Below are 72,089 nucleotides of genomic sequence, written 5' to 3' on the forward strand. Positions count from 1 at the left end.
TTTAAATGTGATAGGTTTCTTTTAAAAACATTCATTAAAAATTTTCAATCATCCACATCTATTCGTGCATGTATTTGTGTGCACAAGCCAAAAGCATATGCTAGACAAAATATAAACCCATAATATCTGCACATATTAACTCACTGTCAAATTAGAAACTAAAAATGTAGATATGGTTATATGTAGCATTTCTCTACATCTTCCTTTTTGGGCATATGGTGTCAGGAATTAAATGTGAAATATATCTTTGACTGAATGTTCTTACCATTTGTAAGTTTGTCTCTTTTTCAATGAACTTTTTAACCTATTATTTATCCTTGACAAAACACCCTATCCATTCCATTACTTCTCTGGACATTTAATTTGCTTTACTTCCTTGATACAGTTGGAGAAAAAAAACAGAACATAGGGAGAAGTTAAAGAAAGAAAATAGTCCAGCAAATATCCATAACTAAAATGCTAAAAGATTTTCAGGGTGAAGGAAAATTGCTCTTCATCATGAATGAAAGAAGAGTAAAATAAATGGCAGCTACCTGAGTAAATATAAAAGCTAGACTTTTAAATTCTTTAAATTCATATACATCTGCAGAAAACTTTATGATATCTGATGAAGTTTTCAGTAATGAGTAATTGAAATGTATCTGGTGAGACTGAAAAACTTATTTTTAATTTTATTAGCTTAAATTTAAATAGCCACATATAGCTTATACATTCAATTATTGGACAGTATAGACCTAAATACTCCAATTAAAAAGACAGAAATTGGCAGAGTAGTTAAAAAAATCAAAATCTGATTTTAGATGTCCCTTAAAAGACACACTTGAAAATAAAGATAAAAAGTAAATGACTGATGGTGGTGGGCGATCACAGGGAAGACAGTGTAGCGCAGAGAAGCCAAGTAGGGACTCTGGCATCTTACTACACTGATGGGCAGTAGCTGCAGCGGGTTGTGGGGGGACTGGATGATATGGGTGAGTGTAGTAACCACAGTGTTTTTCATGTGAAACCTTCATAAGAGTGTGTATCAATGATATCTTAATTTTTAAAAAAAGTAAATGAATGACAAATCTACTCTGCAAAATATGTCTGGAGTGAATTTTTTTCTTAATTGCAAAGCTAATACCGAGTTCCCATAGACCCAATACACAGTTTCCTCCACTATTAGAATCTTACATTAGTATGGTATATTTGCTAAAATTAATGAACCAATATTAAATATTTTAATTGAAACTTTCCATAATTTATTCACATTTCCTTAGTTTTTTAACCTAATGTGTTTTTACTGATCCAAGACACCGCCTGCATTCAGGCATCGTAGCTCTTTGGGCTCCTCTTCACTGTGACAGCTTCTCAGATTTTCCTTGTTTTTGATTATCTTCATAGATTTGAGGAGTACTGGGCAGGTATTTCGTACAATGCCCCTTGACTGGGATTTGTCTGATGCTCTTCACATGATTAATCTGAAAAACTGTTTTGAGAGGAAGACCACAAAGTGGTACATATTATCCACATAATATATCCTTAAGTTTACTTTGACTACTGGCGTAGGTAGCATTTGTTTGATTTATCCACTCTAAAGTCATTCTTCCCACTCCTTTTCCTACCGTACATGTTCAGAGAAAATCATTATATGCAGCCCACACTTAAGGAGTGGGGGATTATGTTCCAATCTTTGGAGGAAGGAGCATCTACTTAAATCACTTAAATATTCCTGCATGAGAGATTTGTTCTACTCAACCATTTATTTATATCAGTGACTTTTATCATATTGATAATGTATATTTCTTTTATACTTTGAGCAATAATCTGATACTGTTTTATTTATTTACTTGCTCAAATTATTCCAAGTTTAATCCATGGGAACTCTTTCAATTGGCTCCTTTGTCCCTTTGACATAATACCAATACCTATCAGTGGTGATTCTGTTGTCATTACTAGTATTGTTTAGCACTTCTTTCTAGCAGAGCAAATGTCCATCTTGCATATTTCCTGTTCCCATCCTAGAATCAGGCATTTCTCCAAGGACCCTGATTTCTTTCATTGAAGAATGGTATTAGAAACCAAGATCAGGGCATTAGATGTGTTTTTGGCTACTGAGTGTCATTGCTTCTACCTGACAGAGCTAGAATTTCAGCTGACAAAAGAAGGAAATATACATATATATGTATATATTTAATAAATGCATTATATATACAAATGCATATATATATATGCAGATATATGTTTATACATAGAGACACACATATCTACACATAATTATTGCTACATGTAATCGTATATATCTATATATGCTAAGCTTAGAAAAACACTGTTTCCAATTTTAATCTATTATCACATGGATCAGTCTAGTGCTTTTGTTGTTTGCATTTTAGCTTCTGTGATTTTAATTGCACATTTTTAAAATTTTTTATTAAGGTATGACTGATATACACTCTTATGAAGGTTTCACATGAAAAAATAATGTGGTTACTACATTTACCCATATCATCAAGTCCCTACCCATACCCCAATGCAGTCACTGTCCATCAGTGTAGTAAGATGCCACAGATCCATTATGTGCCTTCTCTGTGCTACACTGTTCTCCCTATGATCCCCCACACCATGTGTACTAAACATAATACCCCTCAGTCCCCTTCTCCCTACCTCCCCACACACCTTCCCGCATCCCTCCCCTTTGATAACCACTAGTTCATTCTTGGAGTCTGTGAGTCTGCTGTCATTTTGTTCCTTCAGTTTTGCTTCATTGTTATACTCCACAAATGAGGGAAATCATTTGGCATTTGTCTTTCTCTGCCTGGATTATTTCACTGAGCATAATATCCTCTAGCTCCATCCATGTTGTGGCAAATGGTAGGATTTGTTTCTTTCTTATGGCTGAATAGTATTCTATTGTATATATGTACCACATCTTCTTTATCCATTCCCATCTACAGATGGACACTTAGGTTGCTACCATATCTTGGCTATTGTAAAAAGTGCTGCAATAAACATCGGGGTGCATATGTCTTTTTGAATCTGAGAAGTTGTATTCTTTGGGTTTATTCCAAGGAGTGGGATTCTAGGGTCAAATGATATTTCTATTTTTAGTTTTTTGAGGAAAATCCATATTGCTTTCCCAATGGTTGAGCTAGCTTACATTCCCACCAGCAGTGTAGGAGGGTTCCCCTTTCTCCACATCCTCACCAGTATTTGTTCTTCTTAGTCTTTTTTATGCTGGCCATCCTTACTGGTGTGAGGTGATATCTCTTTGTGGTTTTAATTTGCATTTCCCTGATGATTAGTGATGTGGAGCATCTTTTCATGTGTCTGTTGGCCATCTGAATTTCTTCTTTGGAGAACTGTCTCTTCATATCCTCTGCCCATTTGTTAATTGGATTATTTGCATTTTGGGTTTTGAGGTGTGTAAGTTCTTTATATATTTTGGATGTTAACCCCTTGTCTGATATGTCATTTACAAATATATTCTCCCATACTGTAGGATGCCTTTTTGTTTTGTTGATGATGTCCTTTGCCGTACCAAAACTTTTTAGTTTGATGTAGTCCCATGAGTTCATTTTTGCTTTTGCTTCCCTTTCTCAAGGAGATGGGTTCAGGAAGAAGTTGCTCATGCTCATTCAGGAGATGTTTGCCTATGTTGTCTTTAAGCATTTTATGGTTTCATGACTTACATTCAAGTCTTTAATCCATTTCGAGTTTACTTTTGTGTATGGGGTTAAACATTAATTGCACATTTTATATGACTACATTTCATTGTGTCTCTGAGCAAATCAATTTTCCCCTGTTTTTGATATAAATTTTTAACTAATCTAAGTCCATTTTCAAATAACACTATAATGCTTCATATGCAGTATGCACAGCTTATAACAGTTCAGACCCACTGTATCCTTCTCATCCATTATAATATTGCTGCCATTCATTTTACTTACCCAAACGCTATTGTCAACACATAACTATTATTACTTTAAATTTATTACTTTTTGCCCAATTAAAATTAAGCATATTTTTTATTGTAGCCTCATATTATGCCTTCTCCTATGTTCATCTTTTATTTATGTAGATCAGAGTTCCTACCTTATTCCATTTTCTATCTCCCTGGAGAAGTTTTTAAAACATCTCTTGTAATGCAATTTTGTTGATGAATGAGTGACATAGACTTTTTTTTTATTATCTGAGGGTGTCTTTATTTCTTCCTCAATTTTGAAGGAAACAAATTCACTCAATATGGAATACTAGACTGGTGGATTTTCCTTCTAACATTTGAATATTTTATTAACTTTTTTCTTGTTTCCATATTTTCTTATAAGAAGCCATCAGAATTTTTATCCTTGTATCTCTATGGCTAAGATGTTTTTTCTTCCAACTTCTTGCAATATTTTCTCTTCATCTTTGAGTTTCTGGAGTTTTAATATGATATGATATGATATTCTCTGAGTTTCCTTGGTCATAGTTTTGGTGTCTGTCATTAATTTTCAAAAGATCCAGACATTATTTCTCCAAATTTTACTTTTGCTGCCTCTCCTTTTCTTTTTTTTTCCTGATATTCCCATTATACATATAACACATCTTTTAAAATGTTCCATAGCTCTTGAATGTACTGTTCTTTTCTTTTCACGTTTTTTATCTTAATACTTCAGTTTGGAAAGATTCTATTGATCTATCTTCAAAGTCATTGATTCTTTCCTCAGCTGTATTGAATCTACTGATGATCCTATGAAAGGTGTTTTTCATTATTGTTACATAGTTTTATATTTCTGTCATTTTGATTTTGATTCTTTGATGGTTTCCACCTTGCTGCTTTCATTTGCCATTTGTACTTGCATTTCTACTCTTTGATAAAAGTCTTTAAGTACCATTTATAGCTATATTAAATTCTCTGACTCATAATTCCAACATCTGTGTCATCTGAGTCTGGTGCTTTGTCTCTATGGAATGTTTTTTCCTCCAGGTTTTAACATGTCTTTAACTTTTTGTTGGAAGACAAAATAATGTATTAGGTAATAGGAACTGAGTAATAAGCCTTCATTTAGTGTGTGGTTTCATGTTAAATGGCTAGGAGTTGGGCTGTGTGTACTATATCCCGTAGCTTTATATGCCATAGGTTTTAAATTCTTATATTGTAACCTCTTTGGTCTCCTCTGCTGACTTCGAGCCTCCATAAAAACTCCTCCATGGATGAAGGCTGTGTCTTGTAGCTTTTTCAACTGTCACCTACTGTGATTACACTGGAGCTCTGAATACTGCAAGGTGGTGGGGATAAAACCTTTCTACAATTTTATGATTAAATCTAAATCTTTCAGTGAGTCCCTAGGATGTGACCCTACTGTTTCTAAAGGTGTTTGTTTCCTTTTTAGTTGAGACAGTAAGAAGACGTACCTGGAATGGGAGAAATGCCCTCCATTTTGGTGGGATAAGGCACTTGGAGAGAGAAATCTTTGTTTGGGAGGATGCTCTAAACTTATTTCACAATGGTTACTTTTATCCTTTCCCTTACAGAGCCATTAGGGAAATTTTCCTTGGCTCTCCAGTATGACACCCTGGTGGGATTCCTGGAGGTTAAAGCCCATGAAATTATAGGGGCTCGCTTAGACTGCAAAATCCAAGAGTTTCTCAGTCATATTAGTCCCATGACTCATAAAAATTACTTTTCAATTGCTCCCACCAGTTTATGGCTCCAGTCATTTCTGCTCCAGGTGAGCCAATCTTCTCTGTGACTCTGGATTTGCCTGTCTCCAGATTCCAAGGTGGCAATTTGTCTTCAACAACAATTCTATTATTGGTCTAAGAAAAGTAATTGGTTTCCATTTTGTTTAGTGTTTTTTTGGTAGTAATAATGATAGGATTGTTGATTTCCCAACATTTTAAATTGCAATTGAAACCGGAAGTCCTGGATTGCTATTTCATTATCAGATAAAAAATAGACTTCTGGACAAAGAATATTACAATAGTAGAGATATATTCACAATGAAAAGAAAAGAAAAGGAACCATTCATCAGGAAGACATGTTAATTGTAAAAGTATATACACTAGTAGACAAAATTCAAAATACATGAGGCAAAAATTTAACAGAATTAAGAGAAAAAAACACAATTCTGTAATCATCATAGGAGATTTTAATGTCTTCTCTCAGAAATTTGTAGAATAACTAGGCAAAAAAAAGATAGAAATATGTGAGTGATACTGCCAACCACCTTGATCTAATTGATATTTAGGAAGCACTATATCCCACAATGGTAGAATACCCTCTTTTCAATGAATATCAGTTACCAAGGAAGAGCATATGCAGGTCTATAAAAATAGTCTCAATGCATATAAAAGTATCTAAATTGAGTCAAAATGTAATTACATTAAAAATCAATAATAAAATATCTTGAAAAACTCTAAGTTACAGAAAGCTCTTATAAATAATTCAGACAGTGACATGATATTGTACATAAAAAACCCTAAAGAATCCATTCCAAAACTACTAGATCTAATATCTGAATTCAGCAAAGTTGCAGGATACAAAATTAATGCACAGAAATCTGTTGCATTTCTAGACACTAATGATGAACTAGAAGAAAGAGAAATCAGGAAAATAATTCCATTCACAATTGCATCAAAAATAATAAAATACCTAGGAATAAACCTAATGAAGGAAGTGAAAGACCTATACTCTGAAAACTACAAGACACTCATGAGAGAAATTAAATATGATACCAATAAATGGAAACTCATCACATGCTCATGGATAGGAAGAATTAATATTGTCAAAATGGCCATCTAACCTAAAGCAATCTACAGATTCAATGCAATCTCTATCAAAACACCAACAGGATTCTTCAATGAACTAGAGCAAATAGTTCTAAAATTCATATGGAACCATAAATGACCCTGAATAGCCAAAGCAATCCTGAGAAGGAAGAATAAAGCTGGGGGAATTATGCTCCCTGACTTCAAACTCTACTACAAAACCACAGTAATCAAGACAATTTGGTACTGGCACAAGAACAGAACCATAGACCAATGGAACAGACTAAAGAGCCCTGATACAAACCCAAGCATATATGATCAATTAATATATTTTAAAGGTGCCATGGATATAAAATGGGGAAATGACAGCCTCTTCAACAGCTGGTGTTGGCAAAACTGGACAGCTATATGCAAGAGAATGAAACTGGATTATTGTCTAACTCCATACACAAAAGTAAACTCAAAATGGATCAAAGAGCTGAATGTAAGTCATGAAACCATAAAACTCTTAGAAGAAAACATAGTAAAAAATCTCTTGGACATAAACATGAGCAACTTCTTTATGAACATACCTCACCGGGCAATGGACACACAAAAAAAGTGAACAAATGGGACAACATCATGCTAAAAAGCTTATGTACAGCAAAGGACACTATCAGCAGAACAAAAGGCAACCTACAGTATGAGAGAATATATTTGTAAATGACATATTTGACAAGGGGTTAACATGCAAAATATATAAAGAACTCCTACACCTTAACACCCAAAAAACAAATAACCCAATTAAAAAATGGGCGGAGGATATGAACAGACAATTCTCCAAAGGAGAAATTCAGATGGCCAATAGGCACATGAAAAGATGCTCCACATAACTAATCATCAGAGAAATGCAAATTAAAACCACAATGAGATATAACCTCACACCAGTTAGGATGGCTGACATAGAAAAGACTGAGAACAACAAATGCTGGCAAGGATGTGGAGAAAGGGGAACCCTCCTACACTGCTGGTGGGAATGTAAATTAGTTCAAACACTGTGGAGAGCAGTATGGAGGTTCCTCAAAAAACTAAAAATAGAAATACCATTTAACCCAGGAATTCCACTCCTAGGAATTTACCCTAAAAATGCAGGAGCCCAGTTTGAAAAAGATAGATGCACCCCTATGTTTACTGCAGTACTATTTACAATAGCCAAGAAATGGAAGCAACCTAAGTGTCCATCAGTAGATTAATGGATAAAGAAGAGTTGGTACATATACACAATGGAATACTATTCAACCATAAGAAGAAAACAAATCCTACTATTTGCAGTAACATGAATGGACCTAGAGGCTACTATGCTCAGTGAAATAAGCTGGGTGGAGAAAGACATGTACCAGATGATTTCAATCATCTGTGGAGCGTAAGAACAAAGCAAAAATTGAAGGAACAAAACAGCAGCAGGTTCACAGAACCCAAGAATGGACTAACAGTTGCCAAAAGGAAAGGGGACTGGCTTGGGTGGGGCGGGTGGGTAGGAAGGAAAGAAGGGGAATAAGGTGCATCATGATTAGCACACATAATGTAGTGGGGGGTGCATGGGGAAGGCAACATAGCAGAGAGAAGACACGTAGTGATTCTATAGCATATTACTATGCTGATGGACAGTGACTGTAAATGCGTATGTGGTGGGAACTTGATAATGATGGGAATCTAGAAACCACAATGTTGCTCATGTAACTGTATATTAATGATACAAAAATAAAAAATAATTATAACAACTCAGGCTTTGATGAAATCATGAGGAAATTTTTTAATTTTATAAAAAATGCATGTAAAATTATAGGATAATACTAATGCAGTGCAAGGAGGGGAAATTAGAGCTGTAAAATATTTATATTAGGAAAGAAAATATCTGTAACCAAGGACCTAAGTTTCCATTTTAGGAATCTGGAAAAGTAAGATCAAAGTAAACCCAAAAAAGCAGTTATATAGAAAAATTAAAAGAAGAAATTCAATGAAATATAAAATAGAGACTGGAAAAAGTTAGTAAAGCTAGAAGCTTATATTTTGAGAGATCTACAAAATTGAAAAAAAAACTCCTAACTTGAATGAGTAAGTATAAAAGGGAGAATGAGGAAGAATTAATAACCAGTAATTTTAGAGAAATTAAATTATTAAAGAATAATAAAAACTATGAACTCATGCCAATAAATTTGACACTTCTACTAAAATAAATTTCTTGAGATATATCTAATGCAAATCAATATATGAAAAACTTAAAAGTCTAACTATCACTTTATTAAGGAAACTGATGTGTTCCCTGCTGACCAATTAGTAGATAAAAATTGTCCAACATTAGAAAAATTCAAATTAAAACCACACTCACTAAAATAACCAAAAATATAAAGGCTCATAAATACCTGGGGTTGTCAAGGATGTGAAACAACTGCATTCTCAAATATTGCTGACTGAATAAAAAAGTGTGCCAACAATGTGACAAAAAGTTTTCCAGTTTCTTGGAAAGTTAATAGACACTTACTGTACAGCCTAGTTATGCAATCCTATGTGTTTACTTAAAGGAATCAAATATTTATCAGTACAGATAACTGAGTATTCTTTGTAGCACTAATCATATTAGCCAATAACTAGAGACAATCCAAATGCATTAACCAACTAATATAGTTTTATATATCCACCCAATAGAATCTACTCAATAACAAACATGAACAAAACATTGAATAATGCAATCAACTACCAGAAATGAGTCTCAAATTTTATGCTTGACCCTAGAAGTAAGATAAGAAACCATAAAACATTTTACAGTTACATTTATATATACATTGAGATTGTGAACTAAATATAATGACTGACATTTGTTGCCTGGTGACAGAATTGAAGGGTGGAGAGGGATTCAAAAAGAGCATGAAGAATTTCTCTCAAGTGATGGAATTGTTTTGTATATTGATTGTGGAGCTGAATTCATGGGTGTATCTGTATGACAAAACTCACCAACTTTTACACTTTGATTATTCACAGCTTCATGTATGTGATTAAATAAAGTTGAAAAAATACAACTCATTTTTGTGGAAATCTTCATTTTCCTAAAATATTCCATGTCATTCTCTTTAAGAGGAATGTACCTTCTTATCCTATTTTCATCAATATTGGTCATGCTTTGGCCATACTTTGCCACAGAAAAGTGGGCAAAAGGAATGTGCACCCCTTATTAGCATGAATTGTAAGAGCCATTACCTGATTCTTCTGCACCTTTTACCCTATCTACCATGAGTTCTGTTTGGAATAGGGCCTTATACTGAGTTATGACCTCTAACTGGAAGACTGCATACAGTAGAATCACAGAAAGCCCATAAAGGACATATAATACAGCAAAAATAACGCATTGTATTATTATACATCACTGAAAATGGGTTATAGTTTTACTGCAGTATAACCTAGAAAAATGTCAAAAATCATATTCTAGCATTTAAAGTTTTAGTATAGTAGAAATGCATTCTATCTACACTAGATATACAAATTTAAAGATATGAGATGCCTAACCTGAATAAACATTTTTCCAAAGAAGACATACAGATAGGCAACAGGTACATGAAAAGATGTTCAAAATCACTAATCATCAGGGAAAAGAAAATCAAAATCACAATGAAATGTCACATCACACCAGGCAGAAGGATCACTATCCCAAAGACTAGAAATAACAAGTATTGAGGATGTGGAGAAAAGGGAACCCACCTACACTGCTGGTAGGAATGTACATTGGTGCAGCCACTATGGAAAGTAGTATGGAGATTCTTCAAATAACTAAAGTAGAAATACTATATGATCCATTGACTGCACTTCTTGGAATTCACCCAAAAAAACAAAATCCCTGATTTAAAAAGATGTATGTGCCCCTATGTTTATTGCTGCATTATTTACAATAGCCAAGATGAAAGAACCGAAGTGTACATCAGTAGATGAATGAATAAAGATGAAGTGGTACATATACACAATTGAATACTACTTAGCCATAAGAAGGAAGAAACCCTGTTATTTGTGAAAATATGGATGGATTTAGAGGGTATTGTTTTAAGTGAAATAAGCCAGGTGGAGAAAGACAAGTATCATATGATTTCACTTATATGTTTTATCTAAAACAAAAAAAAATGAACAAAATGGCAATAGACTCATAGACACTCAGAAGTGACTAGTCATTATCTTAGGGAAAGGGTTGGGGTGGGTGGATGAGATGAAGGGGATAAAAAGGCAAAAAAATTTCAATCATAATATAAATCAGTCACAGAGATGAAAGTACAGCAGAGAGAATATAGTCAATAGTTCTATAACATCTTTCTGTGTTGACAGTAACTATACTAGCTGGGGTGAGGATTTAATAATGTATACAGCTGTCGAATCACTATGTTATATACTTGAAACCAATATAATATTGTACATCAGCTATATAGCAATTAAATAATAATAAATGAATAAGAGTATGAGATGCCTAAAAACTTTAAAGAAGTATTTTTTTGTGAAAAGAAATATGATTTCACTGAAATATATAAGAGTAGGATTCTAATCCTCTTTTATGCTTCAGTAAATATCTAGCTTGAGTAATCCTATTAAACTTATCTGGATTCCAGTCTCTAGTCTCTTCCATTACAAAATATTTAGATGGAGGGAGATAATCTCTAAAATTCCTGTGTACTTTAAATTTTAACAATATGAGGGTATTATAAACAAAATGAAATATCTAGAGGGATGATGTTAGATTAATGAACACCGTTTTATTTTTATTGTATTTAAATTATTGCTTTATGTCTTAAAGTCTATCTTGGCTCTTTCTCTCAAAGGTCAGACAATTTTGGAACTTATCAAACATAATTTAAATAAAAACTGTACACTAAGCACTAAAAGAATGTGTACTACTAATATGTTCTGAGAAACATGATATTGGTTATATTTTAATTTTGAATGCATAGCTAAAATTATTATTGTTCACCATACTATAAATACTTGTTCTTTTCACAGCTACTACATAGAATAAATTTCATAGCTTATATTACATTGGGTGAATATTATGTATATGTTCATATGTTTGATCTGTAGTATTTTTAATGCTGTTATTTTCATTAAGAATCCTATATATTAAAAGTATGTTTCAAGCTTTTATTTGTTACTAACTCATGAACATAAAAGATTTAAATGTCTAGTTTCTTTTTTCTAAGGCATATCCATGAAAAATTACATATTTCTAATTATTTAATACTGGAGCATATTCCTATAAATGACACAAATTCTATTTTATATCTTGAATTCTTTCATCTAATATCTACAAATGCAACATTCATTTTCAAATTTTCTTAGCTCCTCCAGGTCATTAAAAGTTTATAGGTACTGGAAATATGGAAAAATTGTAGGGAAGAACTACTTCGAGTCTGTTTTCATCCAGCAAAAAATGGCACATTTTGATCCATTGATCAAGGGAAAATAAAACCTATACAACAGGTATAGATAGTAAGCTAATGGGAAGAATTATTTATGGCAAATGAAGAAAAACAATAAGCCCTTGAAAGTTAAAAGCCATTATATTCCAATCTCCTATTGAAACCTTGGATTTTTTAATTAAACAGGGCCCAAACTAGAAACAGCATCCTTTCTAAAAGGCAGGAAAAGCCCTTTTCACTTATAAAAGAAAAAAAAAGTATAATTAATTCCATTCCACATAGAAAAAGGTAATGAGAAACAAGACTAAAAGTACAGAAAAGGTAAATAAATGAAGATTAAGGTAGAAACCAAATAAATTAGAAAACCAAAAAATAATCAATCTTATTTAAGTGCTAAAAAATTGCTCTTTACAGACAGGAAAATAAAATTTATAAATTTTCAGATAGCACAAATACAAAAATGAGAATAAGAAAATATACATACAAAATATTATTTTTCTTTAAAAAACTTTGTTATTGAAGTGAAACACATATACAAAATAATACAAAAACATAATATTACCTATTTTCCTTCATAACCATGTCTAATCATAGCTCTTTCCTCTTCTGCAGTGAGAAGAACACTATGCTGACTTTCAACACAGCTGTGTAATGGTTCATAGATTATAAGCACACCTAATTTTATTGTGCTTTGTAGATACTGGGTTTTTGACACTCCTGAAAGAGCAAGACTATCAGTCCCATTTTTCCAACAGCATTTGTCATTTCTTGTTTCTGTGTTGTATTTGGAAAATTCTCACCATGTTTCAAACTTTTTCAATATTATTATATTTGTTATGGAAATCTGTCATCACTGATTTTTAACATTAGCCCTGTAATAGCTTTGGAGTGCCTTGAACACCTATAGAAGACAGTGATCTTGATAAATGTGTGTGTATTTTGACTACTCCACTGATTGGCCCATTTCCTCATCTTTTGGGGCTCCCAATTCCCTGAGACACAATACTGAAATCAGGCCAATGAATAACCCTATAATGGCCTCTAAGTGCTCAAAGGAAAGAAAGAACTGAACATCTCTCACTTTAAATCAACAGCTAGAAATGACTAAACTCAGTGAGTGAAGCTGAGGTAGACCACAAATTAGGCCTTTTGTGCCATTCAGTCAGTCAATCTGTGACTACAATGGATAAGTTCCTGAGGGAAATTAAAAATGATAGTTCAGTGAATAAATGAATGATAAGAAAGCAAAACAGCCTTTTTGCTGATATGGAGAAAGCTTGAGTGGTCTGGATAGACGATCAAATCATCCATGACATTCCCTTAAGTCAAGGCCTAATCCAGAGCAAAGTCCTAATTCTATTCAATTCTATGAAGGCAGAGAGAAAAGAGGAAGCAGCAGAAGAAAAGCTGGAAGCTAGTAGAGTTTGATTCATGAGGTTTAAGGGAGGAAGACTTCTCCATAACAGAAAAGTACAGGTGAACCAGCAGGTGCTGATGTAGAAGCTGCAGCCAAGTTACCCAAAAGATCATGTTAAGATCATTAATGAAGGTGGCTATAACAGACAACAGATTTTTCAATGTAGATGAAATACACTTCTATTGAAAGAGGCCATCTAGGACTTTCATAGGTAGAAAGGAGAAGTCAGTGCCTGGTTTCAAAGCTTCAAAGGACAGGCTGACTCTCTTTTAGCAACTAATGCAGCTTTTGACTTTAAGTTGAAGCCAATGCCTCATTTGCCATTCCAAAAATCCTAGGGCCCTTAAGAATTATGCTAAGTCTACTTTCCCTTTATTTTATTAATGGAACAACAAAGCACATCCATGTACAGTGGTTTACTGAATATTTTAAGTCCACTATTAAGAACTACTGCTCAGAAAAAATTGATTCCTTTCAAAATATTACTCTTCAATTACTGACAATGTAACTGGTCACCCAAGACCTTTGATGGATGAAATGTATAACAAGATTAATGTTGTTTTCATGCTGCTAACACAAGATCCATTGCATGGATCAAGGAGTTATTTTGACTTTCAAGTCTTATTATTTAAGAAATATATTTCTTAAGTCTATAGATATCATAGAAAGTGATTCCTCTGATGGATCTGGGCAAGGCAAATGGAAAACCTTTTGGAAAGGATTCTCCATTCTAGATGCCATTAAAAACACTCATGATTCAAGAGATGAGGTCAAAATATCAACATTAACAGGACTTTGGAAGGTTTATTCCAATCCTTGTGAATGACTTTGATGGGTTGAAGACTTTAGTGGAAGAATTAACTGCAGATGTGGTAAAAATAGCAAAAGAACTAGAATAAGAAGTGGAGTGTGAAGATGTGACTGAATTGCTGCATCTTGTGATGAAACTTTAATGGATGAGGAGTTGTTTCTTACAGATGAACAAAGGAAGTGTTTTCTAGAGATGGAATCAACTCCTGGGGAAGATGCTGTGAAGACTGTTGAAATGGCAAATGAAAGATTCAAAATTCAGGGGCAGAGTTGGAAAGGACTGACTCCACTTGTGAAAGAAATTTTAATCTTTCAGCTGGGTAAAATGATATCAAACAGCATCAAATGCTACCAATAAGCAGTTCATGAAAGGAAGACTTAATTGATGAGGTCAAGTTCATTGTTATCTTATTTTAAGAAATTGCCACACCCCACCCTTCAGCAATCACGACCCTGATCAGTCAGTAGCCATCAACCATCAACACACCAAGGAGAGACGCTCCACCAGCAAAATACTACCACTTGTTGAAAGGTCTGATAATGTTTAGCAATTTTTAGCAATAAAGCATTTTTAAATTAATGTATGTACATTGTTTTTTAGACATAATACCTTTGCATGCTTAATAGACAATAATATCACATAAACCTAACTTTTATATACACTAGGAAACCAAAAAATTTATTCGACTTACTTTATTGCAATATTTGCTTTATTGTCATCTAGACCCAAACCCACAATATCTCTGAGGTATGCCTAATACATCTAAATGCTATGATCAATACACATTTTTTTATATTTATTGTTTCACACAACAGTTGTCTTTTAATTGTTGTATATTGTTCCATTTCAAGAATAAATGGCAATTTGGTTATCTATATTCGTTTTTATCATTCAGTTTTTTTTCAATGTTGGGCTCCCATGAAGAACACTATGAGCATTCTAATTTCTGACTTTTGTCATACCTCTTTTATACATTTATTTTGTGACAATCCCTAGGAGAGGATTTGATGCACCATTGGGTATGCATATGTGCGCATATGAGTTTTCAGTAATTACAGAAAATCCTTGGTTGTTTCTCATTAAATATATATTCTCCATCTCTCTAACTTCTGGGACTCCAATTACACATGTGATAAATGGTTCAATATTATTCAACACTCTTGTATGTCCCTTTCAAATTTATATTTAGTTGAAAAATATGACAGTGCAAAATAATGTCTTTATTGCTAATAAAGTTGATTAGAAAATATGAATCCTGAAGAGTATGGCAAGAAGGATATGCTAACATTCTTTAGTCTGATGAACACAAATTAATCAGGACTGTACAAACATAAGCTTCCCTCACAGGGGCAGAGTTTGCATGATTAAAATTTCTAATTACAAGAAAAACAAACCAAAGTGCACTATCTCTGAAAACACGCAGTCACTGAAACTCCTCAATTACATATGTTTTCCTCTTATTCTGGATAGGAATGAGAAAGGCATAAAGTCAGGCTAGGAGTGGGTCTCAAAATATGGTCCCTGGACTATCAGCCTCGGAATCATTTTAGGAAGCTGTTGAAATGCCAGTTTCAGGCTCCACTTCACAATCGCAGAATCAGTTCTCCAGGTGATTCCTATTCACACTTAAGTTTAGGGATTTAACTTATAGATTCCTGTGTGTGTATATGTGTGTATGTATAAGTTTATCTTATAGATTCTCAACACTACCTGAATATTGGAACTCTTAAAAAATAATGATTTCCAAGCCATTCTAAACCAATGCAATAGCAATGTCTTGGGATAGAGACCTGCACACTGGGTATGTGTCTCTGTGTGTGTTTGTGTTTATAGGAGCGTCACAGGTGACTCTTATGTTTAGTCAGCTTTGGGAACTACCAACCCAAGCAGAAGTCCCTTCCAATGTAAACATGAGGTCAGGGGATGATGGTTGCCTTTAACAAAATTATGATATGTAACATTGATTTAATAATTTCAGCATATAGTCTTTCTAAATATAGCATTAATCTCAATCTAGAATATTTTTTAAATTTGGACAATTTCAATCTTACAAATTAAAAAACTCCTGATGATGTATATCATAAAGAAAACAAATGGCATTCTAATGTTTGTGTAAAAATTCAAAATAATATAGTTGAACAAATTGAACTAAAGTGAACAAAGTTACAAGATATGACATTAATATGAACAAATCAAAGCTATTCCTATACACCAGCAACAAAGAAGATAGATAATGAAAATTTTAAAATAATAAAGTTTGTAATAGCATCATAGAACACAAACAGGTAATAATAAATTTAATATCAGATCTTCAAAACACAACTATTATTGAGAAAACTTAAATAAACACAGAGATATATTATGGTTGTAGGTCAAATGACTCAATACTTTCAATGTCAATATTCCCAAATGGATACATATTAAAATAACATAATTTTTAATTGGAGCACAACTCTATAATTGTAATGCAAAATAAAAGGACCAAACGATCAATAAAGTTGATCAAAGAATACAGATTTCCTTTAAATTAAATTGAAACATGACAAAATCTATGGTGATAGAAGTTAGACTAGTAGTTAACATTGTCGGTGGGGACATTGTGACTGCAGGAAAGCAGAAAAGGGCATTTGGGGTGATAATATTCTTTTTTATTATGTATATATTGGTTATGTGTAAATACTGAACTATAAAATTATATGTTCAGTTTTCTTAATGGAATGTGAATTTCAATTCAAATGTAAAAGAATTTGAAATTTTCTTAAATTTTCAAAACAGGATGATTGTAATCTCCACTAAAAATTAAATAGGGTGAAATATATAGAGCACAATTAGTGAGTTATCCTTTACACCTTTGTATATCCATATATATTTTCAAATGCAAAATACATGCCTCCTTAGTGAGACCATATGCTTCAAAATATGTGAAATAAACACATTAATTTTTAAAATCTCTGTATCGAAATATAATTCACATATCACAAAATTCACCATTTTACAGTATATAATTACAACTATCACTGCAGTCAATTTTAGAAGGCTTTTATCACCTCAGAAAGAAAGCCCATCCCTTTAATTATCACTCCTTCCCTTTATTATTTCCTTCTTTTGGCTTGCTTTAGGTTTAGATTGATATTCTTTTATCATTGTTATAATTTGGAAAGTTAGGATATTTCAGATTTTTCTTCTTTTCTAATATAAGTATTTACCAGTATATCTGTGCCCCAAGAACTGATGTATGTGCGTATATGTATGTATGTGTGTGTGTATATATATATATATAATGTGTGTGTGTGTATATATATCCTGCACAGGCTTTTAATGCATGAGTTGCATGAATGGGCAATTCATAATTTCAAATATCTACACCTCCTGAATTATATCCTATTTGTCTACATGCATGTACGTATGGATTTATGGAGAATCCCTGTTCAGGGCTAAAGCTTTAAAAAACTTTCTTTCTGATTTTCCTATGGTTTAATGTAATATGCTAGCATATCATAGATTCACACAAGATTTCTCCTGAATGACAGTGCAGAAGGAAAATTCTCCTAATGAGAAAGAATAAGAACAATACATGTGATTATTCAATTTTCTGAATGGGAAAATGGCCAGTGATATGAATTTATACCAATTCATAGACAATGGCTGAACACTGACAAAGTAATAGGTATAAGGATGGATCTCCTACTATATTTAGTTTTATAACAAAATATATGGAACAATTTCAGACAAAATGTAAGGAAAACTATATTTTTTAGACAATAGAAAAGATACAAAGGACTGTGATTTTAGATAAAACTAACCAGCACAGAGAGATGTAGTACAAACAGAGAGTAGTGGTTGCCCTGAGCAGAGGGAGTAACAGTTAACAGACTTGGTGACAACCAAGATGGCTGGGATTTGCAGGTCAAGGAATTGAAGAGAGCAGCCTGGAGCAGGAGTAGGAGACATCTGCACAGGGATTACTTTGACTCTTTGAGCAAATAATAAACTTTAAGTGACCAGGACAAGACTCCACAGGATCTGGCAGAGAACACATACTGGGGACAGTGAGCTGAAAACAGATGCCAGGAATGGAAAATTCGTGAAGACGATGGAGTTCTATCAACCAGGAAAACCTTGTTAAACTCTCCAGACATTCAGTTAATGTCCCTGAACAGCTGTCCCTCAGGACTAACACTATCCTACCCACATAGTAAAGGCTGTCTAGACATGTCCTAACAAATATGGAAACCAAGCCTCAACAGGGTCAAGATGAACTACCTGGAAATAAACTGCCTATTAAAACAAACTCAATACTTTTTAAAGAAAGATAATATATTAAACTTTGCATAAAGGAGCATTTACAGTGTCCTATATACAGTCAGATAGTACTTGACATATGAAGAAGCAGAAAAAACTAATGCATTGGCAGTAAGAAAAACAGAAGAGGTCATGGAGACAGGGACATGGGGAGCTGCTGAGCTGGTGTAAAGTTTCATTTATGCTGGATGAATTAGTGTGAGAGAACAATAATACTGTTATGCACTTAACATTTTATTTAAAAAAACAGGTCTTATGGTGTGTTCTTACCACAAACAGATAATAAAAAAAGAACACAGGAAACTTTTAAAGGTGATGGTGTATCTATTACTTAATGAAAATGGTTTCACAGGTATATATGCATATGTCCATACTCAACAAATTGTATATATTAAATGTGTGCAGTGTTTTGTATGTCAGTATACCTCAATACAATGTTAGAAGAGAAAATTAGGAAAAACAGACACAAAAATACATACACACATATACATACATATATACATATATACATACATACACACATATATATATATACACATAGATAGATAGATAGATAGATAGATAGATATTATAACTTGAAGACAGTTTCTTCAAAATGCTATGAAGGACTATGTTTGAAACCCCAGGAATTCTCTGAGCCTCTTCTTAATGCTTGTATATTCAAAGATAAATCAAAAAGAATATCATAGCATCCTAATAAAGGCAGGAGCACTACAATTCAGACCCTTGTAGTATGAAGTTTTAATTCAACCTACCAGATAAAGAATTCTAACCTTAGATATTGCCTGAAGGCAAAGGGAACATGGAATGATTAATAGAAAAAGGAATTAACAGATATAAATATGATGTAAGCATATTTTCCTTGTTGTGGTATATATGTGTATGTGTGTGTGTGTGTATGTATATATATATGAAATATTATATATATATGTATTTATATACATATAAGATGTTAATCAATTTTCTCTTCCTTTACACTTCACTATTCTACTTAATATTAGTTTGGTTAACATATACAGGTGGGTTAGAACTAAATAAGAAATGTAATTAATATTATTAACCAGAAATAGATACAGTGACTGAACTTTCTGTTTCTCATTTTGAGGAAAATGCTGAGAACACTTTCCTTTTCTTAATCAGTTGTAGTGAAGTACAGTTTATGTACAATAAAATGTACCAATTTTATGAATACAATTTAATGAGTTTTCACAAAAGCATACAGAGTACAACTACCACCGTAATTAATACATGAGGCATTTTTATCACTACAGAAATTCTCTTTGTAATATTCTTCAAACAGTATATAAAATAGAAGCATATTAAATCCCATTCTCAGGGTAACAAGAGTGGGGATATGTTTTCTTTTGTTATAATGCCCTGAATCACGATTTTTTCCTATATACAAAATAGAACTTTAATTCTGATGTAATAACTGAAAATTTCTTTCCTACTGTGTCTAAGTTTTTCCTTTTCTTTTAGATACGAATTTAATTAATTTTTTTCACTTTCAAGGTATGTGATAGCAAATGACATTCTATTTAGTAACTTCTTTGCAAGTTGAGTTTACACATTAATATTAAATGGCAATGCATTTTCTCAATTTAACAATTTACATTTTTATCTAGTTTACTAACAACACTACAGATTAAATATTTTTGGTTAATGTTTTAATTCAAAATAAAATCACTGCAGTTGATAATAACTGAGATGAATTCAATTACACTAATCATATTATATTGCTTTTATGTACTCCTTTTACTGTTATTTCATCTCATCTTTACAATAACCTAATAAAGTAAGTACCATGTGTGCTTTCCTATATGTTAGTTAAACTAATGCTCATAGATACTATTAAACATGAACAGGACCTATTAAATGGCAGAGATAGCTCTCAACATCTGGTCTTCTTATTCTAAATATAGTTGTACTCTACTAGAATGCTTCATTTTAAATAAGCCATTATTAAGCACCATGTTAACCAAAAAATACAACACAATGCCTTTGTGGATTAATTGCATATAAGCCCCAAGACATCCTTGATATAAAATAACATCTTTGATGACTTGACTTGAAAAATAATTTGAAATTGCACCCAGCATATCATTATTGTTGAAGTTTTACTGAAGATTTTTGGAATCAGGCAAAGTGCATATAACTTCATTTAAAATCTATCATTCGGTATATTTTTCCCCAAGGCCCTCTATTCCCTGACCCTGGGTATTTTTTTCTTCTTCTAGTCTTTAGCTCTACTCCTTTTGATCTCTTTATTAGTAAGCAGCCTACCTTCTATCTGACTTATAAAACCTCAAGCCAACCCACCAAATGGGCTCTGGAGACCCCCTTAAAACTTGCTGGTACTTGAAACATATTCTAAACAAAACTCTACAGTGATTAAAAATGATGTTCATAATAGCTGCTTAGAATATAAAAATACCCCACATAGAATTATATTTGGAAAAATTAACCAGTACATCTCTTATTTTGGAAATTATGAAGGGAGTACTTACTTGCCTAATGGGCACTATTGGTCTTCACCTTCTGGAGCCTCTTGAGTAGAGCAGTAGACATCATTTAACATTACTACTAATCTAAATAAGGTTGTTGTATTTATCTATTGCTGTGTAACAATATTACCACAAACTTAACAGCTCAAAACACACACTTATTATCTCACAGTTTCTTTGGGTCAGGAGTTTGAGCACAGCTTTTGCTCTATCTTTTGCTTAGATTTTTTATTTTTATAAAACTATAACCCAGGTATTATCAGGAAATGTGTTTTCTTCTGAGGTTTGATTGAGGAAGAACCTGTTTCCAAGTTCATATCACTGTTAACAACATTAAGTATTTTGTGGACTACCGGCTGAAGACTGCCCTAAATTCTTAACTGGTATGTCCACTTGCTTTCTCAAATCCAGCAAGGGAAAGAATCTCACAAATACTACAATCTGTAATGTAATTACATACATCCCATGACCTTTACCGTATTCTATTTATTACAAATGAGTCACAGTTCCTACCATACTCAAAGGAAGAGAATTGTACCAGGACATAAATACCAAGAGGATGGGAGTTGGGCTAATGGAAGTCACCTTAGGGTCAAGCTGTCCCAGTTGGGCAGCATGTTCTAGTCTCAGAATTGAGTGTTTCTAAGAAGCAATGTATGCCAATAGAGATTTATCCCTGGCTTTAATTCATTTCACTTTTTTAAAGAGTTAATTGGCCACAAATATTGTAAAGATTATAAATAAATAAGTAGCAATAAATGTGACATGTTTAGAAAAATATACAAAAACAATTAAAGCAGGGACTTCAGAACAAATAAAAAGAGGACAGTTATGAAATAGAAAAAGTCTCTAGTCTCTCACCCAAATCTGAAGGACTTCATAAATATGAAAGAAAAAATTTAAAAATATTAAAATTAAAAAAAAGAGAAAAATATTAATTATATTAATAGTCTATTATTATCATACTAAATTACCACAAAATTCAACACCTTAAGACAATATTCATCTATTGTCTTACAATGTTTAGGTCAGAACTCTGGGAACAGCATAACTCAGCTGATTCTCTGTCCCAGGTTTTAGAAAGTAGAAATCAAGGTTTCACAGGATTGTGTTTGTTTTGGAGGGTGTGAAGATGAGTCCCCTTCAAGATTATTCCATTTGTTGGCCCACTCAGTTCCTTATGGTTGTAAGACTGAGGTTGCCATTTCTTGGCTTCTGGCTAAAGGCGGTACCAGCTTCTAGAGGCCACCCATGTCCCACTTCTTCCATCTTCATAGGCAGCAACAGAAGGTCAAGTTCTTCCCATTTTTCAACTCTCCCCCATCTCTCCTCTGCCTCATTATGCCTCTGCTTTAAATCAGATAAAGCTCTTGGATATTTAAGGACCTATTTTATTAATTTGGGCCTAACAGGATAATCTCCATATTTTAAGGTGTACAACCATAATTAAATCTGCAAAATTACTTCTGCAGTCTTATTCAAAGGTAGTTGGAATGAGGACGTGGGCAACTGATGAGAACATTTTTCTGCCTATAGCAATAAATTACAGGATGACATTAAAATCATGATGATATTTCTTTTATTATAGGAATAATAGAGAGTGTTTTGTTATTTTGCTGTCCCAAAGAACAGTATAAACAAACTAGTAAACCAAATACATGGCAGCGAAGTAGGAACTTCTAAGAGTTTTTATAACCTGAGTGTTTTCCAAGGAAGTACAACTTCTCCAGAAGTGTGTTTCATTGTAACTAATCACAATAGCTTTATTTTTAGGACAGTGAAATCAAAGTGATTATAGAGCATTTGGCATTTCCTATACCATCTTTGAGCAGTTCTTGGATTTAAGAGAAAAATGTTGAAGAAGACAAAATCTCTTCATGCAAAATTATCTAGTGGCTTGGCAACACTGTAACAGTCAGTATTTCACAAAATCAATGCCATAATTTTTGCCTAAAGGAATTGAGAAGTGTATCTTTTTGGTGATTCCATTTCATCAGAGTTCTTAAAGGAATCAGATTGTCTTGAAAGAACTGATGCATTTCATATGTTTGTTTTTGGTAAACTCTATACTCAGCAACTGCATGTAACTTAAACATGTGTTTCATAGAACAAAGTTATGCACTCACTGACTCGGAGAAGGACATCAATAAACACAGCAATAATGGCTTATGTTACTTGAATGCTTCCTTTACAAACACTGTGCTAAGCACTTTTATGAACTACCACATATAATCTTGATAGAATAGTAGACACTATTATTGATAGTAGGCACTCATTTTCAAACATGCCAAAATAGCCTGTGCTAAAATTCATGCTGCTATTACCTAATAGTGCTGGGTGTCAAACCATGAATATCTATTTTTTAATACCTACAACTTTAATTTTTATTTTCTACCTCACACACACACAATCACATACACAAAAGGTATGTCTAACATCTAAAAACATCACAGTACCAGTACACACTTTAAGACTTCCATGTTTGCTCATAGCTCAGATCATGGCGCTCTGATACTAAAGATCAGCAAAGATGCTACTAACATTTAATATGATTGGGTTTAGACATTAGAAAACTCCATGTTCTTTTATGAGACACTTACATTCATGATTTTCATTTTATTATACTCTTGTTTTGAAGTGAAGTTTTGCTGCTACTTTTGGCAGGACTTCTGATTACAACAATTTAGCTTAAAGTGAAACCATGATTAAGATATGTTGATAAGAAAAAATACAGTAAATTCAAATTAACTTATATCACCAGTTCTATAGATTCCAAGTGCCACAAGGGGCATTTTGTTAAAAGAGATGTTAAATGAGTTCTTGAAGGTTTGGAATATTTGGGACTAAATACACTGGCTGAACTCCAAGATAAGAGATAATTGAACTTAGCTCCATTACTGGGAGTAATTAGACCTAATTTGCATAGGTAAGGTCATTTGAACAACTTTCTTGTGGAAAAGAAAGCTAATTGAGATTAATGACTCTTAAACACATTGCTTCTCTGCTTAGCATATCAAGGCTATATTTCCTGGAGAAGAGAAAATGCTTCAGGAATTCTATCAGAGGAGTAGGGGTAATAGGCTTTTTATTCTTTCACTCGTTTTGTCACATAATATTGTTATAGGTTTCCATAATGCTCATCAAGTTACTTTACAAAACAATTTTTAAAAGGAGCCTCTTATTTTCAGCAATTTTGCTTAATTTTTTTTTCTACACTCATTCATTTTTCAGTATAGTAACAGTTTTTTTCCATATACAACTCCTACAAGTTTGGCATGATTGTATCCTCTTTTAAAGATGAAGACTGAAATGTAGAAAGATGAAGTTACTCAGTAAAGACAATACAACTAGTAATAGTCAAGCCAGGATCTGAAACCAGATCTGTCCAACCTCCTAACGCATGTCAAAGCCTAAATCAAAATAAATAGAGTGAGATACCTACAATTTATCTACAAATGTAAAGCAATATAATTTTTCTCTTTGGGTTGTGTCCTTATTATGTTTCAAAACAAATTAAAACAGGAGATAAAGGCACATATTTGTTTTGAGGAGCTGTGTGTCATATATAGACATACGAAAGCACAAACAAGCATATTAAAAAAACCAAATCAAACCTCAAGTTTGTCAAAAATTCCAGTAGTGATTTTTTAGAAAGAGAGGGTAATGTATTTGTTATATGTACAATGTTCACGGTATGTATGCTCTTTGAACAAGCTTGACTCTCTACAAATGCTTTTTCATTAATTGATCTGTCACTGATTCATCACAATGTAACATAATTGACAAGTAGGAAAAATTAAGTCTGTGGTTCTGAACTATGACTACAAATTTCCCCCTTTCATAGAATGCATATCAGCCAGCATATGAACCTAATGAGTAAGTATTACTCAATGATTAAAAAACAAAAGATACTTAAACTTTTGCCTGCTCCTCTGTTGGGCTGAACTGTGACCCTCCAAAATTCCTATTGTTGAAGCTTTAGCCATCAGTACCTCCGACTGTGACTATATTTGGAGACAGGACCTTCAAAGTGCTGATTATGGCAAAATAAGGTCATTAGGAGGGGTCCTGAGCTGATATGACTGCCATATTTATAAGATAAAGAGATTAGAACACAAGACATAATGTACATGAACCTATAGATGAGAGACAGTCATTTACGTAAGGGAGTCACCTGCAAGACACCAAGAGAAGCCTAAGAAAAATCAGGCCTGCTGACACTTTGATCTTAGACTTCCGGCCTCCTGAACTTAGAGAAAGTACATTGTTGTTTAGGCCACGGGGTCTATGGTGTTCCTAGCCAATAAACACATACCTGTTTCTTTCTCCCACGAAATTGGTAAGTGCATACATTAGCTTCTACAAAAATCTGTAAGAAAAGAGCTACATCATAGAATTTGTACAGGATTACATCATAAGATTCTTAGTAGGAAAAAGCATTCAACTCTCAAAATGGCAGGGTTTTCAGCCCTTTCTGTCACTGTGGCCTTCTCAGTTTGGTGGTGTCCCAAGTCATTGCTGCTATATGTACCTAAGTGTTTAATTGCTCTAACTATAAGTTTGATACTTGGTTTGGCTAGTAAGACCATTCCTACTCCTGTACCAGAAACAAGTGAGTAAACCAAGAGACAGTAGCTAACCGAAAAAAAATAGAGGGATTAAAGCCATTTTGGCATCTTGAAGGAAGAGTATTTTAATTATCTCTTGCTACATAATATATTGCCATAAAATGTAGTGGTTTAACCTAACATTTATTATTTCAGTTTCTGGATAAGGAATCCATGTACTACATAGCCAGGTTAAGCTGGCTCACGGCCTCTCACACAGACCCAATTCAGGTGCTGCCCCTGGCGGAGGTCATCTCAAAACTCACCTGAGGCCGATCCACCTGCAAGCTTGAAGCAGCTGTTAGCAGGACTCCAGTCCCCGTGGCTATTGGCCACTGTCAGGGGACATCATCCTTGCCGTGTGAATGTTTCTATAAGGTTATCAAAACTACCTATTGCAGCTAGATTATGGTCAACAATACTGTGTCATATACTTTGAAGTTGCTGAGAGACTAGATCTTATTTGTTTTCACCACAAAAAAATTATAATTACGTGACTTGATGGAAGTGTTAGCTGACTTTAATTGTAATCATATTGTAATATATAATGTATCAAACTAATGCAATGGATACCTTAAACTTATACAATGTCAGGTGTCTAATTAGACTTGAACTAAAAAGAAACATGGCAGATAGCTTCTTTCAGAGCAAGTGAAAATTGAAACACACTGAGCACAACAGAAGTCCCAGTTTTTGTGTAACCCAGTCTCAGAAGTGGCATCCCTCACTTTTACCATATTTCATTTATTACAATCAAATTACTAACCAGCCCACACTCATGGGGACAGTATTACATAGCACACAAATACCAGGAGGTGGGAATTATTGAGGACATTTTGGGGCTGCCTACCACAGAGGCAGGTGTTAGTGGGACATAGGAAGACAGAGTTCAAGGCCCCTGTAAGTTTCAAGGTCTCACAGTAAAAAGGAAGCCACAACCTGTATGTCTGGAAAATTCAGTCTGAAAAACAAGGGAGTTTTTCTTTTGAACCCAGCCCTAGCCACAAACACCCCCAAACCCACCAATCATGTAAATTCCTCCATGCTTATAAACCCTAGACTCTGCGGCCCTGATGGCATCCTCCCTTGGAGCCCCTTCTGATTATCAGGATTCCTTTTCTTTTTACTCCTCATTTGCTGCGTGCTCCATACTCTTGTCTATTGGCTTCATTCTCCACTGCCTCTGAGACACAATCCTGGGAAAAACAGATCTCAGCCAGTAACACTACAAGGGCAATATTTCAGTCAGTGTTCTTGGACTAAGCCCTATCATAACATAATTATTAACTCAGTTTTTTAAGCTGTTAGAAAGTGTTTCACTTATAAACAATTTCTCCATTATTCTTAATTGTCAAAACTACTAATGCATATTTAAATTCTCCAGGTTATAATCAATTGCCCCAACAATGCACCAGGGTGGTACAAACAGATAAGGGGTAAGAGTTCTCAAAGGAATATAAAGTTGGTGCTCATTCTGGCACTTTTCATAGGAATTCCAGGAGTAGAAGATCATTTTTTCCTGTAAATTAAGGCAGTTCCTCTCAAAATTCCAAAGAACAGGAATAAATAAAGTAATACTACCACTATTTTCTTTTAATCTATATCTTTTCCTTCCATCCTCCCTTCCATCCTTCCTTTTTTCCTCCTTTTCCTTAGTAAAAAGACAAGTTTCACATGGTTCCTATATTTTGCCAAGTAACTTTCTAGAAATGCTCTCCCCAATCAAAACACATTAATAACAACAGAAAAATCACAAAGACCTAAGCTTGGCACAGGCTAGCTTATACCTACAGCTTCAACTTCACTCCTGGGGCAACCATCCTCTTTATTTATGGTAGAATATTGTCTATGAAGTCATGAACTTTTAAACGTCAAGGCATTGTTTATGCTGTTTGCTCTGTCAAAGTCCTTTTCCTTCATTTCCATATAATGAAAACAAATACAAAAAAATAAATACAACTGTGAAGATTTTACTATACCTTCAGTGTACGATGTATCTCTAATTGAAGTATGCTAACTTAATTACATCTCTTCCTTTGTTGCTGGAAATTTTTCAATAGTCACTGGAATCTTTTCAAATAATTCTGGATTTAGCTTTCTCAAGCACTTCTTTTTTTTTTTTTTCTCACAACTTAGTGAATTGGTCCACTGGAGATCAGAGTGTAAGATATTTAGTCAAAAAAAAAAACAAAACTGCATTTTGAAAACCTGGCACTTATGGTCTGGGATTCTGGGACTTTAATTAAAATAACAACATTTTATCGATCCCATGACTACTTTATATACCTTGTTGCTTTGTGTTTTTAATTACAACAATTGAAAACTGTCTGTAGTGCTTCATTCCTCAGACTAGTACCAGATGTTTGAAATAAACAACATTCAGAAGTAGGTAGAACATCCTTCTTTTATATAAGAATTGGGATTCGACTTTCCTTTCTTAGGCAGCTTGTATTCATAGATAGGGTTTAACAGTTATTATTTTTTTCACCCACAATATTCAAGGATAGCTAAAAAACAAACCCGCAGGTTATGCTAATTAAAACATATTCTTTCTTTTTCTTAGTGAGAATCACCAAGCAATAAATGATAATGATATAAACAAATTGATGAAGTTTATGATAAGTTTAAGCACAAAACTGTGAGCTAGGATAATGGATATACCACAAAGCAGATCAGTGTCATGTTTAACAATATTTCATAAGGGTAAAGCACGAACTTTGAAGGCGAATCTGAAGTATGATTGGCCTAGTGCAGGGATCTGGACCTGTCTCCCACATGCTCCTTAAACTATTTAGGGTTTAATGTCTTTTACCAGTAAATCAGGAAAAATGAAAGAATCTATGTAAAAGATATTATAAAGATAAAATAAAATAGTACATGTAATCATTTGCCTTGCAAAATAATAATGTCATTTTCTAACAAGCATTGATATAAGCTTTTACTATGTGTTTGTCAATATAAATTTTAGTAGGTGTATGAAGAAATATGACTCAGATGCTTTTAAAATACTCTTAAAACAACAGAATAAATAGATGTCTGTGATATAAGGGTTACTAGTAAGACTTCTTTGGTAAAAGAAACTGAGGGAAATTATCCAATTTAGTGGACATTTCAAACAAAATATATGGATTTATGGGAAAAAGTTCTCTGTCTCCCTCTTTGCCTCTCTTGGCCTCTCATTTATTTAAGTTTCCAGGCTCTGTGAGATGACTTATTGTCTGAGAACTTCAACTTGTCCTTTAACACAAGGAAAAGTAATTAGAGAAAAGGTAAAAAATATTATCAAATGAGAATACAGGTGTTCTTCCCAGGATTCCCTGTTTAATATATAATTAAATTCAGAAGGCAGTATACAGTCAGTGAGTAACAGTAAGTAGCTGATATGCCACCAAATACTTCAGAAATTGGATTATCAATCTAAGAGTAAAGTGGAGAACTCCAGATACAAACTAAATTCTCTACAAAGATCCCATATCAGATCACCAAACAGAATTCATCAGAAAAGTGAGTGTTCAATATATGCAACACACTAATGTCATTTCTGAGCATGTATTTTAGTTTTTTGTGAAGACATACAAAACTGAAGCTTGTATATGTGCAGTAATGCAAATTTATAGGTGAAACCTTAACTGTAGAACCTGTCTCATACACTCAATTTAAAGCCAGTATGGGCCAATAAGTCAATTAAATAATCAGTGAATACTTTTAAATTCTCTTGCAAACTATGTAATACTAGAATGAATTTTGACAATTCTTATAAATATGAAATTAATTTTCTCTAAACTTCATATTTACAATTTTATACATTTTATTCCACAATGAAAAATTAATATTTTATTTTAAGCTTTCTAAAACTGTTTAATTCAGAATAACAAGATATTACAGGGAAAAATATTTTTAAAAATATCTGTACTTGTTTATCAGTAAATTCATATTATTGTCATATATTCACCCAGAAAAACATGTAGAATACATTGGAGTCTGAAACTGGTTTTAAAAAACATGTCTGTCCTTCATTAATCGTGGTATCAATACTTTAAAGGTTAGTCTCCTAATTTTATTTATTTAGTAAATATCAACTCAAATTTTTAAATTACTGATAAGAAAAAAACCTACTATGTGATCTAATACTTTCACTTAAATATAAATTTTAGGTTTTGAAGATAATCTTTATCATAAATTAAATATTTTGTTTCTTAAACTTTCATGCTATTGTAACAACACTATTTCATTGTTATTTCTTTATAAAAAGAGTTAAAATAACTTGAAAAATATTATAAAAATAAGCAGTCTAATAAATGAAAAGCTCCTTTCACAATAATGCTTATTATATATATTACAGCATTAGTGTGAACAAACAATACAGATTTCATTAACATTTATCTTTTAAGAACGTTGTTGCAATGGAGCAAAATACCAATACGTCAAGGGATATAATGTGGATTATCCAGAGCAGCAATCCACTGCTTTATAGAGATAGGGCTAAAAAGGAAATAAAAATTGTATTATTTGAGTTTTTCTCTTCATTACTCTAGTGTGCTAACAAATGACACTCAGTTTCCATAATAGATGAGTTCATTAATGTCCCAAAGTTGGGAATAAACTTCATCTTAAGCAGGATATCTTTAGGGAAGATATCTTACAAACTTGGCAACAGAGCACCAGGTCAGCACTATTTCTGGCCACACTCTTTGACGTGAGCTCTTGCTTTGCTCTACACCACACTCACTTTTTTCTCTAACTTCAGACACTGACTTTCTTCATCCCCCCTCATGTTGTTGTATCAGCCCCTGCCCCTGACTTCTGCATTAATGACTCATTGAAAATTCCTACTAAGAGAACCATAACTAAAACCAGTTCTTATTTTTTAAATCTACTAGATCTATTCTCCAAATTTTCTTGTGCTGTTCTTTCTATAACTGAATCCTGGTTGCCAATTGAAGACACTGGTTCCAGGCTTCTCAAGGCGATACTTCTATTTTCTTCCTCACATTACATACCACATGGCTTTAAAATGTGTTGACTGTTCTCTATGACCTCCCTCCACCTTTTTATTATCCTCCTCCGTACTTTCATGTCTGCCTCCTCAGACTAACCAACGGGGTTGACACCATTCTTCCTGACTCCGTGTCTGTGGAGAAGCTCTAGCCAACACCCCGGTATCTCTGTTCCTTTTCCCTCACCACTTGTGCAGATCTTTCTCTTCCCCTCCTCTCAGCCTCTTGTCCTTCCCTGGGTCATTTCCTAGATACAACCAAATACAGCTGCAAGACCTCAGAAAATAGCATTTCAAGCATCTCACTCTCTCAGTAAAAGTTCTTAACTTTACAGTTAGTTTTTACTACTCTTCCCATGTCAAAACTTCTTCAAATATTGCTCACTTTCTGTCCTTATCCACCATTGCCTCATGGCCTCTCTTCACTCCTTAAACATTGTTTTTCATAGACTATTTCTATAGCCATGTCACTGCAGAGAGTGTTTCTTCATTTTCTTTCTCCATGTGCACAACTCTATTTTAACTAAACTTTGTATTTGGAGTTGCAAAGTACAGCAACCAAGCCTACACCCACTTAGATGAATGTATCTGTAAGAAAATACAGGTATGCTGACCACTTTCACTTCAGTTTTAAAGCTACAGATTTCAAGGGAGCTCTCTGAGCTGACAATGCTCTGTGGTTCCAATAGATGAGCTTTTTTTGGTAAAGGAGTATTACTTTAACATTCCCCCATTATCTTGTTCTTAGTCAATGACTTCTCTAAGAAAATAAAAGCAACCTAAGTATTCATAAAAATATCTTCACTTGGTATGCTTTAACCCCATTTCTTTGGTCTTTCCTCCTTTTCCAGAGTTGGAACTGTTCCTCTTTCTGCCTAAGTCAAAATTTTTAAATGTCTCACTATGTATCACTACATCTTGTTACTCAAAAATCTCTCACTTGTTTCCTTTCCTTTTGCTTCATTGTTTTTATTTTCTATTGCATACATTAAATGTAGCATAAACACAAAATAGTTCTTCAATTTTATAAAACTAAACTTTATAAAATTTTACAGAACATTCCCTATAGACAGCTCAAACAATTGACCAATTATTGGCTCCATTTTATAGTCAGTCTCCCCAAAAGTTGTTTATATTTACTGTTTCTAATTTTCCATATTCAGTTCTGTCTTTATCTTTTCTAATCAGATTTTCATTCCCTTGTGACATCATTCTGTTTAAATGGTTACTATCTTATCAAGTTTATAATGACTTGACTCTATAAACACTATCTTTTTAAATTTACCAAATACTTTCCAAATTCAATCATTTACATGCTTTAATCTTACTTGGACTCCTAGCAGCTTCAACAAAATCATTCCTTCCACCTTATTGGAACACTTGAATGTCTTGGCTAAATGACCTCATTAAACTCACAGAACCTTAGTTCCTCATTTACAAATGAGGATAATTATCTTGCAGGATTGTTATGATGATTCAGTGAGGTAATATATATAAGGCATATACCAGTGGCTGGCTTTTAGGATGGACTCAATCAAGTAAAGCAGATGTAATAATAATTTCTCAAGCATTCTAACCTTGTCTCTAGGTCTTAGCTATGTTTTATGACATTCAGTTAGAAGGAAGCATTCCTATTTTATATACCTTTCAAGCCCAAATCAGAACACAAACATAGCAAAAAAACCTGGAAAACAGCAGTAAATTATTATTCAAAATAAAGGATGAATTCCATTGTTGACTCAACTTTTTTAACAAACAGGCAAGCTAATCTGTTTACACCCTTCTTTCCCAGCAGGAGAGGTGGAAAATTGTGTGTGTTCTCACTCTATGCAGAATGTAACCCCATTCTTGTCAATGTGGGTAGAAGGATCTTTAAGCATCCACCTAAGAAAGGAAATTGAAAGCAATTTCTTCAGACAGTGGTGAGGAGGCAGTAATGAAGCCCCTGAATGTTTTCATAAGCCTCTGTTTTCAAACTGTGCTAATTCACAAATCACATTGTATTTCTATATTGCAAAATTCATCATAATTAGAGGTTTCATTACAGATAAACTGTTAAATTGGTTGTTCATGTATACATGTACTTTCCTAAGAGGGAAAATACAAAATCCATGGATATCAAATTTAATATGTTCTCCTTTTGACATTCTCCAGCACAAGTTGCTCAATATACCCTAAAATATATACTTATAATGGTTTACACTACCCATATGTAGCACCAGTTCTAATCCCTCTGTGTCAGAGTTATGGGTACTTGAAGTCCTCTGTGAACTTTCATTTCTGCCTTTATTATTTCTTATTAAAGGTAGACTCCCTAGACTCAACCCATTATAAGAAATTACATCTGTATTTCCTCTATCCTTTCAATCAATTGATGTGATGATGTTCACCTTGATGCTGAAATAGGAAATTAATTTTATAGTAGCAAAGTCATTATATGATAATTGTTTCTTATGAGGCTATAACCTTGGAAAAAGAATAATAAAAACAACTTTATTGCTTTCAAACTCAACATATGGATTATTTTTACAGTGACCAATCTGCATCTTACTTCATCTATAGCTCCTCATTCCTTTTCACAAGTTTCGCTTTATTCACTTGCCCTCAGACTAACAAACTCTCTTGAATTTCCATTTTATTTCACTGGCACATCTTCTCAATCTTCTTTGCTGAACTTTCTTTCATTTTCTGAACTTTAAGCAGTACAAACCCTCAGGACTGGGTCATGTTCCTTTTTATAGCCATATGTACGCTTTAGGTAAGCTTCTCTTACCAACTCCTTTTCTTTAAATACTATCCATATAATGGTGATGCATAATTTAATCTCCAGGTCCACCTTCCTAACCTGAATTTCAGACCCTTATGTTCATCTGGTTGGTTGACATCTCCACTTTGATTTCTTATAAGAATGCCCAACCTAACATGTCCAAATGTATACCATTGATTCCCTGTTTCTTCAATTATACCACCCATACTAATGACCGCCATATCATTAAATTGCAATACCATTCATCCAAATGCTGAGGCAAAGACATTTGATTTATATGTTTTTAACAACCAATGCTCTTTATCTTCATCTCCATCCCACCACTTACTCAGTAAATTCATCACCCTTCAGTGCTCTTTTACAGTACCCTAAGTGTGTCTCCCTGCTTCCACTTTTGTCTACCCTAAGTGGCCATAGTAATACTTGAAAGAAGAGTTGCCTTCTACTTTCCCTGCTCTTATTCTGTTATGATCATAGTGGTTGGTTTTCTTGTTGTTTCTCAAACAATTCCACATATCCTCACCTCAAAGAGTATTTGCTAATCATTATGCCTAAAACACTCATATACTAGAGAAAGGCAACTCAGTGCCTATCTCAATAAAATAGGAGCTTGGGCTGAAAAGAAACCCAGAGCATTGCTTCCCTATGGAGGTTCCTGGCCTAGTGTCATCTTTGATCTATATGGTGATGCAAATTCCTCCTCTTACTGTTGATGTAGATGGGTAAAAGTTCACATATTTAACCACTCTTGTCTTTGTCACATGCTTTGATTAACATTGACATGGCTCAGGACTTCCTTAAAGTCTCCATCCAAGTATCACTTCACACTTCACAAGTATCACTTTAGGCCTTCCCTAAAATCCTCATATAAAATAATAAATTATCTAACACTTTTCTCAACTTCATTTTTCTTGACAGAATTTATCATATGAAAAAGTCATCTACACCCATACAACTCATGCTTACATTGCACAGCTTTACTATTGCAATGTCTTCATCCACCTGACCTCACTGCCCCAGGAGACTCTGGCTCAGGAAAACAGAAGCTGAAAATAAATTTTTAGTTTGTTTCACCAACTTCCTGAAAACCCAATTTAATGGAAAATCAGATTCTTTCAGCTCTTAGATAGTACCAAAGGACCATTTCATCCCAAACCCCCACTTAAAATTCTTGCTCAAATATTCTCCTTTCTCTTTCTACTAATTCTGAAACATATCATAAACCACATCCAGTTTTCAGTAACCTCTTAAACAGAAAGACTAACTTTAAAGTGGATCTAAAAAAAATGAAGAGTAAAAAATATTTATTCTTTGTTTCTTTTCTCTGAGAAGCTACTACAATTATGTCAAGGTAATGATAATCTTACCCATAATAAGCAATAAAGTCAACTTTATGAAAAGTTTGGTTTGGTTTTCTTTTGGGAGACAGCACTCAATGACCTTTATATTCATTTATTCAGTAACTTTCATATCACTGACTTTATCTACATGCTCAGTTATAGATCATATATTCTGATATATACACACACATATGCATATAGTAAGCATGATTTATTTTTATAACCTTATTTATTTATTTTCTGTTTTTCTTCTTGGAACACAAGCTTCCCAATAAAAAAATTGTTTGCTACCATATCAACATCACCTAGAACATTGCCAGTTTATAAAAGGTGCTCAATACATATTCATCAAATAAGTGGATGACTCTTTTTTATTATGCTTATTTTGCAATAATTTTTGCTTTCATGAAATCCTTTGGACCCTATATATTCAATGTGAATTCTTATCAAAATACATAAGCCATTATTAAATTGAAGTGCTAATAATCTGTGAATGAAGTCAAAATATATTTTCTTAAGGTAATCTATACAGGTTTAAAACAATTTGTCTAAAAATTCTCCCTTAGACTTAAAATTCCTACTGAAAACCACCTTCCAATTTTTATCTCCACTTTAGGGCACAAAGGAATTTACACTTTCCTTTCTCTTGCACTTTTTCCCTTTGGTTTCTTGTGTGACTGCGTATTAGGGACTATTTTTTCATTTTCCTTCAAGTTCATTTCTTGTTGTAAACACAATCACATCGCAGGAGGCAACAAATGCATCCCCCATGTTTATACAGCAGAGACGTTCACAGATCCCCTTCAGTGCCTGCCCCATGCCTGATGGCATCTGCTGTACCAAGTTGTTCTTTATATGAAAAGTAGTGCTAGCATGGCACAGGAGTATTTAATTAAACAAGCTCAACTGTACTGTCCGCACCAATCGGACCAGTGATCAAAAACCAAGTAGAAGCCAACTATTTAATTTTAGGGAGTGAAAATATTCTGTGATGGCTGTATGCCATCCAAACCCATACAACGCATGACCCTAAGAGTGAACCCAACATAAACTATGTGTCTTGGATGATTATGATATATCATTATAGGTTCACCCTTGGTAAAAAATATAGCATTCTGATGAGTGACTTGATAAAGGCAAACATGGTACATGTGTGGGGGCAGGGACTGGATGAGAAATCTCTGTATCTTTCTCTTAACTTTGTTGTAAACCTAAAACTTCTCCAAAAAGAGGCTTTAAAAGTTTACTGATGTAAATCATAAAAAAATGACAAGAGAAATAATTTATGATTTTAGTTACTCTTTTGCCATGATTTTTCATTTTTAAAACCTACTTTATTCATAGGAAGTTTTCTATATTTCAAGTAGTAAGAATTTGAGGGTTATGCAAATATCAAATAAATTGAGGCAGTAAAATAGGGGAAGCCATTGGAGGATCTATCTCGGACTACATTACCAAGGTGAGGGGTGCACAATCGTTATTTTGGAACTGCTGTAAATCTCACATCTGCTTGTGTCTGGTCACAACTTAATCTGGAAAATAATGACTTCTCCCATGCTTTAGACACCCAAATGTCATCCAGTGCCTGTCCTTGGCTAACTCTGGTTCAAAACTTGTCTGGAAAGAGGATTCTAGGAAATATAGTTTCTTTGTGTTGCAGAACATACATTAATAGGCAGTAGCAGTGCTTTTGAGTTTAAAATAGACATTTCAGGACACCCAACACACACACACATACACATGCAGACTCAGCTGTAAATTTGCTTTTCAGATCCTTATATTGCTTAGCATCATTCTGTTTTATGTGTTGGGTTGGGTTTTTTCCTTGCTCCTTTGCAGAAGTGATTGGTCAAAGTCAGATGAGAGACTGCAGCCTACGACATGGGTGGGAACAAAAGCCTCCCCCATCACTTCACCTTTCAGGTTTTCCACTTTACTTTGGATCTTAAAGGGAATTTTCAGGTTTGAAAAGTTAAAGTGTAAGAGGTAAACCGATTTGAAATTTTTATGTCTTTGTTCTTGCCTCCCTGACTCTGGTTAAACTTAAATTACTTAGAGTTAAGTAGAAGCACCTGACTCCTACATAAGAGGAAAACATTTGTCTTAAAACTTTTCCCAAAAGGACACATTGTTTGGCCCTAACTAAATGAAATCCTTTGAACTGTAATGTCATATTGGTTAAACAGAGAAAGCAAACACTACTTAAGTTCAAATAATATCCCAGAAGAGTCACTAAATAGCCTCCTACACATCTCTGTCTGGGAAATATGAGGTCCCTGATTTCCAAAATTCCTAAGATATTCTTTACTTTCCTGTCTTGTCTTTGAAACCCTAAATCACTTAACTAACTAAAAAAATTCACAGAGGACTGCAGGAGGGAGACCCAAGTTAAATTAATGTTTTACCAACAAATTTCTGAGAAAAAAAAATTGATCTAAATCATAGCTTTTGCTCAATGCCAGTACTTAATTTCTATTATTCATTTGGATTATCCTTGCAGTCCAGCAAGAACTATTAGACAATTATTTCTAATGTAGAAAAGCAATAGTCCTTCATAGAAAAGACATCATAATATAATAATCCACAGATTAGTAAAAAGCATTAACATAAATATCCAAAATGTATCCCAAATCATCTTATAGTGACTTTTATTCTAACAGTTAAACTTTAATTCCAAGCTACCTGAAGTTCCTCTTAGGTGCAGGATAGTGATTCTTTGCCCTTCCAAAAGACAAATATCTGCAGACAATTTTAGTTGTTACAGCTTTGTGGGGCTGGGAGGTTGTTACTGACATCAAATGGGTAGAGGTCAGGAATGTCGCTAAACATTCTACAATGCATCCCCACACAAAGAACTCTCTGGCCCTAAATGCCAACAGTGCCAAGGTTCAGACATCCTAACCCAGAGTAAGACAATAGAACAATTGCCTAAGTGGAATATGGCAAATTAAAGTTTAAAACTGAATTTATTTTAAAGTAAGACTGTCTTGCCAATGGGTTTCAGCCCCAAGCAAGTTCACTATGGACTCAGTGTGACCAAAGAAGTGACAGTAGAAAGTTCTTGGGGTGAAAGGGTTTATTACCTGGCTTGTTCTACCGGTGATAGGTATCAACAGTTGGCAGGTCCGTAATCCTCCTTCATCTCCGCCTCCACCCAGAGCACTGGGCAGAGCTCTATATACAGTGACTCAGTCAATAATAGCTTATTGCCTATGGGTGTGGAAGCAGTAGCCTAGCAGCAGGCCAGTTACATCAGCAAGTAGTTTAGGTTCAGGTGAGGATCCTGTCCACAGGAACCTTCACTTTATCTACAAAGACATCATAGTGAAATACAATGGAAGGTTAATTTTTAAATTATGTAATAAAAAAAGAAAATTTATATGTTTTAGATAAAGTAAGTATGAATGATAATATGTATGGTTTTCTCCCTCAGGATCTTTATAATTTTCTTGAATTTATCTCAATTTAAAGAATTTTTATTATAAAATAAAATATAATAAAATTAATTTAATTATATAAATTTATATAATTATATATAAAATTTAATTTTATTATATTGTGTCTAAAAGAATAGAATATACTTTAAAGACTCATAAATATTCCTAAGGTTTTTTTTTATGATAAAACAGTCATTTTGTAAGATCTTTATAAAAATATAGCCAGTTAAGAGGTTATCTGAAAATATGACTGAGTTCAAAGCCAAAGGGAAGTTTGAGTTAAAGGTTATAAATGGCTGAGCCGAGAATAGGACCATAAACCTAAGTGAATATTTTAATGAACATAACACTGCCCTCTCTCAAGACAGTCACTGTGAAATGAATAATATTGCCTTCAGGATTCTTCTTTTGATTCTTTTCCCCATTTACTCAGCTGTCCTAGAATTTAATCATTAACATAGCTTTAATCTCTGCCTGTATGCTGATTTCACTAAAACATATAACCTCCTTCCCTCTCTTACTCTGAATTCAAAATAAACATACAACTGACTAGAGACAGGTAAGATTCCTCAAGGGAGGAACAACCTAAGACAGGCACAGTTGCAGGGGGCCATCAGGTGAGAAAATGGGGATCAACAGAGGAGAGGCTTAGAACCTCACCCTCCCTGTTCTGAGAGAAATCTTCTGTATCCGTGGATGTTTTGTTGCCCTTGTCTAGCTTGGATTAATACTTAGTCTACAGGCACACACCTGATCATCTACATTATCCCTCTTACAGCACTAAACTATGTTTTCTACCTTTATCTTGCATCTACCTACCACTTCAGCATTGTATTAAAAATAATAATAATAAGGGAGAAATGTGGGATTCACATATAAATCAAGTATAAAAATCAAACGAATAATCATAATTGACCTGATTGTTTATAGTTCATGATGTGTGATCAAAACCGAAAGTTTCTGTGATGACTGCCCTTGTAATGTTCACCATATAAGAACTTATTCACTATGTAAGAACTTGTTCACCATGTAAAAACTTGTTCGTTATGATTCAGAAGATTGGAGACTGTTGAGAATTAGGCTTGGGGTTGATTAATGATTGTGCATTGAGTCCCCTATACAGAATGTTACTGTTGTTAACAACCATATAATCAATAAATATGAGAGATGCCCTCTCAAAAAAAAAAACAAAACATACAACTGGCTAGTGACAAATCCAAGTGGAAACACCAGAGAGAATTCAAATAGTAGGTTCTAGGGCTGGTTTCATGGGCAATGACCTATGTGGTGGCAGGGGGTCCACACTCAGGAGAGGACATACACATTTTGCACTGGGTCCAACAATTATACAGCCTTCCTGTTGTAGGTCAAAGTCTGAATTTATTTTTCCAACTAGACCATTTCTTTCTCCGAACAGCATCCCCAGTCCATTCCTTTCCTTTCTGTTTCTTGCTCTTCAAATGCAGTAGTTTTCTGTTCTTTTAGCTACTAATGTTTCTTTCTGTGTTTCCCATATTTTTATATTGCCATTCCTTGATTTTTTTTTATTTTAGATTATCTAAGATGAAGAGCTAGCCCCATGAAACCCACACCAAAAAAAAAAATAATAATAATAATAATAATAATTTTCCTTCTCCCATGTTCCCATAATAACATCAGAGGTTTTATAGTAAAATTGGTATCCAGACTATATATTCTTATGACAGGGTAAATACTGCTCACAGAAAAGCCACACTTTGCACTGTGCATGTATTTGTTGTCTTATACTTCTTTTTATTTTCCTTTAAGTTATCTTGGTCTTCCCATTTCAGCCTGGCTATTTCATGTCTGCTCTATAGAATCTCCTTTCAACATCATTGTAGGTATGACTTTATCATTTTTTCTGTGTTAATTGACTTGTTTCATGATTCTACAAATATTAATTTATTTACTTCTCACTTGGTAATGCTACTTTCCTGAGAATGATGAATAGAAGGGGATTATTTTTGAGATCTTGAGTAATGAGTATCATAATTCAGTACTATTCAGCATCTATTCCTACCACCTTCTAATGTACCTACCTTTATTTCAGAGTCCACAAAGCTAAAAACATTTCACAGCTCCCTTTTGCAGAAAAGGTTTTGCATATAATTCGTATTTCACCAATCTGATGAACAATTTTGTGAGACTTAGATAATAGAAGGCTTCACTTCAGTGGTTTGGGTTTTTATTTCCTGTTTCTATTGGCAAAAATTGTCACAGATGATTTTAGACTTTCTTTAGCTTTGTGAGAAGATGTATCATTGTCCTGTCACAAGTTTATAGTTATCAAGACTCATGGTCCAATGTAATCTATTTTGTTGGCCCACGTAACAGTGGCCCCAGTGCAATAATGGGTACAAGTAAAACAGTGGTGGTCACAGTCTCTGCTGAGTGCCTAGTAGTACACTCCAATGCTTAGTATCCAGTATGGCACTAGTTGCTGGTGTTAGTCCAATAAAACATTTTTTTTTCTCAGGCATGATTTGATCCTGGATATGATTTTCCCTGCCTGCTGGCCTTCTCATAGAAATAATATCCAAGGACATGTTGAACACCCTATTTCCGAAACCTACAAGGTATTGCTGTTTACCAAAGCACTGCCTTCAAAATAAAGAATAGCAAGGTGGTAGGCTGACATTCCTGATATTCACTGGCCATCCCTGTATCCCATCATCCAAAAAAGTTGACCAAAAAATGTGGAATGGCCCATTGAAGAATCACATGCTACAGTCAGCTGGGGGACAGCCCTAGGTTACAACACTATTCTAGAAAGTTTGATACATGCTTTGGAGCTGTAACTACAATATAGTTGCTCTTTTCCCAGTAGTATAATATGTGGATCAAAGAACAGAAGTAAAGAAGGGATGCAGCATTTCTCCATATGATACACTAGCAAAAATGCTGCTTCTAGTTTCAGAGGACATAAAACGTCCCAAGAAATTCTTCCACCAGCAGTGTTACAATTGTTTCTTTGAGTTGAATGTTCACACTGCAGCCTTTTCTATATGCATTCTACATGCCACTGAAAGAGAAGGAAAAAGGATACTCTTTCTGGGGTCATTTATCCAGCGGATTTGATGCTACACAATGACGAATACATTATAACTAAAATCTGTCTTCTATTACTGTGTTTCCCGCTGATAAAAATATTTGAAGTTTATAGCAATCAAATACAGGAATGGCTCTCAAAGGCTCAGACTTTCCCCAAAATAAAGTTTTGATCACTCACTCTTGTGAAAAACCCTGGCAAGCTGATGTTCTCGTTGAGAGCAAAGGTAAAATGAAATAGATCATGAAAGAAAAGTTATGAGCAAAAACTGCAATTTCATGACTAGCTGCAAAAATGAAGATTATAGTAAAGCCTTGTTTTCTACCTTTTTCTCTTTCCCCTTTTAATTTCCTCTATTTTATATAATATTATGTAATACCTGTGGTTAGTTTTATAGTTTATTCCATAGGATACAGGTTATTAGATTGGGATTTTTACTAAACCAGAGAAAAATGAATATGATCAATATGGATTCTTCTGAAAGGATTTTGGCATTTCCCTTGGCGGGGATTATGAACATATTTACATTTGTGCAACGGATAGTTGCGTTATGTAATGTAAGAACCTGTTGTTGATGTTGTTTTAGAAAATTGATTATGGGAAAATATGTGTGTATATACATGGATGGATAATATCACAGAGGTGGACTGTGATAGATATGATGCATTGACAAAATTTTGAAGTCAGAAGTAAGGTCAGGTACACACTGGCTCTTTTTGTTGTTTCTGCTGACAAATGCAATCACAAAGGAGTTTGTTTTTTCAGTGTTCTTTCTGTGATAGTGCTCACAAATGCTGTAGCAGCTAGTTCCAGTCGTACAGTGTCAAAAGCCCAGAGGTTTCTGCCTATGGCTATGGCTATGGTGGCAAGATTCTAGAGCCAGTAGCTGTACCCACAGCTTTCCGAACGAGGATGCACAGCTCTCTGATTGCAAAAGTAGCTCCTTAGTGTAATAGTTAATTTTATATGTCAACCTGAATGGGCCATGGGATGCCCAGGTACTTGGTTAAATATTATGCTGGTTGTGTCTATGAGGGTATTTCTGGATAAGATTAGTATTTGAATCAGTAAACTGAGTAAAGTAAATTGTTCTACACCATTAGCTCTCCTGGGTCTTCAGCTTGCTGACTCATCCAGAAAATCTTGGGACTTTTCAGCCTCCATAATTGCACTAACCACTTCGTTATTATAAATCCCTTTCTATGTATATATACATCCTATTGGTTCTATTTCTCTGGAGAACCAAGACGTTTGGATTTAGATATCATTAAAGGTAAATCTTAATTTTTTTCATCAGCACTTTCAAGACTTCCTAGAAAGATTAGTAATCTATCATTAATCTCTTTATGCATAAACTAAATAGACTAGATTCTCTTCTGTGAACTAAACCTTGGATGATAGAACATGCATGTCTAAAATTGTCTTCTTTCTACCCTTTTGCTTGAATAATGTTTGGTTAATTGACTGTATACTTTTAGATTGGAAACAGTTTTCCCTCAGAATTTTGAAGATTAATCCCTTTGTCTTCTATATGTCTAGGTGGGTCTGTTGCAAGAATTAATATATACCATTATAAGGTCAATTACTTTGTAAGTGACTTTCAACCTTTCAACATATTTTCATTCCTTCTCTGGAAAAAATATGTTTTGTTTTGTTTTTGTTACTATTTTGTAACTTGAAAATGATGTCTTGATGTTATCCCTTTGTTGTTTAATATCAACAATCAAAAGGCCCATTCAATCTGGAAATAAAGGTTCCTTAGTTCTGAATATTTTACTCAATTATTTCATTGAAAAAAGTGTTTCTATTTTTCCATCTTCTCTATCTTTCTAGAATTCCTGCATAATATGTCTTAGATTTATTAAAAATGCATTTTGTATGTATGGATCTTGATCTAAACAGTCAATTATATTTTGAAAAAAATTGTTTAATTTGAAATATATCTTTACATTGACATGAGAAGTATCAATTTTGAAAGATGTTTCCATTCAGTATAGACTGGCCAGTTTTTTGTTGTTGTTTGCTTTTCTTTTAATATGGTAGATATATTCTTCTGAGTGGCATTTATTCTGATGAAAAACTAGAAATAGCTCTTATATTTTTTTCTGTATATAATGTCCTCATTTTTCTGAATGATTTTAATATCTTTATCTCTGGTTTCAATAATTTAATTATAATTTGCCTATGCAGTTTTCTTTCTGTTAATTCTGCTTTGGGTTTATTGATCTTCTTAAATCTATGTTTTCATCATTTTGCATTAAATTTGGAACATTTTATGCCACCATCTCTTCAAAAATTTTTGTCCTTTCTTCCTTGTGGACTCCTATTATACATGTGGTACCATAGGATACTGATGTTTTATCATTTTTTTCAGAGTTCTTTTCCTCCGTCTTTTGCTCAGGATATGATTGCTTTGATCCATTGTTTTCTCTTCTGCAAGTACAAAAATCTGCTATTAAACCAATACAGCAAAATTTTCATTTTGTATATTTTGCTATCTAGAAGTTCTATTTGTTTCTTTAGTTAAAGCTTCTAAGTCTCTCACTCCTATATTCATAATTTTCTTTAGATCTTTGAGCATATTTGCAAGAACTATTTGAAACTCTATCTTCTAGTTCCATTATCTCATTTGTTTTAATACTATTTTGCGGAGTATATGAATAATGTTACCCTCCCTTAAGAGCACGAGGATTTGTTTTGGAATGCACTTGATATTGAGACTCAGCTTGGGCATTTTATTGGCTCAGTTATGGAGTAAACTTTACTCTAGGAAGTGTAAACTATCAGGATCTCTGGTATCCGGAATGTCCCGACTGTTCGGTGTGGGTTCTCTGAACTGATGGGCTGGAGCTCTAACCTCCCCCGGTCTCGAGTGTGCTCTGGAGATCGTTGACGTTACAGTTCCACCGTTGGTCTTTGCCCAGCCTTGCTGAGTTGCACAATTTGCAGCATTAATTTTTGCTCAGTGCAATAATCAAGAGGAAATGCATGTTAATTTCTACTATGCTTTCTCTGTGCTGTTCCCTATGCCACAATTTCAGTTGACTACTTTCTCCGACCCCTGCCAATTCCAATCTATCTCCCTTGGCTATTTTCTGTAGTAATAGTTGTAACTGTTTCTTTACCAAGTTATTTACATTTTGGGATTGCATAATATATTTTCCCCATTGAGATGCTCCCATTTTAAAAAGTTCTGGTTGAATTTACTGATCTTTATTATTACTTCTAGATCTTGATTTTTAGAAATCTTTCTCCTTTCCAAAATAATTAAAAGTTGTCACATTTGTTCTAATATATTGTACTTCTTTTTAAAAATATTTATGTCTGTGATTCTTTTAGAATTTTTCCTAATGTTTTTTGTAACATGAATATAAATTAATTTCCCAAGATAGCTATCACCTGCTCCAGCACCATTTATTAAATACCTTGTTTTACACTTCCTTAATGTGAGAAACCTTTTTTTCTTACACTTACATGCCACTTAATAACCGCAATTCTGTGCTCTGTCTTTCTCCTTCTAGATTATAAATTCCTAGTTAACTAGTAATTTATTTTATGCAATTCATTGTATATATTTATCCAAAACAATGCATGAAGAAACATCTATTATTTACAAAACAAATAAAAGCTTTCATATTTATTTATATAAACAGGAAAGCAGTCTATTCTTGATCTAAGTGTAATTCAATAATTCTAAGACATGATAGTAACACATAGCATTATAAACTCTCAGGAAAGAAAAATGCTAATTAAACAATTACCCAGTGACTTTTTTTTATTATTTAAAATTTATTACGTGTTTACATTTTTATACACAGATTTTATCATTTCTGTGCCAATCATTTTTGATTCAAGGTCATTGATACCTATGTTTTTTGTACAATATCATCTTCTGGCCCAAGAAAATGCTTTGATATGGCATTGTTTCAAAAATGTTCTATACGGTCTAAAGCAATACCATGTAATAGAAATATGTGAGTCATATATATATTTTTAAGTTTTCTTTTAACTTTATTTAAAAATGTAAAACAGGTTAATTTCAATAATACTGTATTTTATTTAACCTAATGTAACAAAAATTTTATCATTTTACCATGTAATAAATGTCAAGGCTTTTAATGATAAATTTTACATTCTATTTTACAGACTGATTTTTGAAATTTGGGGAATATTTTACACTTGCATCATATCTTAATTTATGCCAGCTGCATTTGAAATGATTGATATCCATATGCAGATGGTGGATTACACTCCTCTACAGTACAAGTCTAAAGGACATTCTTCCAAGTCTTTGATGCAAATTGTGTAAATTTTGAGTGTTTTATTTTATCCCAAGGTGTCCAATGGGAGGTTTTTCAGAAACAGGAATTCTATTTATTACTCAAATGGCTCTTATATGCTTTGATGATGAATTCTTGGGGACTACAATTGTCTGGTCATGCCATCAGGAATAAAAATTATGATAACAGCCATCTAGCTAACAACTAATTTAAGATGTCATTTTTTACAGAGATCTAAAGTGTAAAAAATTTCTAGTTCTTAAATTGATAACATAGTATATGGTTAATTCCCAAAGGAGTGTAAAAATGTTGTTAAGGAATTTTAGAGACTGGTTTGTCATCTTTCTTTCTTTTCTCCCAGTATCTGAAATGTGTGCATGTAGAGTGTGTATGTGTACACATATGCATGCATGAGTAAGGGAGAGGAAGGGAGGAAGAATAATATAATTATTTTCTCTTTGACACAGGTTAACCAGGAGGAAAGATTTGGAAAATCCTAATTTGCTTTCTCAGGAGGGATTAAAGTTATGCAAGTGTTTTCTTTTAATCATCATATCACCAGTCATCTTTCTCTCCCCATTTTCACAACCTAAATGAGCTGTAAACCATACTTTTCTGTTTTTCTTTTGATTTACTTTTTTTTATTAAGGTATCATTGATATACACTCTTATGAAGGTTTCACAAGAAAAACAATGTGGTTACTACATTCACTCATATTATTGAGTCCCCCCCACACCCCATTGCAGTCACTGTCCTTCAGTGTAATACGATGCCACAGAGTCACTACTTGTCTTCTCTGTACTACACTGTCTTCCCCATGACCCCCCAACACCATGTGAACTAATCATAATACCTCACAATCCCTTTCTCCCTCCCTCCCCACCTGCCCTCTCCCACCCCTCCCCTCTGGTAACTGCTAGTCTCTTCTTGGAGTCTGTGAGTCTGCTGCTATTTTGTTCCTTCAGTTTTGCTTTGTTGTTATACTACACAAATGAGGGAAATCATTTGGTATTTGTCTTTCTCTGCCTGACTTATTTCACTGAGATAATACTCTCTAGCTCCATCCATGTTGTTGCAAATGGTTCGATTTGTTTCTTTCTCAAGCTGAACAGTATTCCATTGTGTATATGTACCATCTCTTCTTTGTCAATTCATCTATTGATGGACACTTAGGTTGCTTCCATATCTTGGTTATTGTAAATAGTGTTGTGACAAACACAGAAGTGCATATGTCTTTTTGAATCTGAGAAGTTGTTTTCTTTGGGTAAGTTCCTAGGAGTGGAATCTGGGTCAAATGGTATTTCTATTTTTAGTTTTTTGAGGAACCTCCATATTGCTTTCCACAATGGTCGAATTAGTTTACATTCCCACCAGCAGTGTAGGATGGTTCCCCTTTCTCCACATCCTCGCCAGCATTTACTGTTCTTAGTCTTTTTGATGTTGGCCATCCTAACTGGTGTGAGGTGGTATCTCATTGTGGTTTTAATTTGCATTTCCCTGATAATCAGCGATGTGGAGCATCATTTCATGTGCCTCTTGGCCATCTGAATTTCTTCTTTGGAGAACTGTCTGTTCAGATCCTCTGCCCATTTTTTTAATAGAGTTATTTGCTTTTTGGGTGTTGCGAAACCATATTTTTCATTGTAAGGATCATTTGCTAACATGTTGAGACTATTTGATAAATTAACTGAATGAAACACAACTTCATTCATAGAAATCCCCCACATAAAATTGAAGTTAAATATTCTAATTCAGCATTGACAGGTATTCCTGGAATGACAGGTCATTGATATCAGCCAGAGGTAAATAGAACTCTTTTACCAAACAAGAACTCCAAACATTTTTTAACCAAATTGAGAGTTTATGCTCCACTGCAATTTATGTGTTTAAAAGCTGATATATGCTGGAAACTTCCTCTACAGAGCAGACTTGAACAAACATTAAGGTTTGAGCTGTTGAGTTTTTTTGCTGTATTTATTATAAGGGCTAAGGGAAGAGAAGAGACATTGATACAATTTTTTTTCTTATTTCTTTCTGTTTAAGCAGAACAATGGGCTTATAAAACAATTTTTTCTTCTTTACATCTGGACCCTTTTGCTTGACATCTGAGGCATCCATGCAGCACACAATTATGAGTCAAGAAAAATTTATTGAAATACATATGTATTCATTTTCCATTCATGTTTTAGGACTTGTATTCCAGTATAAGTTTGTGTCCTTTCTGCTGTCACTTATTTAAGAATATCATTAATCAGGTAATCCATTCAACTCTCAGGTGAACTGATTCCTTTAACTTTGGTTAGAAACCTTTATAAGTGAGGGGGAAAATGTCTCCTGTGAAAATTAGCATACCATACTGAGTAGAATTGTACAAAAAGAAAATGCCTTTTACCTAATGAAGGGCTCATACAAGCTGAAATTTCCAGAAAAGCTATGGCTTCCCTCATGCCAGTCAGGGAAAGTGACTCTTTCCTTTGTGCCCAATGTCTTAAGTATTTAAAAGTCCCATTTTTAGACAACTCCTATTAATAGCTGCCATCCACACCCAGACTTCCTGATGTTTGAGTGTGAGTTTCTTTACTGAGAGCTTGCTACTGTGCTTACCTATGAGGAGACCAATGGCACAGCGGGAAAAGATTCTGCCGCTAGAATACAAACCCACTCATTAAATTTATACAGAAAATGGCCCAGGCCCTAGCATGCACATAAAATAATGGGAAAGTGTGGAACTCATTTATATTTCTTCATATCCCATCATATCTATTCTCTTGTTGATCTATGACTTGTGATTTTATCTTTTCCACATTAAAATCTTTCCCTAACTTTAGTTGTGAAACATTGTGGAATTATTCTTGAGTACCAGCGTACAAAAGGCGTCAACCCAGAAGAGAAATATGGTGCAGCACAGGCAGCTCCACTGAAGGCATGCCTGAGGTACGGCAAAACATATTTGAAGGAAGTAGGAATATTAAATATATTAAATGTGAGAAGAGCATGAAGGATATTGATACTCTAACATTTCTGACACTTAGGTGTTCTCAAAATATAGAAAATGGTGGAACATATGTTTCATGTGCCCATCAATAAATTATTTGCTGCTTTAATCTGAGTTTAATGTTATTCTGTTTACATATATTGGAAATTGTGAATTATAAAAAATTGCTAGCCATCTGGAACATTTTTACTTCATCCTTAGGACATCTGTCTCTTTCCTACACTTGTATAGAACAGTATGAATAGGGGAAGACATTTATTAAAGCCCTTTAGGCTATGTTCAATTTATGTCAAGAATCATTAAGGTATACACAGAGTGTATGTATGTATGTAAGTATATAACACCTGGAGGTCAACTAAATGTGGCAAATACAATACTGAGATTCTTTTTAGAAGTGTATTGTCATTTTTGTCCTAATGTTGACTTTCTCTTACGAAGAAATAGCAGTTGTGATAATATTCAAATATTTAGGAAACAAAGAGTAACAAGAAAATCCTGTCTTCCCTCTCAAATATTTTGTAATCAAGCCCTGTCACCCCACCTCTGCCAACAACAATGACAAGTAGCTACGAATCCCGTTGTTACTGATGACCACTGCATGACTGGTCTAGTCTCTGTGATCGCAGGACACCTGGCATTCACCCAGGAGATCACGAAAAGGCACCAATTTGCTGGAGAATAACCATTTTTTGCTAACAGGTTAGAGAAAGCTTTGCAAGTCAAGTTACCTTCTTCTTTACAGTGCTTGATCAAACACAGATCAAGGCTTTACTATTAATTTCAAGGTCTTTAACAAGAAAATGCTAGTAAGTTTGGCTATGCTTCATATTCTTTCCATGACCTCAGATGAATCAGTACCTGCAGCCCCAAGACAATTTGGGGGACATTATGATATGGAGAATGAGAAATAATGAAGACCAAAATTAAGACCTGGCCAATGGTGGAGAAGTTTATTTAGAAATGATTTTGCTCTTGCAGTATTAACTATTATTGCATTTGCTGATTAAAGTATTTTGGCTGGCTTCAATTCCTTGCTTGAACATAATTTCAGGGATGAAAAGAAACTTCGCTGAGTCAAGATTTGTGTAAGTGGCAAAGCATTAAAAAATTAATAAATAAAGCACGGAGGGTCTACTAAATCACCCAGTTAAGGCTGTGCCAGTGTTTTTCTGCCTTACCTGAGAACAGTGAAGCTGAATATTAAACCCCTCATAATATGACCTTCTGTGGTCATATGCTAAAGTACAGAAGCAAGCTGACATCACTCGAGATCCACCCTAGTTCCCCACTACTTTTAATACCTACTTATTTTCACAAGTTTTGGGCCTTGGCGCTCTTCTCTTATTCAGATTCATAACTCTGGTCCTTCCAGGGATTTTTATTATATCTGACCACCTGACATTAGTCTGCAAGCTTCTACATAGCTTCTCATTTAGTAAATACTTTTGTCACTTTATTTTCAGTTTTCTTAGGCCTTCATTGTAATGCAAAACACATCTTTATGTAATTCTTTTTTGGGGGGTAAAATAGTATTTTTCACCCAATATTACCATACAAGCAATCTACTAGACAAGGGAATTTCTGTCATGCCAGAGAGTTCTCTTTGTCTGGATTCTTATTACTTCTTCATGACTTTCAATCATGATAACTAACCTAAAAAATGAAGACTCTTAAGGTTTTATCATATTTTATTACCCAAATTACTGTATACTTTGCCAGATTTTTCAATACCATAAATTTAAGATGTAGGATGATAGGGTAGTATTATGCTATAATAAACTATAAGAAAAACTGCACAAACTGATTGTTCTAACCTTTATGTTGTCCACTTAGGCTGCTCATGCAGTTGGACACAAGATTCTTTAATTGTGAATTAATGATTCTTAAGTTTAACTTGTATATTTTATTCAATATGTGGTTTTTTATTTGTATCTTCACTCCCTTTTATCTCTGGCTTGTCTACTTTAGCAATTTCTAAATCTGAAAATATGACCTTATTTGTCATAATTTCCCAATTCTATCCTTCCACAATGACTATGAATTATTCAGGGAAAAAATACACAGTGAAGACCTAGAAGGATCTGCTATAAAATATTTTATGCAATTCTGACTAGTCCTTGGGAAACACTTCTAAATTAATCTTTAGTTAGTTCTTTAAAACAATCATTAGGATTAACTGGGACAAAATATCCACATTTCTTCAGCTCCACTACTTCAAATCTCCATCAATTTCCTCATCACAAAGTTTACAGAAAAGATAGGAAACGTCTAAAACAAGATCCTACAAGTTCTAAACTCTTCATATTATTTTATTCATGCTCTCTTCTTTCTGTCTTTTCTAGCCTTCATCACAAAACTTAAAAAAAAATTTAAAAAACTATTCTGTATTTACTATCTAAATGGATTGATCACCTATCTGAGCCACAATGTATCATACCAAGACTTGTCTTTCATCATCTTTAAAAATTTCCCTGTTGAATCCCTGAATCTAATTTTTGTTTGTTATTTTCCAAATCATTTCCTACAACATTAGGACTGAGTTTCAGAAAACATTAGTTTAAAATCTTTAAAGTCAAGGAGCTCTGTAACAGCAACGTTGCAAATCTGATATTCTAAAGTGTAGTCTTTATAAAACACATCAAAATGTCAGAACAAATATTGTAACAATTCTTTTAAATGTATGGATGAGCTGACAAAAAGATAACTCTTCTGAAAACAGAAGATTTACAGAAGCCTAACAATAGATAGGTCAGTGGGCATAGGGTTATTAATACTTAACCAAATATCCTGGAGCTTCAGTTTTAATGGCCTCATGAACCTAAGGTTTATTAAAGAAGGCTTAAGTCTACAGAAGGAAAAAGCATCTGTTTTTAAACCAAGGAAGTGTATTAATAGCAGATGTTTACATACTCAAGAGACAGGAGAAGCAAACAAACAAAAACATAATAATAAATCTACCACAGGCTGGAAGGCAGCAATACACACACACACACACACACACACACACATATATGTATATATGTATTTGAATTTAAAAAAAGTAAACCTCAGAGAAACATAAAAAAGGATAAGTGAGTACATGTATATGTGGTAAAATTGGAAACAAAAGCAAGAGAAGTATAAACATAAAATTCCACAAAGTATTCACTTCAGGGAAAGGAGTCAAAGAGACTGAGTCAAGGCAAGTGAAAAGTTTAGAGCTATATGTTTTCTACATTTTAACTTCCAAGTTTAATATATTGATTTTATTATTTTGCTTTATCACATGCCAATGCATACAGACAAACACATGAACATACACATACATAACTGTATTCTGCCAGAATTAAAGATTTAATAATTATAAATGTCTTTTAATAAAATGACATACAAGAATAATGCTATTGCTCATTCTCTTTTTGCTTTGACTCTTTTGTCCTGCAACCTCATATATGGTACATGATGGGAGAATTTGTATTGAGATAGTTGTGGATTAATATTCTAAGCTCTGACATTTATGTGAATATAAACAAGTCACTTAATCTTTCCAAATTTTAAATTCTCTGTGAAATGGGGCTAAGCAAACCTACTTTGCACTTGATACGTATTTGAATATGACACTGAATCTTTTTCTATCTTGTATTTTTCCCAGACTAAATGATAGAAATCCATTGTAATCCCAGACTACCCCTTAAGAGTAGTCCAGATTTAATAATTATTGTATGTTCATAGAAAATGACAGTGTATTACACATCAATGATAGTGTGCTGTTCTTCATTGAACAAATTAATGAATGGATTACTAAATAAAAGAATACATGGAGTTTAGTCTGCATATAGGCTAGTAATAAGTTCTAGATGCTGGTAATAAAGAAAAGATCAAGTTAAATAAACACACTATATATCATAATAAATATCAAATATGGAAAATTAATAAAATTCAATAAATTTATTTAACTAACTTATCACAAAAGAATCTCCTCTAAAGGACACTGTTTGAATATACATATATATATATATATATATACACATGTATATTTATAAGGTGGAAAGACTCTTATATTTTTTTCCTGAAAAAATTCATTGGGTGAAAAAATGATAACGTAGAGGAAGTATATTGACTAGCTGACTAGAGTATTTGATGTTCTGGAATATTAATAGTGCTTTGCATCTTAAAAATGTCCTTAAATCAGTAGCTTCAGTATCTACATCACTTGGGAACTTGTTAGGAATGGTTCAAGAATCCCTGCTACAGTGGAGTTGAGTGAATCATCCACTCAGTTTCTTAAATCTACTTAATGAGATCAACCTCTTATCTTATTTAATTCCAACCTCCAAAAAATATATTTACATGAACGAATCTTACTATGGAGAAGATCCTAAACAGTCTAGCCTGTTTAGAAGTTGTTTCTTATTATTAAGGAATGACCATTATATTTTATCAGTTTGTGATTAATCCGTTATGGGTCGAGTTCATTCTCCTAGGTCCTTGTCCCCAGTGCAACAAATTGACAGGCAGAGTCACAAAGGTGAAGGAGAGGGAAAGTTTTATTTGAATACACTCCAAGGGAGAAGCAGGCCAGGGTCAGGGTAGAAAGAAGCCCCAAACTATTAGGGGAGGGTCTATTTATCATGTCCTACCCCGCAGACACTTCTTTTGATTGACAAGGTGAGGTCATTTGATTGACAACTCTAGTTATACACCCATTTCTCTGGGTGTGCATATCTTTTCCAAGAATGCACACAGAAAAGCCCAGGGTGGGGGACAAAACCCAAATTTTATTTTAATGAGGTCAGGAGGAGTGTGGTTTGGGCGGTTCTTAGTTTTGTTTGGTGGTGCCCACATTGGGGCCTGGTCATGACCAGTTTGGCCTGGTCCCAATAAGCAAGAAGTTATCTCCCTGCAAACCTTTGTTGTTCAGAGTTTGGGCAGTTCTGTCTTTGAACCTTACCTTCCCTTTCCCTGGCTGCTCATGTTCATCTTTCTACCTAACAAGTCCATTTCACAAGGGAAGTGTCCTGTGACTGTCTTCCTTTGGACAATGTAAAACTAATTTACTGAACGTGGCGAATTCAATAAAAACCCCTAGTGTTTCTGTAATATCTGTATATATAAGACTCAAATGTAGTACTAGTTCAAATGCAATTTTAAGCCATGAGTTAAAAATAAGTAAGAAATCTGAATTTGCCACTGAATTTCTAGCACCTATGTTTTTAACAAGCCCCATGTTCTAAAGATCCTGAACTATTTTCTTGGTGAACTTATGAAGAAGCAGGTGCTCTTGTTTTTTTGTTAACACGATGCTTAACATATTTCTCAGCTTTTAATGATAAATAACTATGAAAATTGCTAAAGAACACTAAAGAAATAATGCTCACAACTTCCTGGTCAGGAATATCTGAGACTTTGAAGGCCTTTACTTACCTTTCTATTTCCCATTATACTTTTCATCCTTTATAACTTGAAGGAGTTGAAAGCTAGACTTATACTCATAGCTATGTGTATGAACAATAAATGGGTGGATATATTAGATTTAAATAAATTATACCAATACATTTATTTTCCAAATTACAAAGATAATTATTCTTTAGTCTACTTTATTTCTATCTGCTTAGACTCATATAGACAGGATAGTTGCTACTGAATTTTTATTATCAACTATTGTACTTCTTTTTTTAAATAAACAGCTTTCTTAATAGAGCAGTTAATGTGCCATGTGCTATTAGAATGTCGGGAAAGAGCAAATTGGCAAAGACTTTAGACTTCAGAGAAAAACAAATTCATTTATATCAGTTGTACAAAGAATGACAATGACATTGTCATTGTCAAAGATAATGATGTAAGTACATATCTATTAGTAGTTTTATTTAATATTCCTTTAGAATTGAAAATCAGTTATTAAAAAATTACTGAAAAATATTCAAATATATTATGTACCTTTGCAAAGAGTTTTCATGGAGCTAACATCCTATAATTATTTTATGAAAATTAAAGTACCTAAAGTTTCTTGTAGCATAGGCAAATAAAAATTAATAATAATGATAATAATATTAGGTTATCTGCTGGTTATATTCAACCATGTCCTATTCAAAAAATAAATAAATAAGTAAAATAACAACCACAATAAAGTCCTCCTGACCTACAGTTTACTTAAATGACTGAATCTGCAGCATAGAAAAGTGAAAATAATGGTAAGAATCTATGAGAGGCTAGAGAAGCCAAAATCAATGAAGAAATAATTCGTTGTTTTAGGCCCCAAGATACCAGTTATCGTTATGGTAAGAACATTTCCAGTTACTGAAAATTATTTGAACTTAAGTTCTCTATTTAGTGCCATTGACATGAATATTAGTAGACGTGAAAATCAGGATCGATGGAAGTAAGAAACAGCAGCTTAATTACAAACCTTCCATCACTGCACAACATCCTAATCTCGTATGATCAGAATGTACTGAACTTCCCCGATGCTTAACCTCATGTTTGTCTGTGTTTCAGATGACAACCTCATTGGTCTCATGTTGCTGATTTTAGAATAAATCATTTTAGAGATATTTTCACCACTGTTACTGCTTCAGTATGAAGGAAATAAAAGGTGTTACATGAAACCATTCTAAAAAAAATAGTCAAAGAAAAATGTTGAAAATTTCTCTATGTAGTTAAATCAACCTGGATTATTTATGCTTAAAAACCTATTTTGGGCTTGAGCTACCTAAATGGTTTCTGAATGGAGATTATTTCTTTTTGTCTCACAATATGGAGAAGAGTCCATATTAATTTCAATAGCAAATGTTCAATTACTCACTTTATTTTAGCTCTAACTACCTCATTTGTTTTGTTACTGTCTCTGCTTCTTGATCTCACCAGAAACAAAATTCTCCCTTGAGACATTAAAAAATATTCCGATTCAGAAGTCTGAAATTAAATGAAATCTATTGGATTTACTTTGTGTTTAGATTTTTATATCCTCTGTAATGAGACCAGAGTTTTGCCCTAGGCTAGATATTGAAACAGGTGGAAGATATTTCATTAGATACCATTAATGACCATATTTGTACTAATCCTTAGAAGCAATGATCCACACCCCTTAATTTGTAATCAATAGACCTCAATACCACTATTTCGATGGTGTCTATGTTAAATTTAATTGCATTCACTTTGAACTACTTATGAGTAACTTAGGATAAAATATTAATCATTGAGTCTTACAACTCAATGTTTTTCCATGGAAATGGAAGATCAAGAGATACAGCAACAATTTCAAACTACAGTGATTAAAGTAAGAATAATCAAGAAAAAATGGACTACAAAATAACAATATAAAAAGTATGACCAAAAACATAGCTGTGAGAAAATGACTATGCTACAAAGTTTGTGGTATCACTGGTGTAAACATATGAAAATTTTCATGTAAAATGAATACTAAAGGCCAAATTATTTAAGAGATTCATTGTTTATAGACTTGTGAGTAGTCTCTTTAAAAGGATAAATTATACATGCCATGGCTAATAAAAAAGTAAAAGGAATATGTCACATAATAAAAAGTAAACTCTGTTCACATTCCACAGTTTCAGTCCCACCACCAAAGGCAAACAGGATCAGCAGTACTCGATGCATGTGTGTGTGTGTGTAACCCTAGAAACTACCCACTAATGGATAAACATATATAAATATATACATATCTTCTTTACAGAATAGAAGCTTATTATACATATTCTATACCTGATTTTCCCTTACAGCATAGATCTTTTCATATCAGCACATCATATAGACATACCTGTCTCACTCCTCCTATCTCATTATTCCAAACCTGAGTTATTTTTCTTTGTATGGATGCTTCACAATTAATTCTCCTTATGAGCATTGATGACATACTTTCTGGCTTTTTAACTGCATCAGTGTAAGTCTGGGGAGAGGAAATCCTGGGACAAAAATACCTCTAAAAACTGAAATCAGTCAAAGGGAGAAATAAAGTTTAAAATCCGTTTATTGCTTACAAACTGCAGTCTGGGCCCTTCTCTCTTTCCTGCTCCAGCAGAAGCAAAACCTGCCCTCCCCCTCACCTCTCAGGTACAGATAAGCCTTCCTGTTGCTTAGGTAAGTACCCACTGATATGCAGATGAACTTCTCTCCACCCTTGAGGAATGATGCAAATGCAGTAAAGCCATACTTCTTTCCACCTCTGAACGCCTATTGATATGCAGATATACTAAAGCCAGGCAAGATATTCTGGAAATGTTACAATTTTACCCACAATCAGTCAGAAAAATATTAAATTATAATGTAATAGTGGCATCCTGACTTAATGGAAGTCCTTCTAAAATTTCACCATTTTGTTTATTCACACACACACAGTCATTATAACAGTTTCCATCTTTCATCTGTTTCTATTTTACTAGTATTTTTGTTGTTATTGTTTTGTCTTTGGTTTTGTTTGTACATGCAAGTCTTAGCAATAATGATTATTGACCTTTATGAAATGTCTTCTCTGCAATTATGAAGATTATCATTTTTTTTATTTTTTGACTCACCAAATGATTTATAGACTATTGAATATTCAACTATTCCTACAAATCTAGAATGAACCATGTAAGTCATGATATTAATATGCTACAAGAAGACTTTCTTGTCTATTTCCTTAGAAATTTGACAGAATGTATACAAGTTCATTGGTTTTCGGGGTTATTTTAAACATTAGCTTTTGTCATTTTTAAAACATATCCTTACTTTCGTTAAAAAAAGGAACTTTGAAGTATTTCTTTGTTTTCCTTACTGGAGTGTTTCAATGTTATTGAAATAATATGAGTTAGAGAGTTTGTTAGTATTCACTTATAAAATCAAATTGGTTAGTAAATTTATCAAAATAGCAGATAGAAGAGGGCTTTTCAGTAACTTTTCAATTTCTTCTGTAGTAACAGGTCTGTGTACAATTTATACAACTCAAGGTTCTGGACCCTATTCTAAAGTACATTCTTTAAGACCCTAATAACAAAATAATTTTTCCTGGGAGAAAACCACAGAGAAACAAAACAAAACTTCAAATTATTTCCCAGTGTGATCTTTTTAAAGATGACCTTCCCAGTGTGTTTAGAATGATATCCTTACTCCCAAGCACAGCTGGTCCTTGCCTTCTAGCTCCTGTCCGTCTTCCAGTCGCATCTTTCCCCAGTCCCACTGGGCTGTCAAGTCAGAAGGAAATACCTGCACATTCCAGAGATGTAATGTTGGTCCATGACCTTATCGATTCACACTTACCATTCCCTCAAGACTATAATTCAGGCCAAGTTTTACCATTCTCTGGAAACTTAGATCAGTCTCATTTCATCCCCTCCCAAACTAGCCCTTAGTGTTTTTCTTATTATTCTTCAATGATTTCTATCAAGCAATTATCATAGTAGTCACGATCATAGGTTTGTATTTCTGTCTCCCTCTCTCCTGTGCTTCTAGGGTTGATGACAACTAATATTTTTCTTTCTATCTTGATCACTTTGCCTGTTGTATAATAGGTTAGTCCTAAATGAGTGCAGAATTCACAAATTCAGTGATAAACACAGAAAAACTTTATAAACTTAAACTAAAATAAGAATTGCTGCCATGTTGGAAATTTTACATTTCTGTTCTTCCACAAATTTATCTTCAACTTTAGTATTGTGGAACATAATGATTAACTCATAAAAGGCCTTTAAAACAATGACCGTGTCCTCCCCTTACCAAACAAAAACAAACCAAGTCAAGCAAAACAAAGTTAAGGTCACTAATTCCTCAACTGTATAAAAATTCTAATCACACCATTATCCACCTAGCAATCCCCTGCAAACCCAAAACAAGAGGACAGGAACTAGATACTATTATCTCTGTTTTCTATTTTTTTAGTGAAGAAAATAAATGTGGATAACCAAAATACTTAAGATTATTTTGTAGAACTAAATTAGAAGTAGATACTCTAGGCTTTCAGTTTGATAATAAAAATGAAAGTTACTGTTTAGTTCATAATTTTCTTATTGAGAATTGAGTATTATCCTGCATTTGAGAAAAGGTGATTGCAATACTGCAATCCTGTAACCATAGACCTGGACATGCTGCCTGGATGCACACCAGAACAAGAGAAGAACAAAGCTCACATTTCAATCTCTGTTTTACTTAAAACAGAGGGAAATTGTCTAATAATCAAATAAAAGGAAGTAACATTTGAACTATCAAATTCTCCAGGAGAGGAAATAGAATTTATACTCAAGGAAATAAAGCCACTTTAAGGACAGGAGGCCTTATTCTTTCTCACCAATTGGATTTACTCAGTGAAATGGTACAGTAAAAATGATTACTTTTTTTAAACAAACTGACAGTAACCTATGCTCTGAATGCAAGAAATTTTCATTTCTCACCAGGATGCAACTTATTTTCTAGGTAAGCCCTAATTCTCTTTTATCTTCACTAGTTTAGCTATATGTAATCCTAAAAATACGTATATATATATATATATATATATATATATATATATGTATATATATATATATAAAATACCAATTGTTTCTTCAATATTATACATACATCTTTACACCCAGTTGCTATATTTCCCTCTTTTTATTTCTCATCTGTCTATGGAGAAAGGGAGGCATGGAGGAAAGGAAGAAAACAAAAAAGAATGGAGCTGTATTTATTCAAAAAGTAAAAATAATTCGACCAGTATCTAAAGAGTCTAGAAAACCCATATGACTATTTTCTTTTTAGTCCAAATATAGCAAAACTTAGAAAATACAGGAGACATTCAAATAACTCTTCTATTCTCCCCAGTAGCAACTTCCATTCTTTGCTTAGACAGACTTGAATGCATGCATAAAAATGACGTGTATTTGGGCTACTAAAAAACACATGGGATATTTTAATTGCTCTAATACATTAATCCTGTGTTAGCTTTCAGTATTACTTAACCATGAATACATTCAAAGGGTTAAATTCACCCTTTGAGGTTTCAACATTCTAATTTCTGGAGAATAAAATACATTTTTTTAAAATAGAGGCAATTCTGATGCTTCACATGCCACCAGTAGAAATAAGAAATTTGTATAACTTGGCTTTCTTTCAACAATAACCAAAATAGAAATTATTAGAAATTTCAGAGCTCAGTTAAAAATCAGTTGCAAGAACAGATTCTCTATTTTCCTTTTTTTCATTAATAATCAGAACAATAAAACCGATCTGAAAATGGATAGTTTAATTTTCTACTTTAAACCTAATAATTTTATCTAATGTTAAGAATCCCACCTGAATTACCAGCAGAAATGAAACTGCGATTATAAAATAAACAAATATAGGTGGTTCTTTCTTGCTAATCTATCACCACAACTGTTGTGCATCACATAATAGTTTCATAGCATATTATAGAAAAATGCTTTGCATGTAGTTTATTTGCCATTATAAACATACCAGGAAGCCTTGGATAACAGGTAATTTACAAATACAATATCCTATACTAATTGAACCAGGATGAAATAGGACAGTAATCAGAGTGATTTCACATTCTGCTAACTTTCTGAATTGAAAATAATATTGTCTCCCAGGGGAATATATTGTGGCAGTCTTATGCCAACAAAACCTACAGTACTCTAAGTCTCATGAGAAGGAGGAATCTAATGACACAGCTCTCTGTCAAGTAAAAATACCTGGGAAGAAAGGGGTTAATTGGAAATGCAAGAGGCTAACACGGCAAGGATAATAAGACTTTGTGCCTTGTTTTGATTATAACTTCTGCCTTTCTGCTTTAAACTTATTTATATATTTATTTTGAGAAATACTTTCTTTATACTTCCCATTTATTCCCCGGACAACTTTTTCTTGATACATCTTTTATATAAATCCAAAAAGTACTACATGGCTTTTAGCAGGTAATAATGTCGACATCAAATTCCCTTATTTCATGTGGGGTGCCATAATGCAGACCCTGTGAGTGCTAAAAGAGACTTAAAAAAGAGAATCCGTAATGATTGAAGGTGTCTTTACTAAAGATCTTGCATATTTTGCAAAATTTAAGGCAACCTTTTTTTAAAGAGGCATGAAACACTGATGAATAGAATTGCTAATTGTATTTCCTCATTCTCAATCTAGACTGAAGATGGCAAGTAGTATTATTTATTAAGCATATTGAACATGTTGCATGTTGAGTAAAAACTTAACAAAAACAGAACCCTTTTATTTGCCAAGCTTCATAAAATAAATAGAATCTGTATAAAATTCCCTCATGTGAAACATCAAAACATAACCATTTGGTGAAAGTAAGCAGCTTTAATTAAGAATATTGGTCATTGAAAATTATTAATTTAATAGCTTATTATCTATTTTGTGTGCTTATTGGATAATAAATCATAGTGTGAGTTCATATATGATGCTAGAGTTGCATGTAAAATAGAATTAATGTATGTAAAACTTTCAACATGGAAAGACTTGACAGCAACAGAGATCCAGGTTATCAATTTGCTTTGTGTGATCTAAACAATGACAATACTGTATAACATTAAATGAAATTATAAAAGTAATAAACACTTTAACATGTTCTGTGAGTTATAAGAAAACATTTGTTCATATTGTTTTATTTTTAAAATTCAACTTATTGAGGCTTTTAAAACATCATTAATTTAGAAAAAAATTAGCTACAGACATAAAATTATGTCAACATAAATTTTACCATACTTCTACACATTCAACAAACATTCCATAAGTTGTGAAAAGTTATAATTGATGCAATTTTCTAATATCTAGCAGACAGTAAACACAACATAAATGGATATTAAAATATCTATATTGGTAAAGATTTTATTTTTAACCCTAAATGTGGGTACATTTGTTTTGTTCTTAATACTACTCTCAGTGTACACGTTCTGATATAACGCCATGATTTGAATGGATTTATTTATTTATTTTTATTAAGGTATCATTAATATGCATTTTTTGAAGGTTTTACATGTGTATTATTGTGATTACAACATTAACCCATATTATCAAGTCCCCCCACACACACTCCAATGCAGTCACTGTCCATCAGGGTAGTAAGATGATATAGAGTCACTACTTGTCTTCTCTATGCTATACTGCCTTCCTCATGACCTACATTATGTGTGCCAATCATAATAACCCCCAGTCCTCTTCTCCCTCCCTCTCCAACCCCTTCTCTTTGGTAACTGTTAGTCCCTTCTTTGAGTCTCTGAGTCTGTTGCTGTTTTGTTCCTTCAGTTTTGCTTTGTTCTTATACTCCACAAATGAGGGAAATCATTTGGTACTTGTCTTTCTCCTCCTGGCTCATTTCACTGAGCATAATACCCTCTAGCTCCATCCATATTGTTGCAAATGGTATGATTTGTTTTCTTATGTCCGAATAATATTCCATTGTGTAGATGTATTACATCTTCTTTATCCATTCATCTACTGATGGGCACTTAGGTTGCTTCCATATCTTGGCTATTGTAAATAGTGCTGCAATAAACATAGGGGTGCATATGAATTTTTGAATCAGGGATCTTCTTTTCTTTGGATAAATTCCTAGGAGTGGAATTCTTGGATCAAATGGTATTTCTATTTTTAATTTTTTTGAGGAATCTCCATGTTGCTTTCCACAATGGTTGAACTAGTTTACATTCCCAACCAGCAGTGTAGGAAGGTTCCCCTTTTTCCGCATCCTCACCAGCATTTGTTGCTCCTTGTCTTTTGGATGTTGGCCATCCTAACTGGTGTGCAATGGCATCTCATTGTGGTTTTAATTTGCATTTCTCTAATAATTAGCGGTTTGGAGCATCTTTTCCTGTTGGCTATCTGAATTTCTTCTTTGGAGAAGCATCTGTTCAGCTCCTCTGACCATTTTTTAATTGGGTTATTTGCTTTTTGGGTGTTGAGGTAAGCAAGTTCTTTATATATTTTGGATGTTAGTCCCTTATCAGATATACCATTTAAGAATATATTCTCCCATATTATAGGATGCCCTTTTGTTCTGCTGATGGTGTTGTTTTCTGCAAAGAGGCTTTTTAGTTTGATGTAGTCCCATTTGTTAATTTTTGCTTTTGTTTCCCTTGCCCAAGGAGATGTGTTCAGGAAAAAGTTGCTCATGTTTATATTCTAAAGATTTTAAGTTTCTTTTCTTTAATGGTGAGCATTGAATTTTATGAAAAGCCCTTTCTGTACCAGTTGAGATGATCATGTGGTTTTGTTCTTTTTTCTTGATTTTTCTGTTTCCAGCTTTCCTAAAGTATGATTGACAACTAAAAGTTGTATATATATAAGGTATACAATGTGATGATTTGAAATATGTTTATGTTGTGAAATGATTACTACAATTAGGTAATTAACATATTCATCACCTCACACTCATTTTTGTATATGTGTACATGGTAAGAACACTGATCTACTCTCTTAGTAAATTTCAACTATACAAACCAATATTAACTAGAACATCTCCAGAGCTTATCTATCTTACAACTAAAAGTATATACACTTTGGTCAACATCTCCTTATTTCTTTTACCCAGGCCCCTGTTCTACTCTCTATTTCTACGAGTTAAACTTTTTTGGGTCACACATATAGTGAGATCATGCAGCATTTCTTTTTGTGTCTGGCTTATTCCACTTAGTACGATGCCCTCAAGATCCATCCTTGTTGTCTCAAATAACAGAACAACTCTCTCTCTCTCTCTTTTTTTTTTAAATTATTTTATTTTATTTTATTTTGTTATCATTAATCTACAATTACATGAAGAACATTATGTTTACCAGGCTCTCCCCTACCCCAATTCCCCCCCACAAACCCCATTACAGTCACTGTCCATCAGCATAGTAAGATGTTGTAGAATCACTACTTGTCTTCTCTGTTGCAAAAACCTCCCCTTTCCCTTACCCCCCACATTATACATGCTAATCATAATACCCCCTTTCTTATTCCCCACCCTTATCCCTAACTACCCTCCCATTCTCCCTAGTCTCTTTCCCTTTGGTAACTGTTAGTTCATTCTTGGGTTCTGTGATTCTGCTGCTGTTTTGTTCCTTCAGTTTTTCTTTTGTTCTTATACTCCACAGATGAGTGAAATCATTTGGTATTTGTCTTTCTCTGCTTGGCTTATTTCACTGAGCATAATACCCTGTAGCTCCGTCCATGTTGTTGCAAATGGTAGGATTTGTTTGCTTCTTATGGGTGAATAATCTTCCATTGTGTATATGTACCACATCGTCTTTTTTTTTTTTTTTGAGGGCATCTCTCATATTTATTGATCAAATGGTTCTTAACAACAATGAGATTCTGTATAGGGGGGTCAATGCTCAATGCACAATCATTAATCCACCCCAAGCCTAATTTTCGTCAGTCTCCAATCTTCTGAAGCATAACGAACAAGTTCTTACACAGAGTACAAATTCTTACATAGTGAATAAGTTACATGGTGAACATTACAAGGGCAGTCATCACAGAAGCTTTCTGTACCACATCTTTATCCATTCATCTACTGATGGACACTTAGGTTGCTTCCATTTCTAGGCTATTTTAAATAGTGCTGTGATAAACATAGGGGTGCATCTGTCTTTTTCAAACTGGAGTGCTGCATCCTTAGGGTAAATTCCTAGAAGTAGAATTCTGGGGTCAAATGGTATTTCTATTTTGAGCATTTTGAGGAACCTCCATATTGCTTTCCACAATGGTTGAACTAATTTACATTCCCACCAGCAGAGTAGGAGGGTTCCCCTTTCTTCACAACCTTGCCAACATTTGTTGTTGTTTGTCTTTTGGATGGTAGGCATTGTTACTGGTGTGAGGTGATATCTCATTGTGGTTTTAAATTGAATTTCTATAATAACTAGAGATGTGGAGCATCTTTTCATGTGTCTGTTGGCCATCTGAATTTCTTCTTTGGAGAACTGTCTGTTCAGTTCCTCTGCCCATTTTTTAATTGGATTATTTGCTTTTTGTTTGTTGAGGTGTGTGAGCTCTTTATATATTTTGGATGTCAAGCCTTTATCAGATCTGTCATTGATGAATATATTCTCCCATACTGTAGGGCACCTTTTTGTTCTATTGATGGTGTCCTTTGCAGTACAGAAGCTTTTCAGCTTGATATAGTCCCACTTGTTCATTTTTTATTTTGTTTTTCTTGCCCGGGGAGATATATTCATGAAGAAGTCACTCATGTTTATGTCCAAGAGATTTTTGGCTATGTTTTATTCTAAGAGTTTTATGGTTTCATGACTTACATTCAAGTCTTTGATCCATTTTGAATTTACTTTTGTGTATGGGGTTAGACAGTGATCCAGTTTCATTCTCTTACATGTAGCTGTCTAGTTTTGCCAGCACCATCTGTTGAAGAGACTGTCAATTTCCCATTGTATGTACATGGCTCCTTTATCGAATATTAATTGACCATATATGTTTGGGTTAATGTCTGGAGTCTCTAATCTGTTCCACTGGTCTGTGGCTCTGCTCTTGTGCCAGTACCACATTGCCTTGATTACTATGGCTTTGTAGTAGAGCTTGAAGTTGGGGAGTGAGATCCCCCCTACTTTATTCTTCTTTCTCAGGATTGCTTTAGCTTTTCGGGGTCTTTGGTGTTTCCATATGAATTTTTGAACTATTTGTTCCAGTTCGTTGAAGAATGTTGTTGGTAATTTGATAGGGATTGCATCAAATCTGTATATTGCTTTGGGCAGGATGGCCATTTTGACAATATTAGTTCCGAGCCAAGAGCATGGGATGAGTTTCCATTGTTAGTGTCCTCTTTAATTTCTCTTAAGAGTGTCTTATAGTTTTCAGAGTATAGGTCTTTCACTTCTTTGGTTAGATTTATTCCTAGGTATTTTATTCTTTTTGATGCAGTTGTGAATGGAATTATTTCCCTGATTTCTCTTTCTATTAGCTCATTGTTAGTGTATAGGAAAGCCACTGATTTCTGTGTGTTAATTTTGTATCCTGCAACTTTGCTGAATTCCGATATTAGCTCTAGTAGTTTTGGAGTGGAGTCTTTAGGGTTTTTTTTATGTACAATATCATGTCATCTGCAAATAGTGACAGTTTAACTTCTTCTTTACCAATCTGGAGTCCTTGTATTTCTTTGTTTTGTCTAATTGCTGTGGCTAGGACCTCCAGGACTATGTTAAATAACAGTGGGGAGAGTGGGCATCCCTGTCCTGTTCCCAAACGCAGAGGAAAAGCTTTCAGCTTCTCACTGTTCAGTATGATGTTGGCTGTGGGTTTATCGTATATGGCCTTTATTATGTTGAGCTACTTGCCCTCTATTCCCATTTTGCTGAGAGTTTTTATCATGAATGGATGTTGAATTTTGTTGAATGCTTTTTCAGTATCTATGGAGATGATCATGTGGCTTTTGTCTTTCTTTTTGTTGATGTGGTGGATGAAGTTGATGGATTTTCGAATGTTGTAACATATTTGCATGCCTGGGATGAATCCTACTTTGTCATGGTGTATGATCCTTTTGATATATTTTTGAATTCGGTTTGCTAATATTTTATTGAGTATTTTTGCATCTATGTTCAACAGGGATATTGGTCTGTAGTTTTCTTTTTTGGTGGGGTCTTTGCCTGGTTTTGGTATTAGGGTGATGTTGGCTTCATAGAATGAGTCTGGGAGTATTCCCTCCTCTTCTATTTTTTGGAAAAATTTAAAGAGAATGGGTATTATATCTTCTCTGTATGTCTGATAAAATTCTGAGGTAAATCCATCTCACCCGGGTGTTTTTTTCTTGGGTAGTTTTTGATTACCACTTCAATTTCGTTGCTGGTAATTGGTTTGTTTAGATTTTGTGTTTCTTTCTTGGTCAGTTTTGGAAGGTTGTATTTTTCTAGGAAGTTGTCCATTTCTTCTAGGTTTTCCAGCTTCTTAGCATATAGGTTTTTCAGAGTAGTCTCTAATAAATCTTTGTATTTCTGTTGGGTCCGTTGTTATGTTTCCTTTCTCATTTCTGATTCTGTTGATGTGTGTTGATTCTTTTTCTCTTAATAAGTCTGGCTAGAGGCTTCTCTATTTTGTTTATTATCTCAAAGAACCAGCTCTTGGTTTCATTGATTTTTTCTATTGTTTTATTCTTCTCAATTTTATTTCCTTTATGATCTTTATTATGTCCCTCCTCCTGCTGACTTTAAGCCTCATTTGTTCTTCTTTTTCCAATTTTGACAATTGTGACATTAGACTATTCATTTGGGTTTGTTCTTCCTTCTTTAAATGTACCTGAATTGCTATATACTTTCCTCTTAAGACTGCTTTCTCTGCGTCCAACAGAAGTTGGGGCTTTGTGTTGTTGTCATTTATTTCTATATATTGCTGGATCTTCATTTTAATTTTTTCGTTGATCCATTGACTATTTAGAAGCATGTTTTTAAGCCTCCATGTGTTTGTGAGGCTTTTTGTTTTCTTGGTACAAGAAACAAAATTTCTACTTTATTTCTAGTTTTATACCTTTGTGGTCTGAAATGTTGGTTGGTAGGATTTCAATCTTTTTTAATTTACTGAGGCTCTTTTTGTGGACTAGTATGTGGTCTATTCTGGAGAATGTTCCATGTGCACTTGAGAAGAATGTGTATCCTGTTGCTTTTGGGTGTAGAGTTCTATAGATGTCTATTAGGTCCATCTGTTCTAGTGTGTTGTTCAGTGCCTCTGTGTCCTTACTTATTTTCTGTCTGGTGGATCTGTCCTTTGGAGTGAATGGTATGTTAAAGTCTCCTAAAATGAATGCATTGCAGTCTATTTCATCCTTTAGTTCTGTTAGTATTTGTTTCACATATGCTGGTGCTCCTGTGTTGGGTGCATATATATTTATAATGGTTATTTCCTCTTGCTGGACTGAGCCCTTTATCATTATGTAATGTCCTTCTTTATCTCTTGTTACTTTCTTTGTTTTGAAGTCTATTTTGTCTGATACTAGTACTGCAACACCTGCTTTTTTCTCCCTATCGTTTGCCTGAAATATGTTTTTCCATCCCTTGACTTGTAGTCTGTGCATATCTTCGGGTTTGAGGTGGGTCTCTTGTAAGCAGCATATAGATGGGTCTTATTTTTTTATCCCTTCAGTGACTCTATGTCTTTTGATTGGTGCATTCAGTCCATGTACATTTAGGGTGATTATCGATAGGTATGTACTTATTGCCATTTCAGGCTTTAGATTTGTGGTTACCAAAGGTTACAGATTACTTTCCTTTCTACCTAAGAGTCTAACTTAACTCACTTAGTATGCTGTTACAAACACAATCTAAAGGTTCTTTTCTATTTCTCCTCCTTTTTCTTCCTCCTTCATTCTTTATATATTAGGTATCAAATTCTGTACTTTTTGTCTATCCCTTGATTGACTTTGGGGATAGTCAATTTAATTTTGCATTTGCCTCGCAATCAGTTCCTCCACCCTCCCTACTGTGATTTCACTACCTCTGGTGACAGCTATCCAACCCTAGGAACACTTCCATCTATATCAGTCCCTCCAAAATAGACTGCAGAGATGATTTGTGGGAGGTAAACTCTCTCAGCTTTTGCTTATCTGGAAATTGTTTAATCCCTCCTTCAAATTTAAATGATAATTTTGCCAGATAAAGTAATCTTGGTTCCAGGCCCTTCTGCTTCATGGCATTAAATACATCATGCCACTCCCTTCTGGCCTGTAAGGTTTCTGCTGAGAAGTCTGTTGTTAGTCTGATGGGTTTTCTTTTGTATGTGATCTTATTTCTGCCTCTGGCTGCTTTTAACAGTCTGTCCTTATCCTTGATCTTTCCCATTTTAATTACTATGTGTCTTAGTGTTGTCTTCCTTGGGTCCCTTGTGTAGGGGGATCTGTGGATCTCCATGGCCTGAGAGACTATCTCCTTCCCCAGATTGGGGAAGTTTTCAGCAACTACCTCCTCAAAGACACTTTCTAACCCTTTCTCTCTCTCTTCTTCTTCTGGTATCCCTATAATGCGAATATTGTTCCGCTTGGATTGGTCACACAGTTCTCTCAATATTCTTTCATTTTTAGAGATCCTTTTTTCTCTCTATGCCTCAGCTTCTTTGTATTCCTCTTCTCCAGTTTCTAATTCATTTATTGTCTCCTCCACTGTGTCCAACCTGCTTTTAATACCCTCCATCGTGTTCTTTAATGATTGGATCTCTGACCTGAATTCATTCCTGAGTTCTTGGATGTCTTTCCTTACCTCCATTAGAATTTTGATGATTTTTATTTTTAACTCCCTTTCAGGAAGAGTCACAAGGTCCATATCATTTAAATCTTTATCGGGAGTTGTATTAACAGTTTTACTCTGGACAAGGTCCCTTTGGTGTTTCATGTTTGTATATGGCGCCCTCTAGTGTCCAGAAGCTCTATTGTGGAGCTGCTCAGCCCCTGAAGCAATGTCGTGGGTCGCAGGGGAGCGGTACTTGTGCCTGGGGGTAGGAAAGAGCTGTTCCCCGCCTCCTGGCTTCTGTGCCTGTCTCCATTGCCTGAGCCAGTGGGCCGGTCACACAGGTATAAATTTTTGTCCCAGAGCAGCCGGATATGGATCCCTGCTTTCCACAAGCTGCCAGAATCCCAGTCTCCCCAGGAACTCTGCCTGTATTACCTTTCCAACCCAGTAGTCATGCGAGTCTCATGAAAGCACCATGAAATGTAGGTTTGTGCCCCCAGCGCAGATCTCCAGAGCTAGGTATTCAGCAGTCCCAAGCCTTTCACTCCCTCCCTGCTCCGTTTGTCTTCCTCCTGCCGGTGAGCTAGGGTGGGGGAGGGGCTCGGGTCCCGTGGAGCCACAGCTCTGGTAGTTACCCTGTTCGCTGAGGTCTGCTCTTTTCTCCAGTGTGTGCAGTCTGGCGCCATCCTCTTTCCTGTTGCTTTCTGAGGATTAGTTGCGCCAATTAAATTTTCTAATTGTATCCAGTTTTAGGAGAAGCCTCTGTATCTCCTCTCACGCCACTGTCTTTAATCCCCCATTTACCTCTCTCTCTCTTTATTAAGACAATAATATTTGATTACATATAATTACCATATTTTCTTTATTTGTCTGTTGATGGAAATCTAGGTTATTTTTATATCTTGACTACTGTGAATAATACTGCAATAAACATGAAAATACAGGTATCTTGTTGAGGTAGTTATTTTCTTTCCTTTGGCTATATACCCAGAAGTGGGTTTGCTGGATCGTATGGTAGCTCTGTGTTTAATTTTTTTTAGGAATCTTACTGCTTTTCATAATGGCTGTACCAATTTCCATTCACACCAACAGTGAATAGGGATTGCTTTTTTTCTCCATCAATACTTGTTATCTTTTGACTTTTTGATAATAGCTATTGTAAGAGGTGTGAGGTAATATCTCATTATAGTTTTTATTTGCACTTTCTTGATGATTAGTGATGTATAGCGCCTTTTCTTATTCCTTTTAGGCCTTAGTATTTCTTCTTTGTGAAAACATATTCAGGTCCTTTGCCAATTTTTAGTCAGAGTTTTATTTATTTATTTGTTTGTTCATTTGTTTTTACTATTGGGTTATGTGAATCCTTATTTAATTTAGTAATGAAAGTTGAGACCAAGGAGTGTTATATTCCAGCTTTGTTCTTCCTCCTCAAGATTATATTAGCTATTTGAGGTCTTTTGTGGTTCCATACAAATTTTAGGAGTGTTTTTTTCTATTTCTGTGAAAAATGCCATTACAATTTTTGTAGGGATTGCATTGAAGCTACACATCAATTTGGATAATATGGATAGTTTGGACAGTTTGGATAGTTTCTAATTCTTGTGACAGGATATTTTTCCCAAACTAATTCACCACGTTACATATGAAAAGGATTATATGCTTATTCTTAATATTGGGTTCGGGCAGGAATGGAAATTTTATTTTATATTACAGTGGAGTAAGGAAGGTGAGAAGCAAGAGCAGCTGAATCTCATTTCAGCGGAGTGTGGGAGACCCTTTACATTTACATGGACATTGGAACAACATACACTAAATGATCTGACTCAACTTTATGAGGAAATCTTGGCTCTCCAGGCAGTTTGCCTCCTTGTCCTATTCTGTGTTTACTTACCTACCATAATATTTGTCATGCTGTGTTATTTTCCCTATCAGTAAAACCTCCATTTTCCTGGAGGGTAATTTATTATTCATTTTATTCTAGAATCTAGCCTACTTCCTGGTCAAGTGGAGTTGTGCCTTAATATTTGTTGAGCAACATTTTCACATCAAATTACACTTATTAAAATAAATTTACAGAAGAAAGGAGTGGCAGTACATTTGTACAAAAGGAATGTCCTGCCCCTACTTCCACTGATTTGTGTACCTTCAACTTCATTTCTTACTTTGCAGCCAAGGATCTCAGAATTTCCTTCCCTAGGCCACCGGAGGTAGAAGGGGAGCAGACAGAGACTCTTTAATTCCTGAGCAGTGGGAGAAGGGAGCATATATTTCAAAAGGGAAAACTGAATATTATTCCTCATTGCAAAGAAGATGAGTTTCAGCAGGCGCGTTAGTGAACTACATTATTTCAGGGGATACTTGTGTGTTTCCTTGAGACTATACAGGATCTTCTATGATAAATTTCATTTCTCTTTTTAATAAATTTGAAACTTCCTTTCAGAATAAAATTATATTTTGGTACCTACTTTTGTTTTGCATCAGTGCAACTTTGCTCTGGAACATTTTAGACTAGAAATAGAAATGATAGTTATCATTTTCTAAGTTATGGTTATCCTCAAATGGCATGCTTATCAATATGCTGTGGTACATGGTTATATGTAATGTGCAAAAAAGATGGATACAAACCAGTCAGAAGAATGATCTTAGGGATGACAGTTTAATGTAATATCAAAGAAGAGAGAGATCATCAGATGAGAAGCACTCTGTAACAGCAATGTTCAATATAGAAAAAGGTTAATCATATAAAAGAAGTATCAAGAGAGATGTCTGTAGTTACGTGGAAGGTGAACTGGGGGATAGGACAGTAGCAATTTGTTTTAAAATACTAAGCAATTTTTGTGCTTTTATCTTTAAAGCTAAATGTCAAACTAGCTTAAGTAAGATTTTAAATGTGGGGTGAAAAATCACTAGCTTCTTGTTCATTATTCCTAAATGAGTTAGTCTTTTCAGTTATTAGTCATAGATGCAATTTTCCTATAGTGTTGCAGTGAAATTGGACCAAACTGTGTGCAGTACATGAAAAGAATGACTTCTGTTTTATTTGTATTAATCCTTTGCACTCAGTTTAATTTGTCACATTTAAGTTGATCACATGGAGATAAGAATTCAAAACATAATTACCTTGAGTATAAGAAATAATAAGAAAGCTTATATGGAATGCCTGCTGGGAAAAACCACCTTAAGGATAGAATTAACTTAGCCTGTCTTCTTTACCATTTCTCTTTTTAAGTAAACCTTTGTCCCTTTAACTGTGAATTTGCATGCAGTTGCTATATTTCACTTTGGGTCAAGTTCCTCTAACCCTGGGA

The sequence above is a fragment of the Manis pentadactyla genome, chromosome 13 (assembly GCF_030020395.1).
Source record: "Manis pentadactyla isolate mManPen7 chromosome 13, mManPen7.hap1, whole genome shotgun sequence".
Taxonomy (NCBI): domain Eukaryota; kingdom Metazoa; phylum Chordata; class Mammalia; order Pholidota; family Manidae; genus Manis; species Manis pentadactyla.